A 64,503-nucleotide genomic window follows, 5' to 3' on the forward strand; every position below is an offset into this window, starting at 1 on the left:
CTTTTAAAGGGGGGATGATTCAGAGGTTGAAAGCAGGTTCAATTCCCAGCACAGAAGTTTACAATCATCTGTCATTCCAGTTCCAGGGGATGTGATGCCCTCTCTGGTCTCTGAGAGCACTGCATGCATGTGGTGCACAGACATACATGAAAGCAAAACAGCCACATAAAAAATGACAAGAACTTTAAAATGTGTGTGTATGTGTGCATTATATGTGTACACTTGTACATGTGTGTGCATGTGTATGTGTGCACTTGTACATGTGTGTGCATGCCTGTGAGTGTGTTTTAAAGATAGGGGTGGGGTGGAGAAATGATGACTTGGCATTTAAAAGTACTTGTTGCTCCTCCTAGCACTCACATGGTTGCTTACAACTATCTGGCCAGGCAGTGGTGGCACACCACTGGGACACTTGGGAGGCAGGGGCAGGAGCATTTCTGAGATCGAGGCCAGCCTGGTCTATAGAGTGAGTTCCAGAACAGCCAGGGCTATACAGAGAAACCCTGTCTCGGAAAAAAAAACAAAAACAAAAACAAAACAACTATCTGTAACCCCAGTTCAAGGGGATCTGACACCCTCTCTGGTCTTTGGGCACACCAGCAAAAGATTGACCCCCAGATCTAAATTTCCATCTCTGTTATAATTGTGTGCTGCCAAATCCTTCCCTGCCTCTGTCCCCAAAGCACAAACCATGAGGTGAGTGACCCATACATGTGGCTGTCTCTCACCTTGGGGTGTAAATGGCTTGCTTTCACAACATTATCTGGGGGTAGGTACTCTATGAGGTGGAGGTGAAAGTCCCAGTGACATTTCCCTGTTCACATCACGGGTACTTATGGGTGTCCCTATTTTATTGCATAGTTTACCACAAAGTTCCTTTAAGACTCAGATCTGTTCATTCCAAGAGTAATCATTTACAAGTTAACAGCAAGCAAACTGGAAATGTCTGTGTTAAACCAGCCAAGCCTCCAGAAAATTCCGGAGCTGAGAACATTACCTTTTCCTTTGGCTGGACAGTGAGAAATCTCAGGTTCTTGGGAATTACTAGAGGCAGAACATTCCTCTGGAAAATGGGCTGTTAGTCAATCTTACTGGGCACCAGGCATGAGCTTTTCTATCCTCCTTCCTTTGGTTTCCTTAGCTGAATTGAGTAAAGGATGAAGCTTATGTTGCCTACAGGATTAGAGGTTTCTGTCTTTTTTCTTGCTGGTTTGGGGCCTGTAATTGAGGCAAGACATCGTGGTGGAAGAATGCAGGGTAGGGGAGATGCTCACAGCATGACAGAGGGGAATCAGAGAGAGGATAGAAGCCAGACTTCCAGTATTTTCTTCCCTGAAAGGATCTAGTAACACTTGCCAAACAAAGGCCTGTCTGCTAGCTTCCATTATCTCCCAGAAGCACTGTTCAGAGGATGCTGATGATGTCATGAGAGGTCTACAAGTCGTTATCTAGACCTTTTTAGCTCTTCAAAGTCTCAAAAAGAATCCACTTGTCTGAGAGAGGGTCTCACTGTGCAGCCCAGGTTAGCCACAGCCTAAGAGAGATCTGCCTGTTTCTTTTGTTAGAGTGCTGGGATTAAAGGTATGGCCACCACACTTGGCAAAGGTCTAGTTGTTAAAAATAACTCTCAGTGGTAAAACTGATCTGAAGTGTGGGGCGTGGTGGCGCACGCCTTTAATCCCAGCACTCAGGAGGCAGGGACAGGCAGATTTCTGAGTTCAAGGCCAGCCTGGTCTACAAAGTGAGTTTCAGGACAGCCAGGGTACACAGAGAAATCCTGTCTACAAAAAAACAAAAACAAAACAAAATAAACTGATCTGAAATGAACTTGTATGAATTTATGCATAGTTCTTGCTTATCCCAACTTCTGGGATAACAAACCCTTTCTCTCTCTGCTACTGCTCTGATGTGGTTTGTCCCCTAATGATCCTCGTATTGTAGACTTGGCCTTGGTGTCATGGTGGGGCTCAGGTGGGGACTAGGAGGAGTTAGGGCACTGAGGGTACTATCCTTGGAAGCAATTAAGGGAATTTTCTTGGGAACCTCCATTAGTTCTCATTAAAGCGAGTTCTAAAGTAGGGAGTTTGATGTCTGTTTTTCTGGCTTCCAGCCTGTGATCAATCTTACAAGTAAATAATGTCAACATTATGCTACCACCTACATGAAGCTACATGGAAGGGGCTGCTTGATCTTAGACTGTACACCTCTGTCCTAGTTTGTTTTCTGTGCTGTAATAAAACACTGATTAAAACTCGAGGAAGGAAAGGGTTTAACTGGGTTACAGGTTATAGACCATCATTCAGGAAAGCCAAGACAGGAACTGGAGTCAGGAGCTGAAGCAGAGACTGTGGAGGAATGATGCTTACTGGCTTGCCTTCCTTGATCTACTTAGCCTCTTTCTTACACAGGCCATGCTCACCTGCCTAGGAATTGTGCCACCCACAGTGGACTGGGCCATCTACATCAATTAATAATCATGAAAATGTCATACAGACATGTCTGAATCCCAATCTGATGGAAACAATTCCTTGACTGAGATTCCCCTTCCAGTTATGTCTAGGTTTGTGTCCAGTTGACAAAACTAACCAGGGCAGCTTCCAAAACCACTAGCTAACTTCCTCCCCTCTCCCCTATCCTTGCTTTTCTTATTTTCTCCCGGTGTAGAGATGAACCCACAGGCTCTATATACTCCATACAAGCACTAACAATGTACCATTTGGGCAACATCCTAGCCAACCTCCTCTTCTTCAAAAATTTCAACCTCAGGTATATTATAGCCACAGAAACAGACCAGTACACCCAAGGGAAAAAAATAATAGGACTATAGTCTTTTATATGAAAATATAGGCTCAAATATATATGGATTCATAATTTCTCAGACTTTAAAACTAACATAGGTTTACGTGGTATGTATTTTGAACCAAGCCCCTAGTGAGGTCTACAAGAATAGTGTATGATCAAAGGCATTTATATTTTACAGCAAAACATAAATGTTTGTATGGTATGGGATAAGTGAAATTGTATAATGCCTCAAATCAGTTTTAGGACAATTTTATCCTTGAGAATTATTATATCTTTTTTGAGTCAGGGTTTCTCTGTATAGAGCCCTGGCTATCCTGGAACTCACTTTGTAGACTTGTCTGTCCTTAAACTCATAGAGATCCACCTGTCTCTGATCCCTGAGTGCTGGGGTTAAAGGGATTTGACACCATGCCCAACAAGAATTATTTTTAGAAATAGATATTTCAGGTTTTTTTAAAAATAAACTTAGTGGTGTCCGTGTCTGTAATGGTAATATCAGCATCTTCTTTTCTGGATGCATTAAAAATATGTAAATGAGGGCTGGGGTAGTAACTCTGTGTTCGAGCACTTGCCTATAGGTTCAAGGCCTTGGATTCAATCCTCAGTACCACATACAAAGGAGTGGGTAGTGTTCTCTTGATTCCTGTTCAACATTTAAACTTTAAATTATGAGTGTGTGTGTCTCTGTTTGTGTGTGTATCCCTTTGTGTGTGTGTCTGTGTGTGTGCCTCTGTGTGTGTGTCTGTGTGTGTGTATCTGTGTATCTGTGTGTCTATGTGTCTCTCTGTGTGTGTTAGACACATTGATTAGTTTGACTGGTACTATATTATGTCAAGGAAAAACACTACTTTCTTTTAACTTCCCAAGGCATCACAGAGCCGATGTCTCCAAAAATAAAACCTTGAAAAGTCACAGGGAATATTCTTCAATTTCAGAGAAGAACAAAAGCACTCATAGGTGGGAAGAGAGGCAGAGGGATCAGAAATTGCCTTGTGAAGGAGAGCCTGTACTATAACACAATACCCTCGAGTTATACATGCTGAGATAGGTGTGTCCCTGAGACACTAAATGGAAGGATGTTCACAGGCAGTGCTGGTAAAATACCAGAAGCCATACATAATGTCTGACCTCAGCTGCCACCTCATACAGCATATTTGTACATGGGAGCCTTAAAAAGATGGACTGGTCTACTGTCCTATGGCAGCAGGAGACCACTTTTATTTCCCATGTTGGACTTATAATGTTCCTCACATTCCCTTCTTTTCAGACCCACAAAAGGTTTTTGTAAAGTTTCTCTAGGCTGTATTGTTGGCAGCAGCAGTAACCATGCCTCTTGTCTTGGGGAGTTAGAGGGTGTGATTTTTGACTAGTGTCTTCAGAACCTCTGAGTTTTTAAAATACAACTGAGGCTCTGATCTGATAAATGGTTGCTCTATGATGTGTTCTGACATGGGGTCTGGTTTTGGGGATCTGTTACTTTGGCACTATTCTTTTTTGCCTCTTAATGTACTATATCTCAGCCTTATTTGAAATACAGAAGTCTAATTGAAGAATAGTCCTAGGAAGATACATAAAATGATTTGTTTTATAATTCATCCCCCAAGTCCAGTTTGGTTAGCTTGTTATGCAATATAAGTGAAATATCAGGTTTTTTTTCTCCTGTGCCCTTTTTTATCATTAAAATGAACACAAAATGTGAAAAAAACCATAAAATAAAATACAGCTGAGAATTCCTGAATGAGATATAGATGAAAATGTCCTAATTCAGATGATTTATTGGCCCAGTTGTGTCTGTGATCAGTCAGCTGTGGGTAGGAGTTCTCTCTGAGAACCATCTCTATCTCTGGTTCTCTTGGGTATCCCCCACTTCCCACAGCACATCAGTGCATTCTATGATTTTCTCAGGGTGAAGCCTGGCCTAGCACCCTAAAACTGTCTTCAGGTAACTGGGAGTGTCCCTAATTGTACAAGCTTAGGAAATAGGATGCTTAATAGGGGTTGGAGTATTCTTCCAAGTCAAAGGTCATGGGTTTGAATTCCCATTAGGCTCATACTATGGTCAACTCCCTATGCAAAACACCTGCCTTTACCCTTTACCCCTGGCTTCTTAAGGCTGTGAGAAGGAGCACAGACAGAACATGGTCCCTGTCATTGTATCTCCAACTGTCCCTACATCTTGTCCTGCTAAAGTGCCGTGGAGGATTTCACTGTCTTGTAGGGGGCAAGCTATCCACACTGTCTCACTGGCACTTTCCTGAGGTTCTGGTGGGGAATTCAGGGGGTTCTGAGGCTAACGGTGGGATTGGGGAGCAAAAGGGTGGGCTCCCTTCCAGCCGGGAAGCCAGTATCCCCGGTTCCACTCTATGCCCTCTGGGCAATGTTGCTAGAGGTCATGGAGGGTGCGGGGTGGGAGTTGTGCACCCGCCCTGGAACCAGCAGCCCACAGCCGCTGACAGGCCCTGATCGCACTTAGCCCTCCTTGCTGAGGCCTCCGCTTCCTGGCGGCGCGGTAGCGGCGGGCGCCCGGATTGGCGGCCAAGCCTGCGCCCCGCCCCGCCGGGCGGGCCTCCGCGCCCTCCCCAGCCGGGCCCTCCCCTTCCGCGGGATGTGTCCCGGACAGCGGCTTGGTGGCGCTTCCTTCCCGCTGACTGTGCTAGCCCGCGTCTGGGCTCCTTTGGGAGGACTCGGAAGCTGCGGCTCCCAGAGCACAGCGGGCAGAGCTGCGGGCTGCACGCGCCCCTGCTGCCACCGGGCCTCCCGCGGTGGCTCCCGCGCCCCGCGGCGACTTCCGCACCCGCGCTTCCCTTTGTTCAAGTCCCCGAGCGGCGGCGTCGGAGCCCGCGCCCTGGGCGACTGAGGCGGCCGCAGTCCGCGTCCCGGCGCCCTGGCGATGCCGGACCAGGACCAGATCTCCGTGTCGGAATTCGTGGCCGAGACCCTTGAGGACTACAAGGCGCCCACGGCCTCTAGCTTCACCACGCGCACGGCCCAGTGCCGGAACACCGTGGCGGCCATCGAGAAGGTGAGCGGTAGCGTCGCCCGCGCCAGGCGGGAGGCTAGGTTCGCGGGGATCTCGCTGCGTCCTGGGCACCCGCTAGGCTTCCGCGCCTGGTGCCCGATACCCAGTGCTCTCCGCCTGCGCCCACACCCGGGAAAAGGTTCTGGTCCCCCAAAGCCGGACGCAGCCGGACCAGCAGTGCCCGACACAGAAGCCCTTTGTTCCCTGCTCTAGGGAGAGGCTGCTTGGCCACCTTGGGCCTTTTTTTGGGAACGCTCCTGTCTGTTCCCATTTCCCTCGCAGGGTTTCAGGTTCTTTGCTCCCATCCTCGGAGAGGTCAATTTCGGCTGCAGAGTCTGTGGCAGCTTCAAGCCGGGGAACCCTGCGAGCTCTGCGGCCCCCGAGTGATGGCTCTCCCTGCGTGGTCCTCTCCAACTTGTTCCGGAAGTAGCCCGGCGGGGGCAGCTGTGGCTTCTGAGCCAATATGTAGAGCAGATTCAGGGACCCCTTATCTCAATTCCCACTACGTGCCACAGAGCAGCGCTGTGGGATGTGGAGAATGGTCTCTTTGAGGTCCAAAAGGTCTTTGGTGGCCGCTTCTGGGCTACCTGTGTAGTGCCTGTTGACAGTATGATCAGCTCCTGTGCCCTTAACCTGGAAAGGGCCTGCATAGTCATTGTATTGAGTGGCTAAGCCGCGAGCTCTCCAGATCCTGGGGAAGAGGGACTGCGAGAAGGAAGCAGTTTGGGTTGAAAATTGAAGCAGGCTTGGAAGAGGCTGTGTGAGTCCAGAGACCACGGCTGTCCATAGCTTGGGAAAGCCTCACTTACATCATTTTCTTTACCTCCCCAACAGAATTTAGAGTTTCGTGTTTTCAGCTCTGTAGGCTTTGTTCGTCGAGCTGGACTCACAAAAGGTAGCTGGAGAATGAGACACACATGTGTAGCAGTAGTGAACCGATGACTACATTTCTTTTGCTCAGAATTTTAAGATCAAGGTAGACATTTTAAAATACTCTTGCCAGAGGTTGTTGTTCGGAGAGCTTTTAAATTAAGCTATGTCATTACATCCTTTCCCCTTGGTTGAACAAAGCATTTGCTATTAGGCTTTGGCTGGGCGGGGAGTGGGGTGGGGGACTAGACTGTTGTTCTTTCGTGTAAAATATTTGTCTTTGTAGACCGACACAGTCAGGACTAGACTCAATGAAAAATACTAGGTTCAGCATCCTGCTCTTGGAAGTGGGCTAGGGTATCCGTTCTTCTCCTTCACCCTAGTCCCCTTTCTTTTCTCTCTCCTGTCTTCCCAAAGATCTGCTTGTAAATCTTTTGTAGCAAAGTCAGTGAGAGCAGGTTGCTTTAGTCCACTTTTCTCAGCCTGACCTTTAGTTGCCACTGATGCCTTTAATGAGACAGGTGGGGGATGAGGGGGATGAGATCTCCTCCCCCATGAGGGTCCTTGAAAAGCACTAGGAAGATAGTCACAGTGTTTTGAAAATACATCATTAATGCTTATGAAAATAATTACATCCAAAAAGGTAGGATTCCCTCTGTGGAAAGGACACTTGTGTCTGATGTCCTTAAAAGACAGCCCATGTTTATAAGGTTAGGACGCTTCTCTTCATTGCATTGAATCAGTTAGGTATCAGTAATACTGGCAGATGTTGGAAAGCCAGGAAAATACGAGTTGCAATTAAAGTAGGCATGGCCTCTCTCTGATTAATTTTAGTTTATTTTGGATGAACCCAAAGCTGCTTTTCCATGCAGTGCAGGAGATTACCCAAGAGCTCAATTACTGAGTAGATTAAAGAGAGACTGGATTTGGTCATTCTGTCAAATTGCAGGCTGGCTTCATTCAGCCTCCAAAGCAGAAAGTGGATTTGAGTTGGAAACAGGAAAAACCTGAACTCCTTGCAGGCTCATCTCATTTTAAGTGAGGCCAGCATCCACTCTAAGATAATAGTGTTTATGAACTGATTTGAAGGGTGAAAGGACTCAGTGTGGATTACTTAAAATAATGCTTTCTTTCTCCTCCTACATAATTTAATGTTTACTTCCAAAACAAAAAGTTGTTCTCTGTCTAGTGTAATAACACACCATGTTTACAATACTTGGACTTTAAGCAAATGTCTTTTTATGGTCAGATGAGACATTAGGGTAGGTTTTGTGACATACAAAAAGTTACGCATTTCATAGAAATACAACTAAAAAAATAAGTCCCGGGTCTTCTACTTAAATGAGTTATGGAATAGGTAAACTTATCTGATTAACTTTGGCAAACCTGATTGCTCCCAATTGAGAATATGTCTAGCTGTTGTCATTTTTTGACTGAAATAGGCTTTCTTGACTGCACACCTGTATCTTGAATTTCAGTTGTTTGCCAGTGCCTGACCTGTATTACAGGTATCAAACTGTTGTATTTAATCTCTATCCCTGCTGTGCAGATAAGGGATTTGAGGCTAGGAGATTAGTTCAGGTTATAGACACAGCAAGTGGAGTTTAAATTTGGCTGGATGCTGCTTTCTCAAACTGCATGGAGTTATCTAATGCTTAGTTATGGTGCTTTCTCAAAACTGCCCATAGCTAGATCAGCCACCTCCAAGTCAGGCTCCATCACTTTCCAGTTGTATGAATTGGGATGAGACCGTAACCGCCCATAGATACTTTTACCGTTTTCAATCCAGTTCACAGTCTAGATAATCATGTCTATTTCTGAAGGTTCTGGTACAGTACCCAGTAGACTTAGTAAATGGTAGCTGCTTTACCAGATTTCACTGTAGTTACTGTATAGACCCTGGAATGAGAATGGAGGAGGGGAGAAGAAAATGAATGAATGGATGAAGGCGTGCATATAAATGGAAATTGTTGTCCCTCCCCCTAGGTGTGCCTCTGTGTGTGTGTGTGTGTGTGTGTGTGTGTGTGTGATGGTTCCTGTGCTGACCTAGGCCAGAGGCTGAACTTGCAAAGCTTTCCTGAATCAGTTCCCCACAGCCTGTCTCTGCTTCCCCTGAATCCTGGGGATCCCCATGCAGGTTCACAAGCTTGTGCAGCAAGCACCTGACCCCCTAAGCTGCCTTCCCAGCCCCCATGCATTCTCTCTAAGGAACTTATTGTCTTGGTAAAAGGTGAGAGTGTAGGTGGTTTGAAACTTTTCACTTCCTGATGACTTTCTCTGGGTGACTTACTTTGCACAGTTTGCAAAATGCAGAGCGCAACTGGTGTCAGCTTTGTGCTTTGGAAATAAGGGAGAAAATAAGTAATTGTGGCATAAATCTGAAAACTGAGCTGCGACACCCCCCAGCCTCTTCCCAGCTTTGATTTTTATATCTTAGTTTATTTAAGCCTCTGGTTACTTCAAAATACTCTGGAAATAGAGAAACATTGTGTGCATTCCTGGGACACTCCTGTTGTTTGTTAGGGCTTCTTCATAGCTCCATTCATTCCTACCCTGCTTATTTGGCATTGATGTGGTTTTAAAAATAAATTTGATATTGACTCTTAAGTATTAAAATTTAACTTTTTCCTTCCATGGCCATGAGTCTCTTGTTCTGTTGTCCTTGGTTACCTTGGAAATCGCTTTGCTGTTCTAACTGCAAAAGGAGAATGAACATCTGGACTGTACAGACTCTCAGGGGGATGCTGTTCATGGGGCCAGGCTGCGCCCAGCAGTTTCAGTGGGAACTGGCCTTGCATTTGATTCTGAGTTGTAGTCCTTTGTGACTTGTTTGTAAACCAGCTCCTTCAGAATCCCAGGCTAACAGATTTTGAATCTATGGTCAGAAGGATGCCCCCTTTTTCTCAGTGTATCCTTGGAAGGGAGTAGGTTAACAGTCGATCATTTTATCCTGCCCTGAAATCTGAATTGGTGTCTCTGGAACGTCTTGAATCAGTTAGGGTGGAATTGGTTTCCCTCCAGCTGAATTCAGTTTCTCTTTTATGATTAGTAGTGCAGTTACTATGCTACCACTCCTTGTGCATCCCAGCTCTTGCTGTGGTTCATTTGGGACCTGCTGCTGTGTGTTAGGTGAAGGGATTAGACATCTCTTCTCTTTGAAAGAATCTGTGGTTCCGTGGGGAGAAACCCATTCTCCAGGCAGATCAGTGACGTGAGGCCATGTCTGCAAGTGCATCTATGGTGATGATATAGAGAACAGGAAGACTGGGACCACTTACATGTGATCAGAGCATCTATGGCGATGATATAGAGAACAGGAAGACTGGGACTGCTTACATGTGATCAGGGATGTGGATGAAAGGGCCTTGAATGGAAGCCTGGTGTAAGAGGCTCCAAGGTGGTTTAATCCAGTCTTCCATATCTGTGTCCCTACCTTAGGGAAACATTTATCCACTCTTGGGCTGGTGATCAACTAGGCCTTTGGTGGAATTTTCCTATCCATCCAGGCTGCAGAAGGCTCCTTAGGCCAAGAATTTACAGAGGCCTTTCATGGTGGGGAACTGCACTTTTGGCTTTTGGTCAGCATTGTAGCCCAAGAATGAAGTCAGCTCTTTGCTAACATTACTCTGTCTCAGATGCTTGGTGGGGACATGGGTTGGTGGCCACTCTGTTGTGTGATGTAGATTCAGGACTTTGTTCTCCATACTTGCAGGAAGTCCTGTTGATGAGCACAGTTTTAGGCCGTTGCAACTGCAAAATGCTTCACTTGACAACACCAGTCAGTGTGGTGTGGAACTTGCAGAGCCTCAGGTTCCATGGCAGAGCTGTGGAAATAGAGTGTGCATTTTAACAGCACTCTCAGGAGCAGTGTGTGCACCAGGGTTTGAAAGTACTGTTGTAGGCTGCCCTGAGTCCTGGCTGTGTTCAGAGTTGCCGGGTGGGCGAGGGGGTGTCTGTGGACTGGAAGAACCTGGTTCTGCTCTCCTGAATTCTGATCTCATATGATTTGGTTGAGGCCTGGAGCTTTTATATTTGTAAAAGGCTCTTCCCTAGTTGATAATCACTGATAGAGAGGTGATTATGTCAGGTTGTGTGACAGGTTGTGATAAGACAAGGTTATGCATAACTTGGGGAAAGGATGTGGTTTGGAGGGGAGGAAACTGAAGTCAAGACAGGCATCTCTGCAGAGGTGACCTTTGAGCAGTCTGGAATGTAGAGGCTGCCTGCTTGCAAAGACCTAGGCATAGATGAATCCTGGAAAAGGGCTGAGATGTGAGTATCAGGGCAGACAGAAGGCCTGTGATCAGAGGTGAGGGAGAGCAGAGGGGCCTGTGTGGAGGGGTGGCTTAGGTCCAGATAGCACTGGGCTTTACCTTGGGGAGAGAATTTGCACGTTGGCTGTGGAGTGGCGCAAAGCTGTTAGAGGGTTTGGTGCTCAGACTCCCATGGTCTGATTTCCTCTTTAGGATTTACTTTTTATTGATTTGTATCTGTGTGTGACACTCAGAATGCAGATGTCCTTAGAGCTTATGCAGCCGGAGTTGTAGGCAGCTGTGAATTGCTTGGTTGTGGGTGCTGGGAATGAAACTTGGTACCTCCTGAAGAGCAGGAAGTTCTCTTACAATAAACCATTTCTCCAGCCACTGCTTCACAGTTTAAAGACATTTCGGTGCTTGTTCCTAGTCCCAGGAGAAAGGTGGGGAGACCAGCAAGGGAGTAGGGGTTCATTTGGATGCTGCGGTGGTGGCAGTGCAGAAGTGTCCTTTGAACTGGGTGTCATTCCCTGGTACTTGAAGCATGGGTCTCCTATCATCCCCAAGGTAAAAGTGGCACTGTCCAGCATGCCTTACTGGTAGAGACCAGGTCTACTGTGAGGATTGGCTGTCTAGAGGACTTGTATTGAAAGCAGTCTTTTTGTTTTTTGTTTATTTGTTTGGTTTTGGTTTTGGGTTTGTTTTTTTGGGTGGTGGGTGTTTTTTTTTTGAGACGGGGTTTCTCTGTATAGCCCTGGGTGTCCTGGAACTCACTTAGTAGACCAGTCTGGCCTCGAACCCAGGAATCCACCTGCCTCTGCCTCCTGAGTGCTGGTATTAAAGAGGTGCACCACCACACCTGGCTATAACTAGCATTTTTATGAGCTTTAATTCTATGTTAAGAAAATGTGCTTTTGCCAGTTCGTTGCCTAATACCAAATGGTCAGCACCAAAGCCAGACATATAAATAATATTATACAGATTGTGCAGGCTGTGTTTATATGTTTAGGGAATATACATATATGTATGAAATAACAAATGAAAAGAGAGGTTATGAATTTGAAAGAGGAAGCAGGGATATGTGGGTTGGTTTGGAGAATAGAAATGATTAGATTATATTACAATTTCAAAAAATAAAGAAAAATAATTGTAAAGTAAGAAAGCATTAAATTATTTCTTTTTGGGAGAGGTCATGAAGAAGTATAGCAAAGTAAAAACAAAATTCGAGGCTTTTAGGCCCAGGCTTGGGAGTGTGGTCTTTGTGGCTTAGTGCTCCAGGTTCTGGTCATAAAACAGATAGCGACATTCCTCCACCCACCCAATTCCTGGGTTCAATTCAAAGAATGGCACCCTGACCATTACTGGAACCTGCAATGCAAATGTGCTATTGTTAGGGGCTCTTAGAAACTGTCTTGAGAGATAACCTGACACTTGTGACTTTACACTTCCTTGTGACTCTTAACTGGTATTTTTGGTATTTTCCAACAACGCCCTCCCCACCTCCTTGAGTTGTGGTTTCTTCCTTTAAATACCCCCTTACTCAGCTACTGGGGGGGGGGGGCAAGGTCCTCTACCCCTGCGTGGTGTATGACCATGGGCCCAAGAGCGCTCTTGAATAAAAATCCTCTTGCAATTTGCAGCAAGACCGTTTCTTGTGGGTGATTTTGGGGTGTCGCCTCTCCTGAGTCAGAACTTGGGGGAGTCCTCACGTTGTGGGTCTTTCAGTCATATAGGCACCATAGAGTCATGTGACTCTGGGTTTCAGCAGTTGACAAAACAGGAGTTCTGACCACTCTGGTTGGTTCTTCTATGTCCTTTCACTGTACAGAAGTGGTTTTCCTTAGTGCAAGCTAGTGTCCATTGAGTCTCTGCAGGCCAGCTTCCATTGTTGTCAACTTAGAGGAGCCAAGACTGACAACTCCAGAGATATCAAGTGCTAACCCCTGGGGAGGCATTAGAGGCCCTTTTTTTTAGAGGCTTTTCTTTTCTTGTTTTACTTTTTAGTCAGGGCTTCAGGGTTGCCTTGAACTCTATGTACCAAATATAACTTTGGATTTCAGATCCTCCTGCCTCTACCTCCACCTTCGAAGGCTGCAATTACAGCATGTTTCATCATGTTTATTTTATGTGGTGCCAGGGATCAAACTCTGAGCCTCTTGAATGCCAGGCAAACATTCTACCAACTGAGCTGCCTCTGTAACCTCTAGAGGCATTTACTGAGAGGCCTTCACTGCCACAGAGTGAGTTGTCTAATAATATACCTGGTCCCTTAGGGCTGTGGGTTCCAGGAAACCATCTGGGTTGTGTACATAAAGGTCTCATAGTGAATGGATTGAGGCTGGGTCTTCGAGGCCAGGAGATCTGTGTGTGGTGGCTGCTGCTTCTTAGAGGGGCACAAGCTAAACCATGCCAATTAAGGTAACTGTTAGGAACAGACCTTCCACCTAGGGCTGTCCTAATCATCAGGATCCATTCTTCTCAGATCAAAGAAAAAGTCTCCAAAACTAATACCCACAGGAACATGGCAAAAGAGGGAGTACAAATTGCATCAGAGGACACATTTGGTAAAACACTTGTTTTCTGGATATAATGTGACCATTGCATCCTGGGCAGTGCCATTCCATTTATATGCACAAGATCCAGCCTAACAGATATTGAGTAATATTCCATCAGGCAGCACTAAGTGACCTTAGTAATGATGGTGATGGTGATGAAGAAGGAGGAGGAAGAGAAGGAAGAAGAGAAGAGGAAGAAGAGGAGGAGGAGGGGATGGAGGGGGAGGAGAAATGGGGGAACTAGGAGGAAAAAGAAGACACAATGGAGACATGAATGTGGAAGTGTCAGAGAGGATGTAGGTAGAGGTAGGAATGAGAGATAGAAATAATCAAGATATACTGTGTGCAAATATGAAATTGTCAAAGAATAAATTAATAACAAATAAATAATAAACCTTCCAGTTCAGCTCACCCCTGCTTCCTGACCATTGCCTTGCCTCTAACAACCCTAACACTATGAAACCTAATCCTAACCGTAACCCTCTAATAGCCTAACCCTAAGTCTAACCCTGCTTACTGTGAGGGAAATGTGTTCATTATACCTTTTGAAGTGAGAAACCATTTCTTAATCTTGATCTTTTGAGATTGTCAGATCCACCTTCAATCTAGGCAATAGATTCTTTTGGCATCCTACATACATAAAAGACAATGAACAGGGTTGTTCTTTCATTGTTTATACTTGCCCTATTTTTGTATTTTAGAAAAGGTGATTTGCTAGTTTGATTTTTAAAATTGGCATTGGAAAGTACTTATTTCTTCAGAATTCTGGTACATAGTGAATATCAGCTGTAATAACCTGCAACATGAGATAACCCGTCCTTGATTTTTCTAAGTTCCCTTGGCTGATAGCCTTTCTATATTAGACATTAGAGAGACATTCTATTAAATTTCCTTTCTATATCCACAGAGAAATTCATTCTGATTTGAGATATGTTTATCTAGAGAACCTGTCCTAATACAACTGTGGCTTTTCTCTACTTTGCCACTGATGGCGATGTGCTGGCTACCAAGAGGGCTCAACAGTGTTTCCCTTACATTTCTGGCTTTCCTCCCAGGGTTGTTTGGTATCATCTGGTGAAAGGGAGCTGCAGTCTCCCTGAGCCCAGCACTGAGCCACAAACAAAACTCTTGTTTCAGAAAATCCCTCTTTAATGTTCATTGCCTGGGCTCCCTCCCACTCAGATTGATAACCCCACTGCACCTTGGGTAATGGGCTATGCAAGCTCTTCCCCTGGATTTCAGGAAGAAGAAGGCAAGTGCTGTGAGGCAAGCTCAGGCAAGGTCTGAAGTCAGGTCCTGGTAATGCAGGATCATTGCTCACAGAGGGCAGGAGCAGGCAGCTGACTAGCCTGAGCTGGAATGTGTTGGGAACTAAAACGGGGCCCTGGGGAAGAAAGGAAAGGGGGGAAGGCCCACACCCTGCCAGAGTTCCACCTATGCTCTGGACAGAGATGTGGGAGAGCTGCCATACACTCTTTGCTCAGCCCCGGGTGTGCATCTAAGCCTTTCACCCACTCTTTGGGTGTGAACAAGGGACAGCCCAACCTGGGAGCCCTGGGGCTACTTTCCTAAAGCCCTGGGGTTATGGGAGAGAGGGAAGAGGGATGAGAGGTTCCCACACCTGTGAGAGTGAGCACAGTGGATCTTGACTGGAGCACATGAAGGCCTTCCATGGGGAGATTAGAAAGGGCTCATTACGAGAAAGCCTATCCCATCCTCCAAGCTTAGTGGGCCTTGATGAAAGGAGATATTCTATGGTTTTAGAGCTTTATTATAGAAAGGCAGGGAGAAAGAGAGAAGGTAGAAGAGAGAGAGAGAGGCCCCCCTAGAAGGCTAGAAGGGGGAAGGCTAGATAGAAAGAGAGTAAGAGGGAGAGAGGAGAGGAGAGGAGAGGAGAGGTCAAAGAGAAAGGAAAGAGGAGAGAGGAGTGCAAGAAGTGAGAGGTAAGAGATCAAAGGAGTGAGAGCAAGAGAGATAGGCGGGGCTGAACATCCCTTTTTATGGTCTTTACTGTTGCTAGGTAACTGGGGAGGAGTTTAGCCTGAAGGTCAGAAGCTTGGGACTTTGCCTACATGACTTTTAGCCAGGCTTCTCTTGTGGTGGCTGGGGTGGGGGTGGGGGACTGTAACTTAGGCAGGAGCCTGAGTTCCAGAAGCATGAGGGAATTGATGCCTTCCTTGTCACATAGGTGAATTATCACCCTTCCGGGGTTCAGACCTCAGCTCAACTGGAGACCACCCTGTCCATGCTTAGCCCAGTGCCCCACATGAATGGTGAGTTCTCCCCCAGGGCTGGGAGGGGTGAGAGTCCTCTTGGGGACTGGCTCAAATGCTAATGTAGTGCAAACCACACCTGAGATCTGGAAAAGGTGTGGCCCTGGACTTGAAGCACACTTTAACCTTGAGGAAGGGTGAGACCCACTGGCCAATCAAGGTCTCCACAGGCAGGCCAGCCAGTCAGACAAGGAGACAGGATCTTCCGGGTGCCTTTCCCCAAGTTCACTGTGGCTGTGCAGGCTTGAATGGTTCTCTGTGTCCTGCTCTGAGCTCTGCTGTTGGGTGCTGTGAGAGGACCTCAGGGAAGCTCTGAATTCGAGGCATGGTGAGCACAGGGTTACTGCTCACAGAGGGTAGGGGCAGGGTGCTGAGCAGTGGAAGCTGGGGTGGTGAGTCCTCTTTGGGGCTAGATGGGAAGTATAAGCCATATGTGAGCACCTGTGAGGTCTCTCGTGTTGCTCCTCACTTGCTCCATCAGGGGTGACCTCTAATAACTTCCCTATCATTTCCCAAATCCTTTGGACCTTAGTTAGGCTGGCTTGTGAAAACAAGGGTGGTTTCTTTGAGTCTGTAGCACACATGTCCAAACCCCTTTGTCTTTATTTATACATTACGAAAACAGGTAAAATTCTAATAGGTCTGATTTCATACATTATACTTGTTTTTGTTTTGTTTAGGTTTTGTTAATTTTTGTTCTGTTGCAGTTTTTTCATATTTTTTGCATCACATGTTTAGTGAGTTTATTATTATTTGGGAAAGGTACTTTAATAATTTCAGAATTTTTTTGTGGTTTTATTGGAAAATGATAGACCTCTGAGCTGATATTCTTCTATTCCAATCGTTTGTAATTTTCGCCTTCACATATTTTGCAGAAGTCCCAGTTGTTTATTGCCACAAAACTTTTAGAATCCACATTTTTTTAACTGAAATATCAATTTTTTCTCTTCGTTTTGAATCCATGAGATTCTGTCTTCCTTTCCTGTTCTGTGGGTGAACCTTGCCTCTGTAGTTGTCAGGTAATCTCATGTCCTGCTCTTAGGGACTTAGCAACTCCTTATGTCATTTCCTGCCTCCATCCCCTGTGTTTGTTATCAAGCATGCTTTATATACATGGACCACCAGCTATTAGCAGCTCTCTATTTTTGTTCCCTGTCTCTGTTCTCTGCACATGCACACTCTCTGTCATCTCTCCCCTCATAGCTCTCTTTCTCCTCCCTGTCTGTGTGCATGTCTGCAGGTCCTCTTGTGTACTTCTATCCCTTCCCCAGGTTCTCACTCCTCTCCCTTCCCCCAAACAACCTCTTCTGCACTTTATCTGTTGCATGCTTTAATTTCTCAGACCTGCTGTGATGGGATAGCTTGGATTTCTTGGTTGCAATTGTTCCTGGCTGTTACTCTCTATGTTGCTATGCTGGTGTGTAGCCATCTCTGTTTGGGTGATTATTGACCTAGGTACTGGCCTCTGGGTTTGTCTTTTTGGGTGGGAGTTTTGTTCCTGGGTTACTGTTTGATACATGGATTTGAAGAGAGTGTTCACTGACAGTTTCCTATTTTACTGACCTATTTTGTAGGTATGGTCAACAGGGGATGCTTTGTGATATTAAAATCTGGGAGAAGCGACAGGCAGGAACAGAAGATCTTAGTAATCCACAAGGAGCCGTAGTCAGAAGAGAGGTCAAGCAGCCCATGGTGTTTAATACAATGTTGGAACAACTGGGAAAATTGAACCTGTGGTAAATCAATCAATCATGAAGTTGATCTATGGAAGCTTACCTTGTGTCCTTTCAGTCATGGAATGTGGTTCAATAGGGAGTATCTGCCCAAGTGGGGGCTGAGACACAGGGATGAGGCAGGAATGGATAGGCAGGTGGGGATTGTCTATGGTATCTATAGGAAGCTTGCACAGGAGGAGAGGATATTTCCACTGCTACTCTTTACCAGTGTTTTTTTTTTTTTTTTTTTTTTTTTTTTGGTTTTTCGAGACAGGGTTTCTCTGTATAGCCCGGGCTGTCCTGGAACTCACTTTGTAGACCAGGCTGGCCTCGAACTCAGAAATCCGCCTGCCTCTGCCTCCCGAGTGCTGGGATTAAAGGCGTGCGCCACCACGCCCGGCAGATTTTGTTTTTTTTTTTTTTGGTTATTTATTTATTATATGTAAGTACACTGTAGCTGTTTTCAGACACTCCAGAAGAGGGAGTCATATCTTGTTATGAGATGGTTGTGAGCCACCATGTGGTTGCTGGGATTTGAACTCTGGACCTTTGGAAGAGCAGTCGGGTGCTCTTACCCACTGAGCCATCTCTCCAGCCCTCTTTACCAGTGTTAAGGGCAGCTGATATTAGGGTCTGCAGTAACAGAGAGTGAGGTAGGTCTTTGGACAAAGTCTAGTCTACAGACAGGCATGGTTGTGGTTAACCAGGAGTTTCTGTCTATAATCAGGGGCTCAGCAACAGAGATGAGTTTGTAAATCCCAAACAGTTTGCTTTTTGAGAATGTACATTTGTACATTCCAGCAAAAATCCCATGACAAAATCCCCTTATCAACAGCCAGTTAAGGTACATCAGCAGGGTTAAGCTACATAGAGATAACTAAGACCTCCTATAGAAACCAAAAACAGAAACAGCTTACCCATCATGGTTGTCAGATTTTTTTGCCCCCCTTGCTTGGTTCCTGCACATTATGCCAGACATACAATTTTCAAAATATTACAATGCTGATTTGTATGCAAACTCCCCACTCTTGTTGTAACTACAATAAATACTCAAAACCTCTAGACTTGATCTCTCAGTTTGTACCTAATGGGAGTTTGACTGCTGAGAGTCCTTGTTACTGAGGTCATAAAAAAGGCCTCTGTGTGTTTGCATTGCAATAGGCTCTGTGCTGGTCATTGCAGTTTCTGTGAGTTAGGCATAAAACCTTCATGCTTTGACTGGAACCCCAAGACCCTCAGGACTCCTATCGGAACGCTTGAAAGACCGCTGTTAGGATGTGTCATTGTTGTTCTTTGCATCAGTGACCTGTCTGTCAGAAATGTGTCTGTGTACCTTGGTTTTTTTATTTTTCTTGAGTACTTGTGGAGTGAGATGAACATAGTGAATGTGGAACTCCAGTGAAGTGGAAATGCTGGCGAGTCGTAGCTACAAAGGGCTAGGAAGATGTTCCAGACCCTGGAACAGGGGTTGTGTGCCCCTGGCCTTAATTTCTGGGAAGTTACAGCAGTCTTGGAACCCTGCTCCATGGCTCACAGCTGCCATTCTGTCTTCATTTTCTCCTCTGTACAAGTGGTGGAATCTGCTGCTTAGCCTTCACTGCCCCCTCGTGGCCCTCTATTATGTGTGTGCCACTTTAGTATTCTCTAACTGAGAGAGGAAATGAGACTGTTTCCATCCCAATTGATATAGTTACTCACCCTCCACCTTGGGTTAAATCCCTCTTATCAAGAGGACCTGTACCCATTAAATTGCCCCTGACAGAGAGCTCTTTATGACCACATTCAGGGTAAAATCAGACCCTGCAAAACAGGGTGGAAAGGACAAAGAACTCATTTTGCCCCCTTCTAAACAACCCTGTTCTCACTCTATATGTGACTCTGTAGTTTTGAACTTGGAGCTGTTAGTATATAGGAGGTTGTTTTTCATCCCTTCCAGCAAAGTTAGCATATCTTCCTTTGACCAGCAGTCTTATTTCCAGGTCTGTGGGGCAATCTACTCCTCTATTCACCTTCCAGCTGTTTGGCCACCTCTTTGGTCTCCCTGGCCTGGGAATCCAGGGTTAAGGACACCACACCACAGGGCAGTGCAGCTTCCCTTCTCCCCATTCCACCATATCCTTCCATGCTCTGAGCCAGGAGCCCTTCCCATTTTATCCTGGCTCAGACACTACTCCAACTCCCTGATGTGGTGGCAGGGGTCCTGTAATTGATATGGTTAGATCATTGGTTTTGGAGTTTTACAACTTTCTCATTTATTATTGTCTCTGTCATAGTTGTTTTAACTCAACATTTCAGGCTACAGTCATCTGAAGGAGCCTCAGTTGCAGGTGTGCCCTCATCAGAATGGCTGGTTTCTATGTCTCTGAGAGATAGTGTTGATAATTGATATAGGAAGACTCTTCCAGGAAGGGTGGCAATATTGGGAAGCAAGTGGACATGGGTTGGATGAGAGAGCTAGGTGAGCATTGTAGCCGCCTGTGGCCATGTGAACTGGGTTCCCCTGAAAGGCAGCCCGGGGCTGAAAGAGATCAGACAGAAAGAACAAGGCCAAGACAAACCTTTCTGTTCAAAGCCTCTGAAGTTTACTGAGAGTCCCTGCTTATAAAGAGGGTAGGCCCATCATCTGCCAGCCCATTCTTTGTGCCTGGAGCCAGCCCATAGGCGATCTATAGGGCTTGTCTCCAGATAGTCTCCAGGACCTTTCAGCAGGAAGCAGAGTATTGGAGAAGAGCAAATAGGGCCATCAAGGTCAGAAGTCTCTACCCTAGGTGTACTGTCTGGTTTTATGTGTCAACTTGACCAGCTGGAGTTATCACAGAGAAAGGAGCTTCAGTTGAGGAAATGCCTCCATGAGATCCAACTGTAAGGCATTTTCTCCATTAGTGATCAAGGGGGAAAGGCCCCTTTGTGGGTGGGACCATCTCTGGGCTGGTAGTCTTGGTTCTATAAGAGAGCAAGCTGAGCAAGCCAGGGGAGGCAAGCCAGTAATGAACATCCCTCCATGGTCTCTGTATCAGCTCCTGCTTTCTGACCTGCTTGAGTTCCAGTCCTGACTTCCTTGGTGATGAACAGCAGTATTGAAGTGTAAGGCGAATAAACCCTTTCCTCCCCAACTTGCTTCTTGGTCATGATGTTTGTTTAGGAATAGAAACCCTGACTAAGACACTAGGTAATCTCCTTCTTAATGGCAGCAAGGTCAAAGTCTGGCTCAGCCTGCTTCAAGGCTGAGGGAGGCTACAGAGCATGAGAGAGTGACCAAGCAAGAAAGCAAGGCAGGAAGTAGTGTTTGTCAAATATTTTTGCCTTCATTTTCTAGCTTCAGTTTCTAGTCTGAGCTCGCAATAGGATGTGCTGTGATCTGACAGAACCATGTAAAACAAACATTTATTACCTGAGATGCTTCTGCTCAGAGGAAACCATCACAGCAGCAGAGTTGCAAGGCAGAACAATAACAACAAAAGCAACAACAACAGCAACAACAACAATTGTTTCAAAAGCTGATTTTGCTGCTGGACAGAATCTCTGTTCTCTATTGAAGGAATATGGAAAATATCAGAAATTGAGATGGCAAAAGTCATAGAAAGCTGTATATGGAGCTTAATCGGTTGTTCCCATAGGATCTGGAAGATTGGAGCGTTTACAGTAATGCAGCCACAGGAAGTTGAGGTCATACTATTTCAGTGGAAAATAGACTGAAAACTTTAGGAAGAGGTCATTTCTGTGATATTTTGGCCAAAAAAAAAAAAAAAAAAAAAAGAAAACTAGAAAACTTTTGTACTTGGCTTATGCCCTGAGATATTGAGTAGGTCAAACAAACAAAAATATTGCCTGATTTGTATATTTTTATGCAACTGATAATTATTTGTTCAATCTTCCTATTTCCTTTTTTTTTTTTTTTTTCCTCTGAGACAGAGTTTCTCTGTGTCTCCCTGGCTGTTCAGGAACTTACTTTGTAGACCAGGCTGTCCTCGAACTCAGAAATCCCCCTGCCTCTGCCTCCTGAGTGCTGGGATTAAAGTCCTGCTCCACCAAGACCTGACTTCCCCTATTTCTTTATTCAATTTACATTCTAATTGTTACACCCATCCCATTCCACCTTCCACAGTCCCTCATTACTGACTCCCTTTTATCTCCCCAGGGATGGTGGGAACCACTTTAGTATCCCTGAACTATGGCATGTCAAGTCTCTGCAGGGTTAGACACATCCTTTCCCACTGAGGTCAGACAAAGCACCCCAGTTAGGGAAACAGTTTGCACAGTCAGGAACAGCTTAAGGGTCATGCCCTGCTCTGGATGTTGGGGACCCCATGAAGACTGACCAGCACATCCACTACATATATGGTGGGGGCCTCCATCCCAGTCTGTGTGTGCTCGTTGGTTGGTGGCTCCATCTCTGAGAGTCTCCTAGGTTCTGGGTTAGTTGACTCAGAGGGTCTTCTCATGGACTTCCTATTCCTACAGAGGCCGTCAATTCTTTCCCCAACTCTTTTAAAATACTCCCTGAGCCCTGTCCAATGTTAGGTTGTGGGTCTCTGCATATGTTTCAGTCAGATGCTGGATGGAGACACTCAGAGGACAATGATGCTAAGCTACTATCTGCAAGTATAACAAATTATCCTCAGTAATGCCAGCCTTGGTGCTTGCCCATGGGATGGGTTACCAGTTGGGCAGGGTATAGTTTGGCCATTCCCTCAGTCTCTGTTTCAACTTTGTGCCTGCCTTACTTGCACACAGAACAAATTTTGGGAGTAAAGGTATTTGGTTTTCTTGGTGTAGTGAACACTTCACTGGTGGTTCTGCCTGACTGCAAGATGTCACCTCTTCATGGCCCATAATTCAATGCTTTATATCTAAGCTAAGATCACCTCCCTAGCCGCATTTGTGCCCTCCCATTCATAGTCTCAGGCACATTATACAGATGCCCCCACCCTAACCCCCCTCTCTCCCAGCATCTGCTGATTTCATTTCATTTTCCTGGCTCTCTGGCCCTTGTCTCTTACCACACTTGTTCCTAACACTCCCCTTCTTATTTCTTAACTACTGTCTCATCCAGTTTCTCCCTTCCATCTACCTCTTCTGTCTCTTTCATAACCCGTTGAGTGAGATTCAACCATGCTCTTTTGTGCCATGTCTTGTTTACTGTCTTTCCGTCTATGAAGTGCACTGTGGTTATCCTGTACTTATGGTTATTATTCACTTGGAAGTGAGTATGTACATTCATGTCCTTTTGGGCCTGAGTTACCTCATTCCAGATATTAGTTTCTAATTGTACCCATTTCTCTGCAAAATTCATGATGTCCTTGTTTTTCATACCCGAGAAGCACTCCATTTTGTAAATGAAACATGGTTTTTGTGTCCACATTTTAGTTGAGGAACATCTGCATTCTTTCCTGTTTCTAACTGTTATAAATAAAGTGGCTGTGAACTTATTGGAGCAAATGCCCTTGTGGGTATATGCCTATGAAGGTACCCTGAGTGTAGTACTTCCTTTGGCTTGCTATGTTGTAAATTAATGGAAGGACTATTCAACGTGTTTCCTCATCCCAGGATGGAACCTTAAACAAAACCTGCTGCAAATGTGGTTCAAGGGAGGCAGGGTCCATTAATTTAGAAGCAAAACTTCACAGGATCATCCATATTGTGCCGCTTCTGGAAACTGAAAGATGAAAATACCATGGTCATAGATTCTTTCTCTATGGTTTCAGTTTAGCACCACTCCAGCCATCTTTTGACAGAGTCAGGATCCCAGGGAAGACTCTGTTTGAGTTCCTTGCATTTAAGTGGTGAGGTTGATGCTTGAGTTGCATTTTGTGACCACAGGTTGTGGAGAAAACTAACGCATTGAGAAATCTGCCATGGAGAGGTGCTTACAGGGAGATGAAGTACCCAAACTGAGAGATGTATGAGAAGTTACAGGAAGAGCACCATCTATGCCTTTAGGAATTGAAGTCCAATGTGTTTGAGACAAAGCTATAGGATTTGATGTTTGCCCTGCTGTTTTTCTTGCCTTTGTCCAATCTTCTCTCACTGTGTGCACATTCCTATTGATTGGAATGGGAAGGGGTATTCAGTGCCATTTTATGTTGGAAAGATATAACTTGCTGTTTGATTTTGCAACTTTGCTTTCTGATGTGGCTGTCAAAATATTGTTTTGAGTGTTAGCAGAGACTTTAAACATTTGAACAGTTCAGGAGCATTTCTAGATTTATCTTGGGGAAGATGAAAGTGTATATACACTCAAAATTTTCCATTTTCTTTCTTTCCTTTTTTTTTTTTTTTTTTATCCTGTAAATTAGATATTCATTATCACCCTGATCACTGTCCCTACTCTAGGTCCCTGCCCTCATAGACTCCCTCCTCCCAATCTCCTCTGTTTCTCCTTTGAGTGGGGTTGGGGCCCCCTATGTACCCCGTGGGCACATAGATTATAGTCTATTTTTTAGGGTGGCATATGCTCATGACATCAATACTGCCTGAGGCTTCAGAGTCATTGGATTTTGGGTATTGATGTTTCCCCAAACTCTTGTGTTTGTTTTGAAATTTTTAAATAAATAGGAGTGTTTTGCCTGTGTGCGTGAATATGAATATCATTACTTCTTTGTAGGAACTGTAGTACACAACTGAGTTCTTTCTATCATTTTTGTCTCAGTGGTTGATTTTTGCAGTGGAGTAAGGGTCTTAATATGTAACCTTTGCTGTCCTGGAATGTGTTACATAGAACAGACTAGGATCCAGCTCAATAACTTATACCTGTCCATGACTCTGGGATTAAAGACGTGAACAAATACACCCTGCTTGTCCATAGTTTTTCTCGTTAGTGATTCTTCTTACAATTTCTGGGATGTGTCCTCAGTACTGTTGATCTGTTTCACCCTACATCTCCCTCTCAATTGAAATTCCTCTCGAAAGTCTTTACCCTATTTATTTAAAATGTTCATAAGCAACACAGGTGAACCTTCAACTCAATTTCCTTTAAAATGTTACGGTACTTAGATTATAACTTCTGTGTCAGGAAGTCAGTGGAGGAAGCTCCAGAATTACATGAATATATGGTCAAGGAAGCGTACATTTACTTTACAGTAATGTCAGTACCATGCTTTGTGATGTACACATGTATGGGATATTTTAGGATGCAGTGACTTATGATGATGTGCATGTGAACTTCACTGGGGAAGAGTGGAATTTGCTGGATCCTTCCCAGAAGAGTCTCTACAAAGATGTGATGCTGGAGACCTACTGGAACCTCACTGTTATAGGTATGACTGTGAATTTTCTTTTGCTTTTCAAAATAGTGGGAAGACATGTCTCTTGGTGAGTGATGGTGCTCTGTTATTACAATTGAGAACAAGGAAGACTGAGCTGAATAAATAGTGTCCAGTGAAGTGAAAATTCACAGTACCTTGAATTTTGCCTCATTTCCAATACTGTATCATTCATTTTTCTGGTACTGTCTTTTAGGCTACACTTGGGAAAACCATCATATTGAAAGACATTGTCAAAGTTCAAGAAGAAATGAAAGGTAATTTTCATGTGAAAGCTTATGCAATTATGCCTCTAAGGAAATTTTACTATGATATGGAAGCTCTAAATCAAAGCAGGAGTGTAAAATGTCAATACTTGAAGTATAACTATAATTACAATTTTTTTTAATATTTATTTATTTATTGTATATAAGTATACTGTAGCTGTCCGCAGATACTCCAGAAGAGGGCATCATATTTTGTTACAGATGGTTATGAGCCACCATGTGGTTGCCGGGATTTAAACTCAGGACGTTCGGAAGAGCAGTCTGTGCTCTTTACCACTGAGCAATCTCTCCAGCCCTAATTATAATATTCTTTAAAAAAATGTACTGCCTAGATGTAGTTATGTGATTTATTTAACAAAGCATTCCTTTAAAAAAAAAAAGACGAGGAAACATTGCCTTAAGAGACACCTTTATTCAATTTGTACCTCTATTAGAGCTATACTGATCTGACAATGTGTATAGACTTACAAGACTTAGATATTGCACATCGAATAGTGATAAATATATATGCAAAACCTTCCGATAAGCCAATAATCCATGGGAAAGTTGGTGATACTCATATTCTTATAGTGAAATTGATCATTTGTTTAGGGTACAGTTTATGAGAGTCAAGAGTGTTGTCATAGGAAAAACCTTAATTCATATATTACACATCTATGAAGAACAAAAGGTCAAACAGCGTGAATGCAGCATGGAAACCTTTCATCTGTTACTCTTCTATTAATATATATATATCATGTGTCACAATGGATAAAAGCCATGTGAGCATAGGGATATTGAAAGAAGCAATGTACCGCTTTCTATCCGAGAACTGTGAGAAAATTGTAAGATTCCATCTTTGGTAGACATTCTGAATATGATAAAAGTTTGCAATGAATTGGTTTTCTAATTTTACTGGGAACTTCCCAAAGCTCACACTGTAGAAAATCTTTATGGGTACTAGGAATTTGTAAATTTTTTTGTTTGTCCTGGTTCACATTCAAATGTGGTACAATTCACGTACAGGAAAAATTATGAAAGCAATTACTGTTATAAAGCTATGAGTTGTTCTATTTTCCTTCTATAGATGAAATACATCATATAAATATCCCATATAAAAAGGATGTTATAAATGTTAGCCATGTAATAACCATCACAGATATCTCGAAAGATGCAAAACAACCCATAATGAGGGAGAACACCATTAACATATAAAGTGATAAAACCAGATGATCTGGTACATCTTTATCAGTAGACCAATTTGTAAACTTTATTCATCTTGATGAAATGATTGAACAGGGAAATTAATATAGTAACCATATCACATGTGCCAATTTTCATTGCAGGTATGTAAGCAATCATAGTGGAGAGAAACTCTATGAATGTAATGAACGTTCTAAAGTCTTTTCATGTCTCAGTCATCTCCAATGTCATAAAAAAAGACAAATTGTAGAGAAAACATATGAACATAACCAATGTGGTAAAGCCTTTCCAACACCCAGTCATCTTAAATATCACAAAAGAACCCATACTGGAGAGAAACCCTATGAATGTAATCAACGTGGTAAAGCTTTTACAAGTCACAGTGGTCTCCAATATCAAAAAAGAACACATACTGGAGAGAAACCCTATGAATGTAATCAATGTGCTAAAGCCTTTGCAATACCCAGTCTTCTCCAACGTCATGAAAGAACACACACTGCAGAGAAACCCTATGAATGTAATCTATGTGGTAAAGACTTTGCAGGTCACAGTCATCTCCAATATCATAAAAAAACACATACTGGAGAGAAACCCTATGAATGTATTCAATGTGGTAAAGCCTTTGCACTATGCAGTAGTTTCCAGTGTCATAAAAGAACACATACTGGAGAGAAACCCTGTGAATGTAATCAATGTGGTAAACCCTTTGCAAGACCCAGTCATCTCCAACGTCATAAAAGTACACACACTGCAGAGAAACCCTATGAATGTAATCAATGTGGTAAACCCTTTGCACAACTCAGTACTCTCCAACGTCATAAAAGAACACATACTGGAGAGAAACCCTATGAATGTAATCAATGTGGTAAAGCCTTTGCACAACTCAGTACTCTCCAACGTCATAAAAGAACACATACTGGAGAGAAACCCTATGAATGTAATCAATGTGGTAAAGCCTTTTCAAGTCACAATGGTCTCCAATATCATAAAAGAACACATACTGGAGAGAAACCCTATGAATGTAATCAATGTGGTAAAGCCTTTTCACAATACAGTCATCTCCACCGTCATAAAAGAACACATTCTGGAGAGAAACCCTATGAATGTAATCAATGTGGTAAACTCTTTGCAAGACCCAGTCATCTCCACCGTCATAAAAGAACACATACTGGAGAGAAATCCTGTGAATGTAATCAATGTGGTAAAACCTTTGCACAACTCAGTACTCTCCAACATCATAAAAGAACACATACTGGAGAGAAACCCTATGAATGTAATCAATGTGGTAAAGCTTTTACAAGTCACAGTGGTCTCCAATATCATAAAAGAACACATACTGGAGAGAAACCCTATGAATGTAATCAATGTGGTAAAGCCTTTGCACAACTCAGTACTCTCCAATGTCATAAAAGAACACATACTGGAGAGAAACCCTATGAATGTAATCAATGTGGTAAAACATTTGCACGTCACATTGATCTCCAATATCATAAAAGAACACATACTGGAGAGAAACCCTATGAATGTAATCAATGTGGTAAAGCCTTTTCACAATATGGTCATCTCCAATGTCATAAAAGAACACATACTGGAGAGAAACCCTATGAATGTAATCAATGTGGTAAAGCCTTTTCAAGTCACAATGGTCTCCAATATCATAAAAGAACACATACTGGAGAGAAACCCTATGAATGTAATCAATGTGGTAAAGCCTTTTCACAACACAGTCATCTCCACCGTCATAAAAGAACACATTCTGGAGAGAAACCCTATGAATATAATCAATGTGGTAAAGCGTTTGCATGACCCAGTTATCTCTAATGTCATAAGAGAACACATACTGGAGAGAAACCCTAAGAATGTAATTGGTATCATGTGCAAAGTCAGAAAACTAAATGTACTGGAGAGAAGCCCTATGAATGTTATCAATGTGGTAAAGCCTCTACAGGTCACAGTCATGTCCAGTATCATAAAAGAACACATACTTTCCTGATATAGCTGTCTCTCATGAGGCTATTCCAATACCTGGCGAACAGAGAAGTGGATGCTCACAGTCATCTATTGGATGGAACACAGGTCCGTCGTTGGAGGAGCTAGAGAAAGTCTCCAAGGAGCTGAAGGGGTCTACATCCCTGTATGCAGAACAACAATAGAAACTAACCAATACCCCCAGAGCTCATGTCTTTAGCTGCATATGTAGCAGAAGATGGCTTAGTCTGCCATCATTGGGAAGAGAGGCCCCTTGGTCTTACAAACTTTTTAAGCCCTAGTAAAGGGGAATGCCAGGGCCCAGAAGTGGGAGTGGGTGGGTAGGGGAGCAGTGTTGAGGGAGTGTATAGGGGGACTTTCAGGGTAGCTTTTTAAATGTAAATGAAGAAAATATCTAATAAAAGATTGAAATGTAAAAAAAAAAAAAAAAAAACATACTGGAGAGAAACTCTATGAATGTAATCAATGTGGTAAAGCCTTTGCAGGTCACAGTTGTCTCCAGTATCATAAAAGAACCCATAATGGAGAGAAACCTTCGAAACCTAATCAATGTGATAAAAGACTTTTGACAAAGTTATTGTCTCTATAACCAATGTGATAAAGACTTTTTACAACTCTATAGTCTCCATTATTTTTAAAGAACACATAGAAGACAGAAACCTTAGGAAGGTAATCGGTGTTGTAAAGCATTTGATGTCACGGTCATCTAAGATGACATAAAAGATCACATACAAGTGAGAACCCACGTGAATGTTATGAATGTTGTAATGCCTTTGCATGTCATAATTCTTTAGGCACACACAAGACAAACTGCATGGCAGAGAAACCCCAATTTAAATATTTGCTTTTCTGAGAGTTGGTTTGGTCATGAGATCTGTTCCTAGCCATTGAAAGGCTGAGGGAGAAACCCTCTGAGTATATTTAATATGGTAAAGCCTTTGCACAATTTTGTAGTCTTTTTCATCATGGAAGAATTTGAACTGGGTAGAAACATTGTGAATCTATTTAGTATGGTGAAGCTTTTTCATTGAGCTTCTTTTTATGTATATACTCCTTTTTATGAGACTATTCATACTGGAGACAGATGCTATGAATGTCAGCACAGTGGTAAAGCCTTTAAGTTGTTGGGTCCAGTAAGGCTCAACACAACTCACACACCAGGACAATGCAAAGGATAAGATTTTATTGGGCTGGGTTGTGGTGGTGCACTCCTTTAATCCTAGCACTTGGGAGTCAGATGCAGGCAGACTTCTAAGTTCGAGGCCCAACTAGTCTACAGTGTGTTCGAGGACAGCCAGGGCTACACAGAGAAACCTTGTCTGGGGGGAAAAAAAGGAAAAAAAAAAGAATTTATTGGAATTAAGTCACTACTGATCAGTGAGAGACACAAAAGTATACTCAGAAGTTTATCTTCAAAACCCCACCGCCCACATGCAACCTGAGACAGAAAGTTGTATAGCTTTCAAACACAAAAACCTCAAAGTCCTGTGCCAACTTACAGCTACATTTTCTCCCAAATCAAAACTTGTTTTTATTGAATGAGTCAATAAATGGTGATTGCTAACTCCTTGTATTTTGTTGTTGTTGCAGCTGCGGGTGGTGTTGGTGTTGGGCTGTGTGTGTGCTTTCCCTTCTTTTGTAGACAGTAAGAGATTATTTACTACCTGTGTTTTCATGTGTATCCTTTACTTCCTCGGGTTAGATTCTACCTCTATCTCTTTGTGTTGGTCAGTATATTTAGAGAGAGGTTTTTAAATTTGAGTTTATCGTGGATTATCTTAATTTTTTTCATTTACGGTGTAGTCATTTTATTACATATTAAAATCAAGGCATCTGTTGTTTCTGCGGCGCATGTGTACAAACCCTTCTGGCGTCTACAGACTCCAAGGAGAAGACATCTGTGATCTTAATAGATCTTCCTTTATGTTTTTCCTGGCTTTTTACCTTTGCAGGTTTTAGTATTCTTTCCTTGAACTATATGTTTTGATTATTACACAAGAAGAGACTTTATTTTTTGGTCCCTTCTGTTTGGTGTTTTGATGATTCTTGTGTTTTCTTTTTGTTAGGAAGCTTTTCTTCTATGATTTGGTTGTCAATACTTTCTGAGACTTTGAGGGAGCATTCTCCTTCCTCTCTTCCTAAGTATTCTTATGTTTAGTCCTTTTACAGTGTCCTGGATTTCCATGATATTTTATATCAGGATGATTTAGACTTAATATTTTCATTGTCTGATTTACCCATTCCTTCTATTGCTTATTCAATGATTGAGATTTTTCTTCCATGTCTGTGTTCTGTGGGTGAACCTTGCCTCTGTAGTTCCTTTTTGCAGTCCTAAATTTTTATTTTTACTATTTCCTAAGATTTAGTTTTCTTTTTTGTTTCTATTTCCACTTTTATGTATTGAATAGTTTTGTTTACTTCACCCGTTGGTGTGTTCTTTCTGGACTTTATAGGAATTTTGGCTTCCTCTACTTTTTGGTTTGTGTTTTCCTGGACTTCTTTGTGGAATTTATTGATTTCCTCCAATTTTTTTCTGTTTTCCTGGATTTCTCTAAGTGATTTGGTCATTCCCTCTTTAAGGTACTCTGTCATCTCCATACATTTGGGGCTATAGTGTTTTTCTTGTAATGTAGCTTTGTTGGAATATTTAAGACCTTCTTTGACAATATAAATGAGCTCAGAGTCATTAGCCAGAGAGTGATTAATGCTGGTCCTTATTACATTATTGAGTACCAATGTCATGGAATGGAATGGCTCTATCTAAGCAAAGTGTTCAGCTTAGATTTAATCAGGTGTGTGATTGATTCCAAGGTTGTTCTTTCTCCTTACTCTGGACAGGGAGCCAAGTGAGGCACTTTTTGAAAGAGTTACTTTTTGTGAGACACCTGTTTTTATCTCTAACCTTGAAGTCACCATTAAAAAAAAAATAGAGCTGATGGTGACAGGGTGAGCAACTTTGTAATTTTCCAGCGTGTATTTATTCATGTCTTGTGCATGAAGTCAGACCAGATTGGTAGATATGTAAATTGGGGACTTTAGCTTGGTCCAAGCAATATTGAGTTTCTTACTTTGGAGATATGTCCAATGCACTTTCAGGGTTTAGTCAGCTCAGATGATTATGACACAGGCCTTATTAGCTGTGTCATATGATTATTGGCTGTAGTTGTGTGTCATGTGACAGATCATAGTAACTGATATTGCACACAGGAGCCAGGTCAAAGAATATTGAATTAATGCCATTTTTTTCTGCCAGATAACACACACACACACACACACACACACACACACACACACATATATATATATTCAATTATGTTTCAATTTTTCCTTTTTTAATTAATTTTTTTATTTATTTAAGTACGTCCTGTTCCTGTCCCATTGTGGACAGAGAGACATGTACCTGGGGTAATGAACCAGCCCCTGGATGCTCCTTGGTTTTTGGCTGGGAGGTCTGAAGTGTCCAGGTTAGCTCACAGATTTGTTCTTCCTATCTGGTTGCCATCCTCTTCACCCCCTGAAGTCAGTACACTGACCTGTCCTTATGGACATTTCCCCCTATGACAATATATATATATTCATCTCTATATCTACATATCATCTATAGATCTTCAATCTATACATCTCTATATCTATATATCACCTTTAAATCTATATATCTACATATCTATACATCTGTATGTATATATCTATATATACCCCTATCTATACACCATATATCTATACATATATCATTATATATTCATATATATATATATGTATATATAAAAGTCTATATATAAGTCTGTCTATATGTTTAGCTTGATGTAGCCTTGTCTAAAAGGACTGTTATGTTCTAGGTTTTAGACTCTCAGGTTCAGCCTGAGAGGAAACAGTATGAGTAACATTTGATCTAATACCAGATCCTCGACTCTGGACCCATATTTTACGATAATTTTGGGGATTATGATTACATCATTCCTACCTCCTGTGATCATCAGTAAACACATCTAATGCCTGCAGCTGGCAAGAAGAAAGGTTGATGGCATTTCAGTTCCCGGCCTTGGTGTATTTGGAATTGACCATGAAGGAGAGGGAAGAAGAAGCGGGTAAAAAGGTCCCATGGGTGGATGGATTGGAAGAGCATGGCCAGGAGGGCTAGCCTGAGAGTATGAGGAGCCTGGGCAGAATATGGCAAGTGAGCAGGGCGTGGTGGCACTCACCTTTAATCCCAACACTAGAAAAGCAGAGGCAGGGGGATTTCTGAGTTCTAGGCCAGCTTTGTCTACAATGTGAGTTCCAGGACTGCCAGGGCTCTACAGAGAAACCCTGTCTCAAAAAAAAAAAAAAAAAAAAAAAAAAAGAATGTGGCGAGTGATATCTCACAGTTCTTAGTAAAGAAGTAGAGAAATTAGCATAGAGGAATGGTATGTGCCCCATGCTTGTGCTTTAATGCTTATAATCATTATTAGTCATAATCATTATTTCTTATTTTATTATTTCATATTATTTCACATTATTGTTTAATATGTTATTACATCGTATTAATATTATTTCTTATTTTATTATTTCATATTATTTCTCATTTCATATTATTTATTATTACTATTTCTTATTAGTAGTTTATTATTCTCTTCGATTATTATTATTATTATTATTTAATACCTCTATAATTTATGTGGTGGTAAGAAATCCACAAGTAATATTTACCACAACAACTTGGCTGTAAAAATAGCTTGTACCCAATGACTGAAATGCAATTGAAAGTAAGATGTGATTTTGCACACTTGTAACCTCAGAACCCAACAGACAAAACAGAAACATGGTCAACACTTATTTTCCTGCGATAAGAAACAGTTATTTTCTTCAGAGGAAGAAAGTTCTCTGGGATCTCTGCTAATAAGGTCACACATACACACACACACACATAAGCACACACATACCTCCACACAAACATGCACACATACTACATACATACATTCACACATATACACACACACCACACATAAACATACATGCACCACACATACACCAAACACACACATAAATATGCCCCCACAAAAACACCCACACACATATATGCCACTTACATACATTCACATATATATATATATGCACACACACCACATATATTCACACACATATACCACACATACACATGCACACACACAACGTACAGCCACACACATACACACACCACACATACCCCTACACAGTCACATACATTCATTCACACATATATACATACACCATACATACTTACATTCACACACATGCACACACACATACAACCACAGCACATGTACACACATAACATATACATACATTCACAGGCATACATACAAACACACCACACACACCTCCCTTTTTGATTCTGGTTCATTTTGCTTAACAATGATTTCTAGTTCCTTCTGTTTCTGTGCAAGTATCATGATTTCACTTTTCTTCCTGACTGCATGAAATCATGTCATGTATACACCCTGTGATCAGTTTGGTTAACAAGAATGAATGCATAAAGCAGGGCCTGGGCTGAGGAATTTGCATTGTGGGTGTTCCACTTAGCCAAGAGTGACATGGAATGTCCCAGAGTCTCTTCTCCCTCAGTGAGCCCCTTGGAGCATGGCTCTTGACCAAGGTTGTGGGGAAGGCAGGATGAGGAAATCAGTAGATGACATTGTTTGTATACCTACTTGGCTGGTGATTTCTGCTGCAACCACCAGGTTGTGTGTCTGATGACCTTCCACAGGTTCCACCATCTGCCTGCACTTTGACCCCATGAGTGTCAAATCAGAACTCCTGGAAGCTATTGAATCTGGGGGCTTTGAAACACTTTGAGAAAATATGGACAAGGTGGAGCATGGGGTATCTGAGGTCAGTGAAGCTGGTCTGTATACATTGTAGAAGACATGCATCTGTGAACCCAGAACATGCTCAAAGCATGAATGCTGTGTAGGCTGTAGACTGAGTGAGGGCAATGATTGTCCATGCTACAGATGCCCCATTCTGGTGGAGGGTGTTGACCAGATGGGCCCAGGGAATGTCTCTGTGCCTGTCTCTCAATGTTTCTATTAATCTAAAACGGCCCTAAAATAAAGTCAGTTAAAAATACATATGGGACCCAAGGAGATGAAGGGGTTTGCTGCCCTATAGGAGAAACAGCAATATGAACAAACCAGTACCCCCAGAGCTCCCTGGGACTAAACCACCAACCAAAAAGAAACCCATGGCTCCAGCTGCATATGTAGCAGAGGATGGCCTAGTCAGTCATCAATGGGAGGAGAGGCCCCTGGTCCTGTGATGGTGCTATGCTGTAGTATAGGGGAATGCCTGGGTCAGGAAGCAGGAGTGTGTGGGTTGGGGAGCATAGGAAGGGGGGAAGTGATAGGTGATTTTCAAAGGGGAAACAGGAAAGGGGATAATATTTGAAATGTAAGTAGTGAAAATATCTAATAAAAAATACATATGGGGACTGGCGGGGTGGGTCCCTGCTTAAGAGTTCTTACTGTTCTTTGAGCAGACCCTAGTTCAGTTCCTCCCATGTTGAGAGGATCACAATCACTGGTAACTCCAGCTCTGGGGGATCGGGAACCCTCATAAGGCCTCCGCGGGCACCTGCACTAATGTGCATATTCCCACGCTAATGTGCACATATCTGTTAGGGATGTGCATGGCTTTTCTAGTCCAGATCTTGGATTTTTGGTCTGAGTCTGAATTCAGGTGCAGTCCTTTGTAAAGCACTGAGTATTGAGTGCCTGCTTTGTTTATAGCTCCTGGCTAGGCACTGATGCAAGGTAATGAATGAAGTGATGCCCTCTTGACTTCATGGTGTTCAGTCAACCTGGCTGGGTGGGAGGAGGGCAGACACACAGTCTCCACCACTATCCTTAGTCTGCAGAGCAAGGGGAGTCCTAGGTCCTCCTGCTCTTTAGAACAGACTCTGGGCCAAACCAGTGCTTGGTTCAGTAAGAACATTGCAAGTATGATCATTGCTGTGAATGGAGAGACTGTACCATAAGGGGAAACAGAGACAGTGCTGTAGCCTAGAAAGAGAAGTTGTGCTCGGGTGACAGGACTTTCCTGTCCCATTCTGACTGCCACTTAGCTCTTGAGTCAATTACTAGCCTCCCTGTGAGCCCCATCTTCCCTCTCGAAGAAATGGAAGTAACACTGGGCCTCCCTCCTTGGTCTGTCCTGAGGATCTCAGGGGACAATGACAGCTTTGAGTGAGGTACAAGACTATTTAGGAACATCCCATAATACTGTTCACTGGGAAGAGGCCTCCAGTCCCCATGTGGGGAACAGACAGGGAGGAAAGAGATGGCCTTCAGGGCTGGCTCTACAGGGTGGCTAAGTAATATTCATGATGCTGACTGTGTATCTTTGACCAGATTGGTGATGGTAGTGTGCTGTCTGAGTTGGGATATATTTTTACTCCATGTGTACATTTTCTATGTGCCATTTTCTGAGCCAGCGAAGCACGTCTGGGCAATATGGGCTTTGAAGAAAAGACCTGGCTCTGGCACTCCCAATAAGGTCCAGAGCAGGACATTGGGCGCTCCTTTGAGCCTTCCCAAGCCCAGCCAGGATACTCTATCAAGCATCCTAATGACCAGAAAAGAAAAAGTTCTAGCAGCCACACACAGCTGCATCTGGATAGCCCATTCTCCTGAATCCATAGAGCAATGGCCATGACCATCACCCACATTGGCTTTGTGACAATGTTATTCCAGCTGAGGGTGACCAGTATCTCACCAGGCTTCTGTTAATGGGGATCATAGGAATTGCACACACACACACACACACACACACACACACACACACAGAGAGAGAACATGCATACACAAATGCACACATAGTACACCCGTGCATACTGACGTAAACACACACACATTCAGCTTTACTTGGGTACTTGGGGTAAGTGAAGGGGTGTTGTGAGCTCATCCATGTGCCAGTGCCCTGTGATCTGTGGTCTTCTTTTCCACAGGCATGGTCTAGCAGCTTGTCGAGCCTGTGCATCATCCCCAAGTGGTTCTGATCCCTGCTCTGCCTTGGCTTCACTTGGTCCTATATAAGTCACCCCAAGGCCAATAGGCCTGCAGAGCATTAAAGCTGTGAATGAAAGGGGTGCCATTTGCAGAGACTGTGGGGACAGTCTATTCAGGGATCTCAGAGGACAGGTCATGAAATGGAGGCTGAGAGGTAAGAAGAACCCTGTAAGTACCAGGATGAGCCAGGCCTACTTAACCATGAGGCCAGCATCACCACCATTGTTTCAGAGTTTGTGCATGTTTCATGGTTCTTTCTAATCCCAATGGCTGCTACCTCAAGAGGTCTGCAAGATGCAGAGGCAAATGTCAAGTGGTACTTCTGTCCCTGGCTCTAGTAAAGGTAGCTAGTTCCCTAGAGACTTAGACCAGGTGTTCCCAGCAGACCGGGGAGTGGCTGGGTCTCCCTCACCCATACCCCCAGCCCCAGACACTCAAGCTCCTATAGCATTCATAGAGGGAATTTCATGGCACAGGGTGTCCTCAGGACTTCTGTGGGTGGAGTTCCTTTCTGGCCTTCATCTCCTGGAGGGAGAGGATATCTCCTGCTACCTTTTTCTTCACTCCCCCACATTCCAGACACTCTGTCCAGGTTGTCAGGAAGTCTGAAGGAGATAACCAGAAACAGGCCCTTGTGTTCGGAAAGAGGGTCTTTGGGTCCCCTCAATGGAAAATAAACACAATGGAATATGGTGTGCACTGCTGGGGCTAAAGAGAGCAGTTTCTGAGTCTATATGACTGAATGTCACCTGCATATGTACCTCCAGGCCCCAGGGTCCTTGACTCCAGATGCCATCCATGCACAAGTGTATGGTAGGGTCCAGTCAAGCCTGGAAACTGATGTCTGGAAGCAGGAGCAGACAAAGAGTTCAGAGGAGTACAAGTTCTAGCCTATAGTGGCGGCTCTTCTCATCCTGAGGCCCTTGGATGCTTTGGTGTACACCCAGTGACTCCTCTGTAGCCAAACACACCTGGGCACTGAATGAGGAGAGTCTGGGTCAGATAGTTCTTAATCTTATGTCAGAACTTTGCTATATAGTCAGAAGTCAGAGGATGATCAGTAGAAAGATCCCTCTGATGATGGGCACCTCCTCCATTCCCACCCACCTGCCTGTGGATGAAAGCATGTACAAGTCTGGGGCACAGCCTTCCTGCTAGCTGTCTACCTTGGCAGTCAGTATGGCTGTGCTCAGCATGTATTAAGGATATACTCTGTCCCCAGTGATCTTGAGGGCTCTGGCTTCTAATGGCAAAGAAAAGCAAAGTAAAGCCTGGGCCTTTAATTCATTATATAATATTGGAATAAGTAATGCTGGAAAGTGGTTAGGATTAGAAGGTTGTGTGTAGAGGCTTCCCTTTTCGTCAAAGTATTCCAGGAACGCTAAGAGAGAGCCTGAAGAAGGTCTGGGAGCAAAGGCCCAGTGGCAGCCATCGGGATGGATACCGAAGCAGTGGAGATATTCGTGGCCTGAGAGGATGGGAAGATGGGTCAGGCTGATGGGGTGCAGTGAATCTCTGCAGCTCAGAGCTCAACATGTACTGAGTGACAGCTCTGCAGTAGTAGATAATGACCTGCTCCCTCCCTCCCTAATTTCTCCACATGTTTCTCCACATGCTCCCTTTGTGTCACAGTGACTCACCTCTGAGCACAGTGAGGCTTCCTCTGAGCATCCATCTTTCCTGTCCACCAGTCAGCATCTTCTCCATATGCCCAAGTTTAGGGTCATTCGCTCAGCACATCTTCAGGCCAAGTCCATGCATACTTGGTAAAGGTGGCTGGATGAATGAATGAGCAAAGGACTTGTATTGCTGTGTGTAAGAATAGCGAGCTCCCAGGGCAAATATCTTCCGGAGTCTTATGTAGTGCTCTGAGGAGTCCTCCTTCTAACCGCCCTTCCTCCTGTGCTATCACTGGAGCCAGGAGGGATGGGAGATGGGAGCCTCTGAATAGTAAGTGAGGTAACACATCTCTGTGTTGGTGAAGGGGTGTTCGGGTGTGTGTGTGTCTGTAAACTTTGCAAGGTGTATGGTATGAAGTGTGAGCCACTGCCTGAGGGTCCCTAACACTCACACCTATTCCCAAGCAGTAGGCATGGACTTCCCAGGATACCTGCTGCCATGAGATAAGGGGCCTTCCTCCTGAAACCCCATCCCTGTGTCTAGCAAGCCCTTGGTCTTGGGCCCCTGTACTAGACCTGCCCCTCAGCAACAGGAGCCTCTGCACTCCCTGCCCTGATATTTGCCTGGCTACATCCTTCCTTCCCTCCCCTCATTTCCTCTTTGAAGTACAGGAGTTAGGACATCCCTGGCCCTACCCAGGGATGCTTCCATATCACAGTGACCCCAGGCTCTTTACCAGCACAGAATACGGTTTTTAATGGCACTACACTAGGTGTGACCTGCAAGAGAAGCTTTTCAGGTCGGTGGTTTCCCTCCTCACAGGGTGCTGTACTCAGATGGAGCTCATTGAGGAAGCCTGTGGTCTTTCACAGTAAAAGTCCTCCAATGTCCCCACCGAGCATTTGCCTGGTGGTTCAGTTTGTCTCTGTCTCCTCATAGCTTCTGTTTCCCTTCCTTTCATAGAAATAGGCTGTAAACTCCACACACAGGGACCTTCACTCTTGGTTTACAGCTAAGGAGACAGGACTCAGAGAAATCAAGGTAGCAAGAACATATGGCTAGAAGGGAAGGCTGTAGTCAGGGATTGACCCAGGGACCACCAAATCTGCATGTCCCATTGCAGCCTGACATAGTAAAATGCAGTTCCTTTTAGAGAGGGACACACAGAAGTTCAGTCACGCGCAATGAGAGATATTCTACCCTGCTGTATGCTAGGCCTGCCTCAGCACTCTTGGGTTACTGCTGCACCCTCACAGGAGTGTTGGGTGCTGGCCACTGGCCAGGGCAACCTGAGTCATTGACCATGCAGAACCAGTCCTAGAGGCCCCGTGCCATTCCCCTGGCTACTGGGGAAAGGCCATTGCTGGCTTCTTGGCCTGCAGCATCAAAACAGAATTGATATGACCTGTCATCCCAGCCAATCAGGAGCCCATGTGTGAGTCATTCCATAGCTGGCTCATGGACCCCAAAGAACCTGCTGCATCAAGCCTGGGGCCAAAGTGCCAACCTGATCCTCGGTGTTGAGCAGCAAGGAAGAGAAGCCTATTCTGGCTGAATCCCACCAGGACTGATTGCACAAGACATCCATCTGTAGAGGGACTGTGGGAATGAAATGGAGGTCTCTGCCCTCTCCTGCTTGCAGCAATGTCTTTCATATCCTTCAAAAGAGCACTTAAGTCATGCTGTGCTCCTGTAATTTCAGGAGACTGAGGAGTGTCTTGAGTTCAAGGCTGGACTGGGTTTTATAGAAAGACTCTATCATAGCCAGATGGTTGTGAGGCTCTCCTTTAATCCCAGTACACATGAGGCAGAGGTAGATGGATCTGTGTGAGTTCCAAGCCAACCTGTTCTTGGAGTTTCAGGACAGCCAGGGCTACACAGAGAAAAGACTGTGTCATATGAAAATGGGAGGGGGAGGGGGAGGGAGAGGAGGGAGAATAGGCTGGAGTTGGCTACGACTGTTGGTAGAATGCTTGCCTAAGATTCACTGAAGTCTAAAGTCTATCTCTAAGTGCACCACAAAATTCATTCCTCTATGAGTCTCTAAAAAAAACTGAGGGGGGCTCAGTTGGCCCCTGGATAACTTGTCTTACCTTAGCCAAATTTGTGGGCCTACGAGTGGGCCCTCTGAGACCCTCAACTAGTGCCCGTCGGTAATTGGACAGCCGTTCTTTCCCTTGTGCTGTGTTATAATCCCACTGAGGACGAGTCAAAGGAAATCCTTTGTCTATCTCGACCAGGGTCTGTACTGGCCGACCGGCCCCTTCTCGGACGTTCTTCCATGCCTCGAGGAGAATTTTTTCTCTCTCCTAGGTGGTGTACAGGGTTTGTAGGAGCTGTTGGCAACCATCCCAGGTAGGCTGTTATGAGTACATCAGAGACTCTATCAACCCTTTAAGCCCTGTAGGATTTTCTGAGAAAGGGTGGTGTTTACTTACCAGTCATAGACATCAGAGGAAGAAAAAGGCCAGTATTGCAGAAGCTGTGGAACGTTCTGGCTGGCAGGGGGAGCTCCAACAGCCCTAAGGGGAAGGGCCACCATAGAATCGGCTGGCCCCTCGCTGGGTGCTCCCCGCTGGCTTCTTGTTCCTGCTAGGAACCTGCCTCCCCGATCCCTAGAACCGCAGGTGGAGCCATGGAAGCTGAGGGTTGGGGTACAGGTTGGAGAACCAGGGGATAAGGTGGTGGTAGTGAGTCGGGCCATTCAGGGGGCCACTCTATATCTGGGTAGATTTTAGAAATGGCCTCTGGCTGCGGTGGAGTAGATTTTTTGCTGCCTTCTCCAGATAGTCGTTTCGATTTCCCCTTCTCAGCATTCTCTCGGACCATCAAAACCTTGGTACCTGGACATAGGGGTGGGAGAAATGGATGAACCCACGCAGGCAGAAATCGCGCTAAATCTTCCAACACTGTGATGTACAGTTGCTGGTCCGGGTGCAATCATGGTCCTTCCTGAAAAACTACAGCCTTTACAGACCTAATGGTGGGGAGATCACACGTTCCTTCGGGAGGCCAACCCACCCCAAAAGTGGGCCATTCTGAGGTATAGTAAGTCTGCCAAGGTTTCTTCTTAACTATTACTGATAGATTTTGCCCTCTTGCCCTAACGTCCGTCTGTCCAATGGTTCTCAGTCAAAGATAATGGGGTTGAGACAGTCTGTCCCATGACAAAAATTGGAAACAGAGACAAAATGAAGACAGAGACAAGGGACACCAGAACATCCAAGCACACTCATCCCTGCCTGGACCTATACAACCAGCCAAACGCGACCTCTGACAGGGTGGGATTCCGCGTCCACTCCCGTTCTGGCAGAAAGAGCACCTGATCTCCCTCACTCTGCCAGAGGACTTCCTCCAGGGTCACCCTTGGAACGTCTTCCCAGGGTTGCAGCTTGTGGACTCAAGACATCTCCTTCCACAGCCACTGGACCCACACGGACCTCAGCGGCAGCTGCCAGAATACTAAAACTGGAAAACCGACACACAGATTCAGTGGCACCGCACTCAGACACACTAAACTCACACAGACATACCTCCAAGGGGTTTTCTTGGGGTTCTGGGTGCTCCCAAATCCCGGATGAGCCCCCAAATGTAGGACTCCCCCCATATGGTAACCCCTATTCTAATCCAGGAATAGGGTGCACCTGTGAACATGCAAGAATCCTTCTTGTTGCAATACACACGAGGCTTTATTGGCAGATCTCTGGGCCGACACGTACCTCACACAAAAGGCAGGGGAGTCGACTCCGAGTCTCCAGAGATAGGGGTTTTTATGAAAGAAAAAGGGATAGGGGTGCAAGGAATTTCAACAAAGGTATGGGATTGGCTCATTCAAACATTAACAGTAAGATTACATGTCAGCCAAAGGGCATCAGGACCTTGTTCCTGTGGGCTGGTGCCTTATCATTGTTCACATAGCAACCAGTTGTTGTATGACATTACCCCGGCGCCAAGGGGCAGTAGACAGAGAGGAGGTTCCGATCAGATGGTGTAAACTCAGACAAAATAGCCTTGCCTGCATCCTTGCATTCTTTTTCATCTTTACAGAAGAGCCCTGCCCTGGCATATGGGCTCCTAGACAACTCTTTTACATGAATCACAAGTTACAAAATCTCATTTTCCTTCACTAGCTGAGGCATGTGAGACAGCTTACCACTCACTGGAGGCTCTGTCATCTTCCAAAATCCCCTCTAGGCCTTCAGTTTTGGCTCTAAATTCCATCTTCTTGGCCAGAGCACCTAGTTGTCCTGCCTAGGAATGTGCATTTGTAGTGTAGGGCACTCGAGAGTAGGGACCACAATCCAGCATGACTCAAGCATCTATACTTCAAGAACCCAAGAGACTGGAAAACACCGAAGCAGGTCCTAACTGTCTGCTCAAGTATGGGCTTCTCTGGTGATACACTCTCCCAGTTAACGGGGTGTATCTGTCAAGAAAGAGGATAAGAAGGGGTTAGGGGGCTTTCTGCTTCTGGGAGCCTGCTTTCTTGTTTTTCTTGGAGGATTATTTGGCTATCTTGCTATATGACTGTTGGTCCTCTGTCCCAAGTATCTGTACTGAATCCTTGTCCCCTTTGGAGCGAAATAGGGGTCACTGTTACTGACTGCAGTAGCTGAGAGTTCCTGTGGCTCAGGGCTAGCTGCTGGATATTGAAGAGTCTCAGCAGCACTTAGCATTGTAAAGGTGTGTTTTCCTATCTGGGTGTAGTGGAACATGGCAGGGCGGGAGGACTATGCTCCATGGAGTCCCTCCAGGACTGAGGCTTCTTTACATAGAGCCCTTCTTTACTGGAGTTTCCGAAAAGGGTCAATCCTACCCTCTCTTCCTCCTTATCTCATACTGCTTATGCCATTAGTTCCAGGTGCTTAAGATGGCCAGACACATTCCTATTGTCACCACCCTTTCTTTAAATGACATTGCATGCAGGAGAAGATCTTCAAGCCATTGCTCCTCAGAACCAGATCCCGAGGCTCAGACCCTTCCTTTTCCCTTTTCTACATCCCATGAACCCCCAGCACCTCAGGGGTAGCCCTGAAACATGGATTGAATGTTCCCTGGTAGTCTCCATCCTCCTGATGCTTATGCCTTGTTCTTTGCATCCACAGAGGGTCACTTGGGATCTGCTTCAATGTGAGCTATGTCAAGGTTCTTCCTGCCTCCAAATTAGTATTAGTACATCCTGAGAACAAGGGCATGTGTGTGTGTGTGTGTGTGTGTGTATGCAATAACCACAACAGCAAGAATGTCCAAAACCAATGCAAAGCATGAATTCTAATTAGCAGCCTGATACCAGGGAGGAGACAAAGTCTGGGCAGAGGCACAGCCCTGTGTTCTGGAGCTCCTACCTCCGAAATATTTGGTAAAGAGCAGATCTTCAAGCCATTGGGAAGGGAATGAGAAATAAGGGAAACAAAGCCTCTCCTCCAATATCTCCAAGGCTGTCTGCACTGCAGCCTCCTCCCGGCACATATCTGCAGAGCAGGTACAAGGAGTTTGGCATTCTAGTAGCTTCTGTTAGATGACAAATCACAGACACTGCAGTGATGTGTGTTCAATGAGGTGAGTGGATGCTGCGTGTGTGAGCTGGACACCAAGGGTCTGTGGCAAGGCTGTCGGGTGCAGGACTGTTGATCATGAAGAGGAGCCACAAGCACAGGGCTAGCTATGGTGGCAATGCAGCTGTTTACACATTGCACTCTCTGGGACAATACCAGCACAATCCCATACCCGGGTATCCTGGAGTCAGGTCCTGGCTCACTTAAGAGAGGTTCTGCAGCTCTCTGATGGTCAGTTCTCTGGTTAGCAAGATGTATCTGATGGGTGACATATCTAAGTGAACTCCAGGCCAGAGACACATTGTAAGTTTCCCTGTGTGAATGGTTCAGTGCTGAGGGCCTTGGAGCTACATGGATTCACTGGGTACAGGTCTTTTCTCTCCAATACTAGTATTTGAGCAGGGGACCCCATACCTCCCATCTTGGTCCAACCTGGCTTCTCTACCTTTTACCTGCTACCACCCCAAACTCTGCCCTCTTTTCTGGGGTCTCCTGTTCACATTGTTTCACAGTTTTGTCTCCTGCCTGAGGGCCTGCCTCTGACAGTAACATCCTAGTAGCCACCTCCTGGGCTCAGCTCATTGTCCCTTCCTCTAGGTACTCCAGTTCCCTTCTCCCTCTCATGCCCTCCTTTTCCCTCTCCCTCATTTCTTCCTTCCTTTCCTCCTTCTTTCCTTCCTTCCTCCTCCCCTCGTTCCTCCCTTCCTTCTCCATCAATATTCCTGGATTGTCCCCAGACGTCTTTTTGCACCTCTTGTCCTGCTCCACTAAGGGATTCTTTGGACCAACCACCACCAGGTGTACCACCCTCCCACTGTTGGCTGCTCCATTCTTACCTACAGCTCCGCGTTCCCAGGGTGGCTTCAACTTTACATGTGTTTTGTTAATTGAGTTTCCAAAATGAATTACCTACAATAAAACCAGGGCATTTCTATCCCTTCCCAAAGAGTCATGATATGGTCTTACTCTATGTTGGGGTGTGGATTAGAGCCATGGGTAGTGGGTATCAATGGTGGGCAGCTCATCTGTATGCTTATCCTAGGCCTGTGGTGACCCCTCAGCCACCAGCAGTCGCATTTGTCCTCTTAGGGCAGACTCTCTGTGGCTGGAGAAGTTGGTATTGTGTGCTCCTGTTCAGAGATGGATGTAGCTAGCTTCTGGGGGTACTTCCAGCCAGCACTGGCCACCCTGTCAAGCTCAATGTCCAGTGAACCAGGGAGAGGTTGGCTGACTCGTGGTTGAAGCCCAGGCTGTAGGTGATAAGGAAAGTGGACACTAATCCGTGGTAGAAGCAAGGCTGTGAGTTAGGAATTGCATGTGCTGCCAGTGTAGAAGCTAATACGGGATTGTATCGAGGAGAAGGAAAGATATGGAGCAGAACTCCAAAAGGGCAATGAGGCCTGAATCAGGTGAGAGAGGCGCGATACCAAAAGTTAGAGGCAGAAGGAAATTCTATTTATGGGGATATGTCTGAGGACAATCTGGAGAGTATAGCCGACAGTCTAGAGAAAGTAAAAATGAAGGTAGAACCTTCAGGGCCAGGGCCACCGTGGCCGCGTCCGTAAGCCCCTGAAAGAGGATCCAGGTGTAGTCTGCATTCAGAAACCTGGAGGGAACTGGGAACCCAGTGCTTTACTGTATTTCAGGATGCACAGGGAGGTCATCATCATGAGCCGCTTGATTGGAAGATTGTTCAAAGTATAGAGGAAGGGGTTCATACTTACAGTGTCAGTGCTGCTTTTGTAAGAGCGCAATTAGAGAACCTGCACCACTATTGCATGTCTCCAAGCAATTGGCAGAACCTAGCTCTCGCCTGCTTGTCACCAGGCCAATATTTAGACTAGAAGGCATTTTTCATTGAGTTTCTTGCCGAGCAAGCAGCAATAAATGCTGGCAATGGCCATCCAGCCTGGGATCAAGACATGCTGCTGGGACAAGGGAGATTTGTAGCAGCCCAAACTAATTATCCCATCCAAGGGTACATTTTGACTGGTTGTTGGAAGGGCCCTGACCCAGTGTTTGTTTGGGAGAGAGGGTCTGTTTGTGTGTTTCCCCAGGATCACCGACAACTGCTGTGGGTCCCAGAGCGGCTGACCAGAGCAATTCAGGACAAGCAGAGCGATGAGGACATGGATATTCCTGTGGCTGGGAATGGTCCCGCTAGTGAGAACTGAAGAGCTACATTGGGGAATTATGCCTGTGTTCCCGAAAACCATGCCGTTGACGCATTCAGCACAAGTGTTTCCTCAGTTCTTTATATCCTAATGCTTTGCTACAATTGCCTTTTTTTATCATGGGATGGAGAGATAGCTCCAGTGAGGGAATCTATGCTGCTTCAGCTAAGGGGATTGCTGTGTTTTCAGATGGTTCAAAATATTTCACAGATGAGTGATTGTGTTCAGCTGTATCTACTAAAGCTAATGCTACCTGGATCCGAGGGTTGTGGCCTGCCAGTATATCCAAGCGCAATAGCACTATACCCTCCTAACCTAGATGGGCCCCTTTTTTGTAGGAGTGTTCGCAATTCCCTTCCACCTTGGACCTGCTGTCAATCTAGAAAAGTACCTTGGGCAGTGAAGAATTATTTTTCATTTTCCCCTTATATAGGTACAGTCCATAATAGTTCCTTTTTAGAGTATAATTGGACATATCAAAATCCAGCTCAAGTAGGAGCTAGTAATCCTTTTAATGTATGGTGTTAGGTGGGGTGAATGGTAGTTGCACTGATCTTCCCCCCTTAAGCATGGTGGCGGGAGGGTCCTGGGGCAATGCAAGTTTTTATTGGAATGGTTCTAATGTGTTTAAAACTTCTGTATTTCAATTTGCTGGACGGAGGAATGCTTCTTTTCAGGCTACACCTGTTTGTATGTGGCCTCCTTTTGTGTTTATTGTTTATAATGGTAGTTATGAGAATAATGTTGTTAATTGTAGTAGTGATATTTGTTATTATAGTATGTGCTGGAATGCATCTGAATATCATTTAGCTGTTGTGACTAGGATGTCTCGCTTTGTACCTTAGCCCTTTCAGGCTCCTTCTGCTATGACTTTGTTTGGACCTAAGAGGGATTTTTGGCATTGCTGCAGTTATTGTCACTGCTGTAGCAATCTCTGCCACCACAGCCACCGGTGTGACCATATCCCTTACAAACTGCCGTGGCTGTGAATAATTTAACCGTTGATGTAGCAGAAGCTTTGGATTGCTGTCCGCTGTCTCCCGCTTGAAAGAGTGAGCTGGAATTGATGGACTTGCTCTGTATCTGATATTAATCAGCATCCTGGCCTTCTGGTGCACCTGCTGCATGCAGAGTCGTGAGTGCAGAGCCCAAGCCTTGATGATACAGGCTTTTGCGGCAGCGAAAACAGGACAATCTCCTCATGTGTGGCTTGGCATGCTAGAGAAGTAGTCAATGACGGGTAAGATGCCCTGGGCGTGTCACCAACCTAAGACAGGGATCAAACCAATGTTCTTTGTCTCCCAATGATGGGTAAGGGGCATTGCCGCAAGGTGCAACCTAAGACAGATATTCTGTCTGCCAATAAGTACAGAAGGGGGAGATGTGGGGAGTGGGTGTGGCAGCAGTCCCAAGATGGCGCCTGGGACTGCAGCCAAGTCTTATGACTTGCACCCGACTTCCTCATACACCTGAAAATAAGCCCCGACCATCGTGAGAACTGCTCAGGTGCACCATGATGCAAGATCAGACCATATGACAAGTGATGATTCTGGCCAATGGACTGCTGTTACATGGACTGGGCTGATGGGGTGTGGTTGATGGGTTATATAATGGATTGCGATTGGGGGCAGAGAGATACACAAGATACTATTCCTGGAGAGAGATTCATGCATGCATGTTGAAAGGTTCCTGAATAAACTGCTTTGAGAAGACCGTAGTGTCTTCGCTCCTTTCTAGCTACAGGAGACCCTATCTCAGAAAACAAATAAACAAATAAAATTACAAAGGAAAACATGACAAAAGGGCCTACAAGATACCTGTCCATTCAGCCAATCCCCCACTTCAGTCAACTTTACCTTTCCAGTAAGTTCTTCCACAGGAGGCCTCCACTCACAAACCCGTTGGACTTCTTCTCACAGATGGCATCAATCACCACATGCCCTTGTGCATAATCTTCCATTTGTAAATCTCTCTGTCTCTCTCTGTCTCTGTTACTCAGTCTCTCTCTCTCTCTCTCTCTCTCTCTCTCTCTCTCTCTCCCTACCCGCCCGTGTGTATGTTTGTGTGTGTGTGTCTTTGTGTGTATGTCTTTGAGAGAGAGACAGTGTTTCTCTGTGTAGTCCTGGCTATCCTAGAACTTGCTCTGTAGCCCAGGGTAGCCTTCCTTGAACTCTTATTTGTCTTCACTGTCACTGAATGCTGGGGTTAAAGGCATGCACCACTATTGTACTTCCTGTTCTCTTTCTTTTAATATAACATTTTTAGACAGGGTCTCATGTAGCTCAGGCTGGCCATGAACTTTCTATATAGTCATAGATGACCTTGAACTCCTGATAATCCTGCCTCTACCCTCCGGTTCTGGAATTACAGATGTGTGGCACCTGTCTACCTGAGTTGATGATTATTTCTGATCAAGACACTGTGGACATTTGAGTTGGTTTTTTGTACAGGGGAGCACATGTTTAGATAAGTAAGTGTGTGCTCTGAAAGACAATATCAAGCTGCCATATGTCTGTGTTGGACAAGGAACTTTAAATATCTCCTAGTCGTGTAGATAAGTAAATAAAATTTGTACAATGGCTATAGATGTTAATAATAATGTGTATTATTTGGGAAATAACAAGAATCTGTGTACCTCCAGTTTCGTTTTCTAGACTATTTCCTACCTGTAGTTTGTTGAATCTGCAGATTCAGGACCCATGGGTGGGCAGGGATCAATGTATTTCCCCTTTGACCTTCCCTCCAGGATTTCCCAGCTCCCCACCAAAGACCTTCCTTTCAGATAGATGCTTTGCCACACAACCTCCCCTCTAGTCTGAACCAAGGAGCCCTCCATTCTTCCACACCCCAGCTGTATCCTGTGCTCTTGAATGTCACTTAAAGTTTCCTGGTTCCCTTTGCCCAGAACCTTGTCTGTGAGACTTGTTCTGGTGAGAGAAGTGCCCTGACTCTGCCCTGTCGTTGCTCCTTGGTTAGCTGAGCGAGGACCATAACTCACCCTCCGTCCTCCACAGCACACTCACAGATGCCCCTTTGCAGGCCATCTACAAGATGGTGTCCTCTGTGATGAAGATGCCCGAGGACAAGTCTATTCCCGAGAATCGAACAGACAAGATCTTCAGGCAGATGGACACAAACAATGAAGGTAGGAAACATGGTAGGAGTGAGCAGGTGGGGTGGGAAGAGGGGATTGGGAGAGGGGGTGGGGGTGGGGAGAGGGGAGTAGGTGAGCCTGTGAAACTGTTGATGGCACAGAGGTGTTTGGGATACACTCTCTGCCCTATGCAGGCCTGCCCTTTTCCAGCCCGCTTGATTCAGCTCTGATAGAGGGAGGGAGACTAGAATTCAGGGTCAGGTACACCTAGCCTGCACTCTGCACCCTTTCTAGGGCTCTATAACCATGTGCATGTCAGTAGACCCTCTGAGCTGTAGGCTACATCTGTGTCGTCTGAGTTAGGGTTTCCATTGCTGTGATGAGACACTATGGCCACAAGTAACTCGGGGAGGAAGTTTATTCACTCACAGTTACCATATAACTGTTCATCATCAAAAGCAGTGAGGGCAGGACTCAAACAGGGCAGCAACCTGAAGGCAAGAACTGATACAGAGACCATGAAAGGGTTGCTACTTACTGGCTTTCTCCCCATGGCTTGCTCAGCCTGCTTTCTTATAGAACTCAGGATCACTAGCCCAGGGTTGTACCACCTACAGGGTTGGCCCTCCTCCATCAATTACTAATTAAGAAAATACCCTCTGGTCAGGCATGGTGGCACATGTCTTTAATCGGAGCTCATAGGAGACAGGAGGCTGTCTGTGAGTGTGGCCTCCCTTCCTCCAGCCTGGAACCTGTTTGCTCAAGGGTGGAGCTACCTGCTCATTCGTCCTGCCACGCCTACTGCTGGAACTTGCCTTTGCTGCCTGGAGGCACACACGTGCTCGTCCTGCTACTAGACCCTGAGTTACTTGGCGGAAAGTTGGGTTCCCTCCCCCTTCCTTTATAACTGAGTGTCTGAAAATAGTAAAATTGAGCCTTGATCAAAATGTTTGTTGTCTTGGCTCCATTCTTTCTTCCGCCCCGTCTAGATTCCTCTCTTTTCAGTTCGAACTGCCATTCTCAGTTGAACCGTTCGTGTTGTGGACTGCGGGCAGGCCGCAACAGTTGGCGCCAGAACTGGGACCTGAAGAATGGCAGAGGGATGCTAAGAGAAACAACTGCTGTGTAGAGCTCCACAAGAAAGGAAAGGATCTTTGTATTGGAGGAGCATTGGAGCAACGGATAGGTACACATGCTAGCGCTAGCCTAAAATTTCAGTTTTGTAAAGTGTTGCTGAGGATGCGGTAGGATACGAATCAAGTTTGAATCAGTGCTGACCCAACACTGTTTCTGCTTGGGGTCAGTAGTTCGTTAATCGGAACTAGATACGGAGACAGGCGGTGTGCCGCAGCTTTTTAGAAAGCTGCTTAGGTGGAAGAAGGAAGGGTTTAAAGTCATGGATCAGGCGGTTGTTTTTAGTTTTCAGGAGTTGTTTCAGGCCAGAGGAGTAAGGCTTGAAGTACAATTAGTAAGAAATTTTTTAGATAAGATAGATAGCTGTTGTCCATGGTTCAAAGAAGAAGAAACGATAGATTGTGGAACCTGGGAGAAAGTTGGTGAGGCCCTGAATATCGCTCAGACAGATAATTTTACCCTAGGTCTCTGGGCGCTTGTAAATGATGCTATAAAAGATGCAACTTTTCCAGGGCTAAATCGCCCTCAGGTATGTGGTATCTCAGAAGGAGTGCCTATCAGAGAAGGCCTCCTCAGAAAAAGATCGTCTTAACTCAAAAATTGATAAATGTGGAAACTCTGATGATGGACTGAATTTTAACAAAAATCACTCAGATAGAAGAATTGCCCATTACCTTAATGAGAATTGGTCCTCTTGCGAATCTCCCGCTTCACCTATAGTCACCACTTCGGGAGGTGCTACTCATAGGGACACACAGCTAAGCGAGTTAGAGTTTGAGATTAAGCTTCAGAGGCTGAGTCTCTTAAGATATTTCTAGTTTAGATAATGATTAATGTGGTTCCTATCCTAAATAGTAAAATTTAAGATAAGATATAAAGCAATGCCTCTTTATTAAAGCGTTAAAGCTTGCTTTAATAGGTATTCATAGGTATTAATTGATATCCAAACTTCGTAATATGATAGTAATGCTTCTAATATTGATTTTAACAGTGATAAATTGTTTTAAACATAGGTTTTGCTTTCCCAAAGTTGTAGATATTATCCTAACCTTGCACAAAAACTTAAAAATTATGGTTAAAACTGCCATTGTTCCATTGACTGCAGCTTGCAGTTTGATTGCAAATTTAAGATTAATGCTCAGATTAAAAAGTATTTTACCTTTGAGTCAATACAGGGCTCTGGGCAGCCCCAGAGCGGCTTGTGGCCCTTTCTTTTGTTTTGCAAACAATGCCTAAAAAAGTTTTTCCCTGTGTTCAAGAAAATTTCTTTTTAACAGTGTTACAGATCTATACAGATGTTTAAAATAATGCTCAAATTCAAAGATTTTTGCTTCTAGTAAACTGGTAATCACTAGAAAATTTTGCCTCTACGTATGGCTAATATAGCTTTACATTATGTAAGAAAAATGTTTATTGTTTCTGCTTCTTTACAAGAAGCCAAAAGTTTTAATCTTTCAGTATATATTGTTTCCTAAGTGGAAAGTATTTTATTAACTAATGCTTCTCAAGGGAAGTTTACCTTAAATCCTTGCTTGTCATTTTTCCAGTTTAGACTAGCTTCTAGCCTTTTAACTTTATGGCAATAGTACATCAGAGACTGTATATTCAGACTTAGTAAAATTAGTCATTTAATAGAGTCATAATGATTTTTCACTCTTCTTCAGTGTGACCAGCCATTCTAACTCAATCTTAGACTGGTCTAATATTCAGTTCAATTATTAGAGATTCCTATATTCTAAATTACCTAGCAAAGTTAATTCAGAGCATTTCCCCCAAGGTCACCAAAGGCTCATCTTGCCTTCACCTTATTTGTCCTAAACTTTTTGCAAACTGACATTAAAGGTCAGTCTGCAGCAGAATGCCACTGGCACCCAGTTACTTCTAATTCTTATGCATTGGTAAAATGAAAGGACACCCTGACTAATAAATGAAAGGGTCCAGATCCAGTTCTAATCTGGGAAAGAGGCTCGGTTTGTGTTTTTTCACGAGATGAAGATGAAGCACGGTGGCTACCAGAGAGATTAATTCGTCAGGTAAACACAGATCCTGTCTCTTCTCGTAAGTATCATTCTAAAGACTAAAATTCCTCTTGTGCTTACAATTCAGCTGGGAGTGGAACCTCCCAGAAACGCTGTATTCCTCTGAGCCAATTCCCCTACAGGAGGCCGGAGATTAGCTTTAGTTTTACAATTTGCATCTAAATAAAGTACCTTAACTTCTCCAAACAGAAAATTTACATTGCTACACTCTCATTGTTTAGATTTCTTCCTTTTCTCAAGCAAGTCAATCTACATTCTCCGGTTCTCCGCCCCTAAGAGCAAACAGGTGGTACTGCTAATCTTCCTCCCAAAGACATCCCAGCACGTGGCTTTCAGCCTGAGATAAGATTTAGATTTACCAGGAGAGCTAGAAAAGTAGAAATTTCATATATTTACAGAGATTAGTTCTTATTTTGATAGAGATGGGCTTAGTCCCTTAGCTGGCCTCTGGCTTTTCACCCTTGCTGTTACTGCAAGGTGTCCTTAGTTCCTCAGGCTATTGAGAATAACAGAGATGAAGAAAAAAGACTTTCAGGTCCTATTTTAACCAAAATTAGTGATGTTAATACTGACATAATTTTTGTCTAGGCCTTGCTAAATCTGAGGTTGACAAGTCTCATATAAAGACCGCGCATAACTCAGAACTGCGCTACTGATTCATAATCATATGAATACAGTATGGGTACCGCTTGGCGCAGGAGATTACTGCGGAGGGAAGGTCCAGCTTGACCGTTTCTGAGTTCCCTGTGCGACACACCTAATTTGAAAGAGGTTGGTATCTGATTCCAGCTAAAAACCAAAAATACTTAAGGCTCTGCCTCCCCTCCCCAAAAGATACCAAGAGCCACAGATGTGAGTTGTTATAACACTCACAGGAAGAATCAGGTCAATGTCCACCCAAGTCAAGGTTAAAGGCCCACTCATCTATGGATGAAAAAAAATCATTTGATCACCTCTGTTAAGCATTGCCTATTTAAACTTAATTAATAGGGGAGAGAGAGGTTAGAGACCTTACTGTCGTAAGGGCAAGCCCTTCACTGCCTCCCACCCAAATAAAAAAGCCAACTGGCCTTGTACTAAAGAGCTGGTCTTACCCCCTTCTCCCTGTTTCCCCTGCCTGTCACCCAAAATTGTGGAAGATTATCAGCTCAGTGTTATTCTAAATTTGTTTAGTTAAACTCAGCCAGGGTTCCAACGCCCTACTTAAAATGCAAACAGGTAGCTACCTATTCAGCACTAATTAGCATTATTAAGTCAGAGCCTATTCTGTTGTTAGTGGTTTACTAGGATAATAAAGACAGTCTTAGCCAAATACAGTTTACCATTAGAAAAGTTAGGGAATCCCACGGAAACAAGTTTTTTCTTTAGCCCTAAGAACTCAGGCAGAACTATTGAACATAAATAATTTTTCTGCCTCAGGCCACCCCCTTTTTTGTTTGTTTGTTTGCTTTGTTAACTAATGGGAGGAGATGTGGCCTCCCTTCCCCCAGCCTGGAACCTGCTTGCTCAAGGGTGGAGCTACCTGCTCATTCGTCCTGCCACGCCTACTGCTGGAACCTGCCTTTGCTGCCTGGCGGCACACACGTGTTCGTCCTGCTACTGGACCCTGAGTTACTTGGCGGGAAGTTGGGTTCCCTCCCCCTTCCTTTATAACTGAGTGTCTGAAAATAGTAAAATTGAGCCTTGATCAAAATGTTTGTTGTCTTGGCTCCATTCTTTCTTCCGCCCCGTCTAGATTCCTCTCTTTTCAGTTCGAACTGCCATTCTCAGTTGAACCGTTCGTGTTGTGGACTGCGGGCAGGCTGCAACATGTGAGCTCAAGGCTAACCTGGTCTAAAAGGTGAGTTCTAGGACAGTCAGGGCTGTTACATAGAGAATCCCTGTTTCAATAAACAAAACAAAACAAAACAAAAGAGGGAGAGAGGGAGGGAGGTACACAAACACAAAGAGAGAGAGAGAGAGGGGGGGAGAGAGAGAGAGAGAGAGAGAGACTGAGAACGCCCTACAAGTTTTCCTGCAGACATTTTATACAGACATTTTTGCAACTGAGGCTCCCTTTTTCCTGATAACGTAAACTTGTATCAAACTGACATAAAATTAGCTAGCACACATGTTGACAGAAACAGTGGTCTTAATATTTCCACAATTATATATGCAGAGGGGAGGAAGGTCATACTGGTGGCTGAGAGGTGAGACACTGAATCAAGTGGCATTGAGTCTTGAGATTCTGAACCAGGCCATCATCCTGGGATGTGAGGAACTGCGGATTCTCATGGGGCTCATCAAACATAGAAACCACTGAGCCTCATCTTACCTAGGAGTCTGAGGTTCTACCACAGATGCAAAAAGGCTGGTCTCAGGAGGAGGTGAGGTGGTGAGAGGTCCTTCTGTGCCTTGGCTGAGTTTCTCACAGGACCTCAGCAAGGGTGAGGTAGCTGCATGGTGAGTTAATTCTGCCTCTCTGTGGCTTTGTAGAGCCAAGACTGGTTGGGTTTTGTTCCAAAAGGAAATGCAGCATTAAGGCATGAAAGGCTCCCCAGGTCCCACTGAGATTGAATGTAAGCTAATGCACAGGAAAGAGCAGTGAACAGCCTCCAGTGCTCTGTGCAGGTGAGCTGAGGACAGGACTCAGTGGGACTCAAGGCTCCAGGGAACTGTAGACAACAAAAAGCTTCCCAGACATCAAGGAAATGCTTTTCAATGCACACAAAGCAATGCAGCCTCTTGACTGGTGCTGCCTTTCAGCCATTTTCTAAAGTGTTCTTTACTCTCTTGTGTACTCTGACACGGAGGCTTGTGTTCCAATAGACCAACTGTACTGAGACTTGCCCACTTCCCAGGTTTGGCTTTCTTCTCCGTGAAATGGGGATAAGCCCACTGGTGTGGGTGTGAGGCTGAAGTAGCACTATGTTGGTGGCACACTTAACATGGAGGGCCATTGTTTCTGATTGTCAAAGCCAGGAGCTTTAGCAGTTTCAGAGTGGAGACCGTGTCCCCACTGTGCACTTGTCCAATTGTTTGTGTCTCACAATGGAGGCCACTGAGTGCATACTCTACCCTGTAAGCCAGGGGCCACTTGCTAGCACTCAAGAGAGGAGAAGTCAGGGCTTTCAGAGAAACTGGTACAGAATAGGACAAGAATAGGACAGCAAAGGTGGATAGCTCTCAACACCCGAAGCTGACAAGAGTCTACACTAGGGGGCGCTGTGATAGTTTTAACTGTTAACTTGACTCAGTTTAGAATAACCTCAGAATTCTTTTTTTTTAATTATTTTAATTTTTATTTTATTTTAGAATTAGTATTTGTTTTCTACATGAGCGTTTACCTGAATGTATGTTTGTGTAATGTGTTAGAGGTCAGAAAAGGGCACTGGGTCGCCCTGGAACTGGAGTTACAAATGACTGGGAACTGCCTTATGGATGCTGGGAACTTTATCCAGGACCCTCTGCAAAAGCATCAACTGCTCTTAACTGCTGAGCCATCTCATCAGCCATAAAGGAGAGTCTTTTTTTTGCTTGTTGGTTTGTTTTTTAGAGACAAGGATTCTCTGTGTAGCCCTGGCTGTCCTAGAACTTGCTGTTTAGACCATGTTGGCTTCAAACTCAGAGATCCACCAGTCTGCCTCCTGAGTATTGGGATTAAAGATGTGTGCCACCACTGCTCAGCTCAGAAGAATCTTAATGAAGAATTATCAAAATCAGTGGTTCTCAACCTATGGGTTTCAACCACTTTGGGGGATCAAATGAACTTTTCCCAGAGGTAGCATAAGACCAACAGAAAACACAAATATTCAGATTCAGATTCATAACAATAGTGTAATTACGGTTATGAAGTAGCAGTGAAAATAATCTTATGGTTGAGGGTCACTACAACACAAGGAACTGTATTAAAGTGTCACAGCATTAGGAAGGCTGAGAACCATCCATCTAGATCATGGCAGTCTATGAGCATGCCTGTTGCTTGTTGTGTTGGTGGTTAATTGATGCAGGAAACCCCATTACTATTCTCTAGACAGGGGCCTGAACTGTGTAATAAAGGGAAAAGAAGAGTATCAGAAAAAAAGTACAGAGTCTCATTATGAGCCAGGTGCTCATACCTCTATTCTCTCTGCCCCGTGAGGTTTTAAAGCCTTGACTTCCTGAAGTGATGAATTGTAACCTAGAAGTAAACCAAAGAAAACTTCCTCCCTTAAGTTGCTTTTAGTCAGGGGATTTTTGTCACAGTAACAGAAATGTAATTTGACCTGCAGCCATAATTTGTCCTTTCTCCCCAGCTGCCCCAGATCATGGTGGCTCTCCAGGCCTCTATCTGCTTACATCAAGCCAAAGAGTTCATTACCAAACCTAACCTCATGACTAGGGCTTAATCCCCACAACCTATTCCTTGAAAGGAGAACCAGCTCTTACAAGTTGTCCTCTGACCACATGTGTGCCTCAAAGTGGCATGTGTCCCCATATGTGTGTGTGTGTGTGAGTGTGTGTGTGTGTGTGTGTGTGCGTGAGAGAGAGAGAGGGAGAGAGAGAGAGAGAGAGAGAGAGAGAGAGAGAGAGAGAGAGAGAGAGAGAGAGAGAGAGAGAGAGAGAAGACTGGACATTGTCCATTTTCCAGAGGGTTCCAGACTTTAACCAGAGCACTGGCTAATCCTAAGTCTCCCTCTTCCATTCCTCAGGCAAAATGTCCCTGGAAGAATTCAACAAAGGCGCCAAGAGTGACCCATCCATTGTCCGGTTGCTGCAGTGTGATCCAAGCAGTGCTAGCCAGTTCTGAGGGGAATGGGCTTTTACACACTTGTGAGAAACACAGGCTTGACCTACCATCTTCAGCTTTGCTTGCAAAAGTGGATTTCTCCGTGATTTCTCCTGCTCTCTAGGGACCTGGGTCCAGGCAGCACATCACACTCACCTGGTCTGGCTGGATGCAGCTCCCTCCTCTATCTGACCCAATAGATGTCCCTCCCCATCCAGTCCAGGCTGGTTCCTTCCAAGGTTTCAAGTGTTCTCGGCTGTAGGGCTCCTTCCCTGCCCACAGAGGGCCTGGAGGCCCTTAAGGACACCAGACAGGACATTTCAGTATCTTACCGAGACCACGTGATTTATTCTAAGATCCCAGCTGACTTTGTGAGGATGAAGAAGATGGACAGTAGATAGGCAAGCCCTTCCTGTGCATGGCTCCACCTCCTTTGTTCATTTTCTCCGACCAAACTGCTTGCATGTGTATACCGTGGTATCCTTACTTTTAATATATAAGTTTTGTATAAAGTGAGAAGTTTCAGCCCCTGTATTTAAAGCCTCTGACTGACCTAAAAGCATGGTCCCCCGTGGCTTGTGATTCTCCCCACCCCCAAGTCTGGCTGTGCTGTGGTATTTATGTATTCATTTGCCTAATTACACAGGAGATACATGCATGCCCAGGGCTGTGGACATCTGCCCTCCGTCCTGCAAACACAGGTTTTCCTGTGTGCTCCGTCCTTCCTTTCCATTGACCTGGCATATTAAAATGATCAAATAAACCAAGGTCTGTGAGTTTCCTATGTTTCCCCAAGCACCCTGTTCATGGTTCACTCTGCAGTGAGTGTGGAGATGAAGGAGATAAGTGGTAGACATGGGGAAAGTCCTTGGATGTCTGGAACAGCCGAGAATTTAGTCAGAGAGGAGTCCATGCCAGCCTTTCCCCACTCAGTGGGCTCCACACACAGCAAGGCCATTGGCCCTCCTGCTTAAAGCCACAGAACCTGTAGACTGAGGCCCAGACTGTCTGAAGATGTTGAGGAAACACCCACTGAGTATCTGTCCTGGGTAATCACTGGAGACTCTGAGATTGGCCAGACATTGTCTTTGCTCCCACCTCACCTCAAGGAGAAAGGTGCTGTTGGCTAAAAGGTGTTTTAGATATTGGACACAATCAATCCCTCAGGGCCAAACAGGGCATGTGCCTTGGCTAATGTCACCCACTAATCTTGCAAGCCGTCCAGTGGCTCACATGTACAGGGTACCCCTGAGTGGCAGGCTGGCACTTAAAGAAAGGGAAACTAGGAGGAAGAGAGAGAAATGGAGCCAAGACAATGTTCTGAGCAAGGTTCAAATGTTTAATGGCAAATGCGCTTATAAAGTGGGGAGGGAGGCCCATTCCCACCAATTGATCTTTGGAACTGGCTGCAGGTGATGATATGAAGGATAGGGCATAGTCTCCAGAATAGCTCTGGCGCCTCTCTGCAGGTAGCAGTATCTTGAAGAGGAACAGCAACAGTGGCTGAACAATTGTGTGATCTACGGAGGAAGGTTCCACCCTAGGTAATGTCCTTAGTGGCAGCAAGGTCAAGGTCTGGCTCAGCCAGCTTCAGGCTGAGTGAAGGTTACACAGCAAGTTCAGGATCACTAATTCAAATAATGGGAAATAAAAGGATCAATGGATGTGTCTGCCCAGTTATGAAGACTTCTCTCTCTCTCTCTCTCTCTCTCTCTCTCTCTCTCTCTCTCTCTCTCTCTCTCTCTCTCTCTCTCTCTCTCTCTCTCTCTCTCTGCCACCATGTGATTGCTGGGATTGGAACTTAGGACCTTAGGTAGACCAGTCAATGCTCTTAATAACTGAGCCATCTCTCCAGCCTTGGGAGTCTTCTCAAATGAAGAACTCAAAGACACACAAGATGTGAGAGTACAGTGAGGGGTAGAAAGAAGAGCACAGAAAGGGGCGGCTGAGGCAGCAAAGTCATGAGTTCTAGGACTCTAGCTCAAAAATACAAGATCAGAGACCAAGTCTGATCTCCCAGAACCCGCATGGTGAAAGGGAAGAACCAACTCCCATAAGTTGTCCTCTGGCCTCCATCTGTCTTTACAACCCCAGCAGTCTGGGAACCTGACAATCACATCAGGAGTCAAAGGCCATTCCTAGCTACATACTGAGTTTGAGGCCAGCCAGGGTTCAATAGTGAGACCATGCCTCAAAAACAAAATTTGACAACTGTCATAGAAAGTACTAATTAGGACTTGGTGGTTAAGAGCACTGATGGCAAGTCCAGAGGCCCTGAGTTCAATTCCCTAGCACCCATATATCACCTCACAACTGTCTTTAACTCCTGTTCCAGGCGATGTGGCACCCTCACACAGACATACATACAAGCCAAACAACAATGCATGTGAAACAAATTTAGATAAACATTTAAAAAGAAAAAGAAGAACTTATTCAAGGAAGAAGCTCTCTTGTGGAAAAACAGTGAGCTAGCCTTATCCATGGGACCCCAGAACACCCACAGGATGTCTTGTTGGGAGTGAAGGTGCTAATCAGCTTTCATAGAATTAGGGACACTACCAACACATCCATAAGATTACAGTCCCACAGTCCATTTTCAAATCTAAAGATGAACTTTCTGTTAGGAAGCCAGGGCCATTCAAGCACGTGAAGGAAGCACCACCCAAAAGGGACAAAGTCTTGGTGAGCCTTGCAGAATGTGGCTTTTGTACTTCTGTGGCTGTGGGTGAAACTAACCACAATCCACTCCTTACCCTATACCAAACCTTGTATCCAGACAGTGTTGGAAACAGTGGTAGCAGGAAGCCCAGAGAGGGAATGTCAAGGTGGGGAGGTGAAAGGTTGGAGGAAGTTTGGAAGCAAGATGGACTCCTGAGCCCTCCTGGAGGTTCTAGCCAAACTCACCTGTTCTATTTCACTCAGTGGATTTTTAAGATTTATTATTTCAATTGTGGCCATGTGTGTGAGAGAGAAACACTACATGCATTTGCATATATGCATGCAGGTGCCTGTGGAGGCCCAGAGCAAGATATTGGATCTCCTGAAGCTGGAGTTACTGGCAGTTGTAAGCCCTGGTACATGGGTGCTGGGAACCAAACTCTGATCCCAGCAGAAGCGGTAACTGCTCTAACCATTGAGCTTCTCTCCAGCCATACCTCATCCACTTTGAGCCTAGACCAGGCCAAACTCAATGAAATGCACTCAGCACAGTGGGACAATTCTTAATAAAATGACTTTGTACACATAGTACCTGCATCTGGACTGCCCTTCCCCCTTAGAATGGAAAACTCCTACTGACCCTGTAAAACCTTGTCTCTCTGTCTCATTTGGACAGACTCAGGACTCAAACCCTGTAGCATTCCCTGTCCCCCATACTTCCTTCTTAGTCTTACTAGCGACCAGTCAGTAAGAACTATATATGCCTTCCATTTGGAGGCTCTATTATGTTCCTTGTGGTTCACATATTTTTAATGGCCATGCTGGCCTAATTAGGGTCAGATTACTAGTACTGTTTCCCACTAGGTATTAAAAACACAAGTCTCCAAAAGCTAAAGTGGTACAGTCATGATGGTTCACCCTTCTAATCACAGCACTAGAGGAGCTAAGGCAGAAGAATCTCAAATTTGAGTCCATGTTTGCCTCCCCAGGAACACCCTGTCTCATAGAATGAATGAAGAGGCCTAAGTAGCTTGTTCTAGGTCCAGTAACTGACAAGGGACAGACTCAGGACTCCAACCCTGTGCTGCCTGACCCAGAGCCCCTAGATACGGTCACCACTGCTTGGCTCTGTTCCCTTCCAAAGGGTGTGGGAAGCCTTGTCAGCTTCATCTCAGGGTCCCTTTGACCCCCAGCTTCTCTACACTAGACTTCCTTTTTCTGGGAGCCATTGAAGTTGACTAAATTGTTCCCATTGAAAGGCCAAGGAACAGTCTAACAAGGCTCGATTCCAAGATATTTAAGAGCCACCCTATGGTGCAACACTAATGGTGAGCCTTAGATGGCAGTGGTGCACTACTCAATTGCTGCTTCTGCAGCCTGCAGGACTATTTTTTCCACTGGGTGAGTCTGGGGCTTCTGTTACAGACCTCCAACATCAGAGTTCATTGGTGGAAAAATTAATATGCTAGTGAGTGACCGAAATTTGTGGATCAGAAAATTGATATCAAGAAGATAGGATGTTTCCGTCCCCCTTGTTTCCGTGGGAGTTCACTTGCTAGGTTTCTCAGAGACTGTCTCAGTAAGGAAAGACCCCTCAAAGTGTAGAATTTAGCCAAAAAACAGAAGCACCCCCAATGGGGTCACTTGTGCACGGAGCTATGCTGTAAGCTCATGACACGGACTTAAAGGTCATTCCAGAGTCAGCTGCAGCTGTTAAATGTAATCGACAAATCATGAAAGTTTATTTTCTTTGATTCAAGCTAAAATTAGTGGAAGGCCCTGCAAAGCCTTCTAGACATGTAGCCTTTTCTGGTAAATGCAGCTTAGAAACTAGTCCATTGTGATTTCTAAGCTGGTTATTTACCACAGGATGGACCACAGGGGGAGTGAACTCAGAAGTGAGCATGAGCAGAAAGTCGCCTGGACAAAAGGTACAGAGAGAAGGATGGGGCATGAAGGAAGGGTGCAGAGCCAAGGATGGGGCAGGAAGGAAGGGTACAGAGCCGAGGATCGGGCAGAAAGGTTCATCATTAGGAGACCCTATGGTCGCCTCCCCACAGAATCTTTTCTGCAATTTTCTAACCATAGGAAGAGCAATCAGTGACAGTGACAACGCAGATCTACACATGCTCTGAAACTGCATCAGATACCATGCACACAGCATGCATTTATCGGGGCGCGCACACAATCATGATATGAGAAAGCTGTGTGGATGGTAGCAGTGTTCCTATCCCTGACTTCAATATCACTGTAGCTGTGCAAGACAGGACCAGGTGTGAACCTGAAGGACAGATTCATGGACCCAGCTGCAGCTTCCCTTGGGTCTGTCATTACTCAAACATCAAAACTTTTATTTAATTTTTTAAAACAGAGCTGTGGGGAGACAATGGCTTAGTGCATAAAACATGCTAGATGTAAGCATGAAGACCAGAAATCAGATCTCTAGAACCATGTAATAGCTGGGCAAGTATGGCAGTTACCTGTAATCCCAGCATCTGAGAGGCAGACAGGACGTCCTCAGGGTCAGCTGCCTGGCTGCGATCCTTTAATACAGTTCCTCATGTTGTGGTGACCTCCAGCCAAAAAAAAATTATTTCCCTTGCTACTTCATAACTGTAACTTTTCAGCTATTATGAATTCTAATATAAATATTTTTGGAGATAGAAGTGTACCGAAAAAGTTAACCCTTAGGTTGAGAACTGATGAATTTGCCTTGCTCCCATTGGGGTTTGTTTCTCCATCTTTAGACCTGTCAAGAGTTCAGGCTCTTGACAATTGTCATCTTGAGCAATCGACACTGAAAATAGACCCAAAGTCCAGACCCATATCCTGGCCAGGAGCCTTTCCCAGCAGAAAAATCATCTGGCATTGCCCCCTGTGGGCTGGGCACCTGCCTTACAGGGTGGCCCTATGGTGGACACAGGGTTTGTCTCCGTAGGTAATGTCCTCCTCTTTGTGGAAATTTTAGATAAACTCAGTGTCTGAATCAAAAGACATGAAGATTTAAGGAGAGTTCCAGGCTGAAAGACAAACAGTCTCTAGAGAGACCAGGTTCTGTCTGGTCAGAACCAACTAGCCAAACCCGATCCTCTGGTTCCAGAGCCAGGGCAGGCTCCAAAAGTCCACTCAGAACCTCTCAGGCATTAGGCACCAGACAAGAGGCCTGGAGCAACTTCCAAGGGAGCAGGTGGCCATGTGATAGGGGAGTATGGAGTTTAAGGACATTTTGTAACTCAGCGGCTTTTCTCACCCACAACTAGGACCCGTGTGACATATGTGTGAGACCACAAATCACACAACTTCCCAAACCTCTGCTCCTTCCTTTGTGAAGTGAGACTAACTAAACACATGCAGTACTAAAATCCCTCCGCTGGGGAGACAAAATGGTAAAGTTCCCCCTAAGGTCTCAACTTCAAATGGAAACAAGATTTGCCAAAGTCCATTCTGTAAAGCCAATGAGGTTATTGAGCTTCCATAGAGAACATAAGGTGGAGGTGTTTGCAGTAGTGTGGGTGCTCTTCACCCAAAAGGCTGCTCATAGAAAGCCTTTATCCTGCAGGGACCAGTTTTTCTCCATAGCCATATGGATGACTGAGACCCACCCCTAGTCTTCCCAGATGTCCTGGCCATCTTGGAGGGTGTTTGTTTAAGCCAGGGTGGGGCAGTCTTCCTCAAACCCACAGACATGCAGGCTGGGATGCAGGAGATAAAGAGCAAGCAGGGACCAACCATCCCCTAACTCTCTCATCTGTGCTTGCAGTAGTTTAATCTACTGGTGTACATACATACCCAACAAGTTTGGATTTTAATTGATGCCAGATGTAGTCAAGATAAATGGCCAAGATCTGTGGTCATGGGGGCAAAGAGAGGCTGGGCAGCACTTTCTTCACTGGGGCCAGTTGGATACTAACTAGGATGGATTCTGTTATGCCTGGAACGGTGCTGGCATGGAAGAGCAGCACAGCGAGGGTTAACTGTGGCAGGGAGCTTGGGTAGGAGGTCAGCAGCGAAGACAGTCAGTCTATTCAACAGACACTGTGCTCAGATGCCAGAGCCATTCTACAAAGGTGGCTCTTGTGGGGAGTTCAGGCTCCACTGTGGAAATGGAAATCAGGAGTTGGTTGTAATATGAAACTATAGCCTGTGGGGATGTGGTCTCTGAAGGGGTAGAGCAAAGACTTGAGGAATGATGCTTGGGAGTGGGCACCTCACTCTAATGGAGACTCCAAGCAATTACACACTCAGTCCTTCACTAAGCCACATCTGACGTCCCCTAGGGCAGATCTTTTAGAGACAGTTCCTCAGCTCAGAGTGGCTGAGCAATGCAGCCAGAGCTGGCAGGGTTTGCTGGTTTCTTCTCTGGTGTCTGTGACCAAATATCTTCAAAAAGCAACTCATGGGAGAAAGGGTTTCTATGGCAGATGGTTTAAAAGGATGCAGTCTATCATGGCAGCAGGAAGCCCAGAGAGATGAATACTGGGACTCAGCTGGCTTTCTCCTGTTTATGCTCTCTGGAACGCTAGCTGGAGGAATACTGCTGCCCATATTTAAGGTGGGTGGCTCTTCCCATTTCAATTTACCTGACAGATAATCCCCTGAAGACATACCCTGAGGTATATCTCTATGGTGATTCTAGATCAGTGGGTCTCGACCTGTGTGTCTCAACCCCTTTGGTGGTGGTGGTGGTGGTGGGGGTCACATATCAGATATTTACAATACGATTTGTAACAGTAGAAAGGTTTGAAGCAGCAACAAATAACTTTGTGGTTCAGAGTCACCACAGCACAAGTAACTGTATTAAAGGGTCGCAGTGTTAGGAAGGCTGAGAAGAGAATTGCTACACTAGATCCTGTCAAATTAACAACTAATATTAAGCAACCACAGAGGGTCAATCACAGATCTGTTCCAATGGAACTCCATCCATACCTGGCCCACTGCGCTGATTCTTAAAATTTGGGTAGAAGAAAAGTTGCCACCAATGTGTCTCCCCAGTGGGCACAGACTAACAACAGGGAGATAAATGCCTTTCCTGACCTCCAGTAACCACTGTGAGCATGGCTTGTCAGGGGCCTTGGAGTGAGGAAGGCCAACATTAGGCACTGTAACTCATCGTGGAGATGACCGCTCCTTCAGGTCTTGGGGCTGAGCAGAAATCAATGTCAGAGGACCAAAGGAGGAAGAAAATTCTATCGTGCTCAGGGCTGCATGGAAAAGGATTAGAGGTCAGAGAGCCACAGTCCAGAGATGCAATTACACTGCACAAGTACTTAGAACT

At 44.8% G+C, this 64,503-nt stretch overlaps 2 protein-coding genes across 10 annotated transcripts; both read left to right on the forward strand.

Moving 5' to 3' along the window:
* The first annotated feature begins 5,388 nt into the window (after positions 1 to 5,388).
* On the forward strand, positions 5,389 to 24,802 carry LOC147001194 (zinc finger protein 627-like). Its single transcript, XM_085830457.1, has 2 exons — positions 5,389 to 5,824; positions 24,617 to 24,802. The coding sequence occupies exons 1-2, from the start codon at positions 5,693 to 5,695 to the stop codon at positions 24,800 to 24,802; spliced, it is 318 nt and encodes a 105-aa protein (XP_085686583.1). The 5' UTR covers positions 5,389 to 5,692.
* Positions 24,803 to 24,945: 143 nt separating this feature from the next.
* On the forward strand, positions 24,946 to 57,329 carry LOC147001195 (hippocalcin-like protein 1). 9 transcript variants are annotated; one of them, XR_015045193.1, is made up of 4 exons: positions 24,946 to 25,006; positions 48,596 to 48,701; positions 49,318 to 53,663; positions 56,494 to 57,329. XR_015045193.1 is itself a non-coding variant. In XM_085830250.1 (3 exons), exons 1-3 carry the CDS (start codon positions 40,808 to 40,810, stop codon positions 56,589 to 56,591), a joined length of 267 nt encoding a protein of 88 aa, XP_085686376.1. In that variant the 5' UTR covers positions 40,002 to 40,807; the 3' UTR covers positions 56,592 to 57,329. The 9 variants fall into 9 exon arrangements, 1 of the variants encoding a protein (XP_085686376.1); XR_015045198.1 differs by lacking the exon at positions 24,946 to 25,006 and having other exon boundaries at positions 47,900 to 48,701; positions 49,318 to 52,594; positions 53,559 to 53,663; XR_015045199.1 differs by lacking the exon at positions 24,946 to 25,006 and having other exon boundaries at positions 47,900 to 48,701; positions 49,318 to 52,594; positions 53,575 to 53,663.
* The last annotated feature ends 7,174 nt before the right edge of the window (positions 57,330 to 64,503 follow it).

The sequence above is a fragment of the Mus caroli genome, unplaced genomic scaffold, assembly GCF_978045245.1.
Source record: "Mus caroli unplaced genomic scaffold, Mus_caroli_1 scaffold_14, whole genome shotgun sequence".
Classification (NCBI taxonomy): Eukaryota; Metazoa; Chordata; class Mammalia; order Rodentia; family Muridae; genus Mus; species Mus caroli.

Bases quoted from the DNA above. Each gene is read 5' to 3' on its own strand.
- LOC147001195 (XM_085830250.1), top strand. From the start codon at position 40,808: ATGGTGGGGAGATCACACGTTCCTTCGGGAGGCCAACCCACCCCAAAA. The intron at 40,871-48,595 runs GTATAGTAAGTC...GCCCCTTTGCAG, and splicing joins CAAAAGTGGGCCATTCTGAG to GCCATCTACAAGATGGTGTC. The intron at 48,702-56,493 runs GTAGGAAACATG...TCCATTCCTCAG, and splicing joins GATGGACACAAACAATGAAG to GCAAAATGTCCCTGGAAGAA.
- LOC147001194 (XM_085830457.1), top strand. From the start codon at position 5,693: ATGCCGGACCAGGACCAGATCTCCGTGTCGGAATTCGTGGCCGAGACC. The intron at 5,825-24,616 runs GTGAGCGGTAGC...GGGATATTTTAG, and splicing joins CCGTGGCGGCCATCGAGAAG to GATGCAGTGACTTATGATGA.